This window comes from Canis lupus, chromosome 16, assembly GCF_011100685.1.
Source record: "Canis lupus familiaris isolate Mischka breed German Shepherd chromosome 16, alternate assembly UU_Cfam_GSD_1.0, whole genome shotgun sequence".
Classification (NCBI taxonomy): domain Eukaryota; kingdom Metazoa; phylum Chordata; class Mammalia; order Carnivora; family Canidae; genus Canis; species Canis lupus.
The window spans coordinates 31335712-31407800 of record NC_049237.1 but is presented as its reverse complement, the minus strand read 5'-3'; the positions used below and the strand labels follow the sequence as shown (position 1 = coordinate 31407800).

At 36.3% G+C, this 72089-nt stretch overlaps 2 long non-coding RNA genes across 4 annotated transcripts; both read right to left on the bottom strand.

The window, feature by feature from the left end:
- Window positions 1-21666: 21666 nt before the first annotated feature.
- LOC119869561 lies at window positions 21667-32055 on the bottom strand. Of its 2 annotated transcripts, XR_005371088.1 has the most exons (3): window positions 31742-32055; window positions 29170-29279; window positions 21667-21930 (listed from the first exon to the last, which is right to left on the bottom strand). It is a non-coding gene; the product is annotated as an uncharacterized LOC119869561 (long non-coding RNA). The 2 variants fall into 2 exon arrangements; XR_005371089.1 differs by lacking the exon at window positions 29170-29279 and having other exon boundaries at window positions 31742-32051.
- A 10588-nt stretch (window positions 32056-42643) lies between these two features.
- On the bottom strand, window positions 42644-63404 carry LOC111090291. 2 transcript variants are annotated; one of them, XR_005371091.1, is made up of 4 exons: window positions 63159-63404; window positions 55271-56454; window positions 52824-52933; window positions 42644-42753 (listed from the first exon to the last, which is right to left on the bottom strand). It is a non-coding gene; the product is annotated as an uncharacterized LOC111090291 (long non-coding RNA). The 2 variants fall into 2 exon arrangements; XR_005371090.1 differs by lacking the exon at window positions 42644-42753 and adding an exon at window positions 46744-46884.
- Between the last annotated feature and the right edge of the window lie 8685 nt (window positions 63405-72089).

The window sequence follows — 72089 nt, the reverse complement described above, 5'->3', positions numbered from 1 at the left end:
ATGGCAGAGTTGAGTAGTTCCAACAGAGACCAAATGGACCACTAAGTCTAATATATTTATTATCTGATCTTTTGTAGAACAAGTTTGTTGATCCTGAACTAGGCTATAAGCTGTCTGAGGCTAAAAGCTCCAAGTATGTGTCTTATATTTTGGGTCCTAGTATATTAGATTATCTAGAAGAACCAATGTTTGCTGAATGGAGTTGACTGAGTTGACATCAAGTTAAGAAATTAACCTGTGGTACCACATCTAGGAAATGATGGGCTCAAAATTTAAAGCAATGAATCTAATACAAAACCAAGTGCTCATTTCATGCTACTGTGTTACCTCTTGATCTTCTGGGGTCAATAATGCACCAGTCAGAATGATGATGACCATAAGGCAGGGTTATCAATAAGACCTCCTCCCAGGAGGGTTTGTTCTCAAACATGCCTCTACCTATGGGTTATTCACAAAAAAAATCAATTACAAGGAATAATAAAGGAGAACAACAGACTCATTTGGACTCCTAGTCCTTCTCTTATATGTCTCTATTATCCCCTATCTCTCTTCAGCTCTAGTGATCTCCTTTCCTCAGGTACCTGCAAGGCATGCTCCCACCCACCCAGCACTTTGCAGTTGCCACTGTCTCTGCCTGGTAGCAAAACTGGGTAACATTTAGGTTGTGCACTGTAACATGAGGCTGACCATGGCAACCATGTTGCCTACAGTTCTCTCCCTGTAAACATCCAATGGCTTCCTCTTGTCTTTTTTTCAAGACTGCTCACAGTGATTTTCTTTGGAAACACCTCTTGACACTACTCATCCCCTTTACTTGGCTTTACTTTATTTTCCTTAACATTTAGATTCTAACATTGTATAATATTTAACTTATTTTGTTTATTGTTTATTTTCTGTCTTATCTCACTAGGAAACAAACTCTATGAGGGCAGATCTTTTGGTTGCTTATTGGCATTCTCAGGGCTGACTAAAAGGATTTGCATCTGAGTCGTCCAATCTCTCCCTCTGAGTTTCTGTGCTGGTTGGCAGTCTGGAGTAATGGCTGTCATATCTTAAAGGGACAAGAATGAAGTATACAACTAAAATAACAATAGTAGTGATAAGCACTTTTACCTGTGTCTCTGGATGAGTTCTTTTTTCTTCTTTAATCATAAACGTCTTACCTCTTTATCTTTATATATATTGAAGTAGTTCAGGGAGTGAGGGTTGTGGCCAAATATGAAGAATAAGGAATTGTTTGTGTGAGTGTGTGTGTATGAAGGAGAAAAGGAGAGTGGTTGAGAATGGTAGTGTTGATTGGAAAGAATGTGAGAGGTTGGATTTGGTCAAAGGCTAATAAGATGTAAAATATATTTATTGGGCACAACTATATACGTGGTAGCAAACATGATGTGTGCAACTGCATGTCCAATGCATTTAACCAAATGGCATTCTCAAGATTGGTGTTGTACTATTTTGAAGAATTTCTTGGAAGCTAAAGCAGATTCTGTTTGTTCTTTCCCATAAAAGGTTTTTTTTTCCCCCACCAGGAAAGCTTAGAGATTGTCTATAAATCAAATAGAAAGGCAGTAAGAAGAATTCAGGCTTCTGTTATCCCTCTGGATACTCCCTACATTTTTACTCTATAAATATAGTGAAAGATCAGTTCTATTCCCTTGAATCATTCTTCTTAACTGAAGGAAACAATATCTCACTGCTATTTCAAAGAATTGATTAATTTTGCATAATCTGGACAGATAAGAAAATCAGGTTCAGTGCTGAGGATCATAAAAAGAGTTTAGTGCAGAGTGTCCTTGCTGTATAATTTAGTGTTGATGCCAATCTTTTAACTGCCTTTGAAGTGGGACTGAAGAGCCTTATAATAAAGATAATAAGGCTATGAAATTTAGACCTCGTATTGGCTGAAATTGGATAATTAGTTTAGAACTTCTTAAATTACATATTTGGGGGCAGAAAAAAAGTGAGAACTTGATTCCCAGCAATGCAGGCTAATAATTTAATCCATACAAATTGATGAATATTCACTGGATGCTCACGAAACACTAACGGCTTTTGTGCAGGGACTGACTGGGTCTCAGTAAGGAGAGAGAGAGAGGCTCTAAAGCAGGGAAGCTTTGCTGGCCTAAAACAATCTAACCTCCAGAAGATAGAAGGACAATAAAAAGTCAGAAAAAAACCCCATATAATATCTTATTCTCATTTACCATTTGTAAACTGTTTTAAGTGTATTCATCCATTTGCTTATTTTATCCTTCCAATAACCTTGCATTTATGCTTAAAGGGGACTTGTCAGATTAAAAACAAAAACAAACAAACAAAAGATCTTCCTCAGGATCTTCCTTTTTGGTTCTTTTCCTTTGCCCTCGGTGCTTCTGTCCATTATCTTAGTAACTTATTAATAATGTTGACCACTTGAAGTTGTCATTGTTGGTGAAGAAATGATAAGTGCCTCTTCTGGTTCCTTGGCCCCCAGTCCCTACAATCTCACCATCATCTTTATCTCTTCCTTTATTCACCTCACCTTTACTGTCTTTCTTAGGTATATTACACATGTAGACATCCTACCACAGTAGAGTCTTTCATTTTTTTAATTGCTAGTTTTAAAGGGTGCAGAAAGCATCCTGGCACTCCAAACAAATCACCCTGGATCTTTTTTAAAAAAAGATTTTATTTTATTTTTATTTGAGAGAAAGAGAGGGCACAAGCAGGAGGAGTGGTAGAGGGAGAGGGAGAAGCAGACTCCCCACTGAGCAGGGATACCCCCCCCACCAACACGGGTCTCAATTCCAGGACCCCTGATCATGACCTGAGCCAAAGACAGATACTTAACCGACTGAGCCACCCAGGTGCTCCACCCCAGATCTTTTTTTAAACATAGAAAAATCAAACACAATTATGTTGCATTTTCCCCCCATAATAAACCAGTGTTTTTTTTTTAAAGATTTGTTTATTTACTTATTCATGAGAGAGAGACACAGAGAGGCAGAGACACAGGCAAAGGGAGAAGTAGGCTCCATGCAGGGAGCCCGATGTGGGACTCGATCCTGGGACTCTAGAATCACGCTCTGGGCTGAAGGCAGATGCTTAACTGCTGAGATACTCAGGAGTCCCATAAATTAGGTTTGTTTTTAAAGCCCCAGATGAAAGGTCCTCATCTCCTCTGGATAGCACAGGCTTCATGATGATGAGCTGAGGTCAGTGGTCCTTTACTTGGCCGGCAACACTGTATATGGAGCCAGGTGTGTGAAATAAGTCTTCATGTCTCCAAGGTGAAACAGGGTATCAGGTACAATGAAAAGGATGTACAAACTGTAGATTATTAGCTGGAGAGGTAAAATTATCTGATTTTCTGAGAAAACACAACATCATTGGAATAATTGTATATTAAACATTTCCAAATTATTTAGATTACCTTTATAAAATTACCAAAATATTAGCATCTAAATGTATATATATTATCATTTTGTCTCTGAACTTCTCTTTTGGAATTGTTCTAAGAGCACTGAGTACATTTTCTTTTTGATCACTTCGGCCTAATCATAGCAACCTTCAACTTCTGAGCAAGGGAGTTAATTTTCAGAAATGGCCAAAACCAATTTCACCAAGTGTAAATAATAGGATAGGGGGTCAGGGTAGTTAATACTATTTTTTCATCAGAAATAATTGGTGGTGGCTCAGCTGTTTAGTGCTGCCTTCAGCCCAGGGCCTGATCCTGGAGTTCAGGGATGGAGTCCCACGTCGGGCTCCCTGCATGGAGCCTGCTTCTCCCTCTGTGTCTCTGCCTCTCTCTCTCTCTTTCTCTCTCTCTCTCTCTGTGTCTCTCATAAATAAATAATGTGTGTGTGTCTCTCATAAATAAATGAAATCTTTTAAAAAAAGAAATAATTGGTGAATGTTTAGTATTGAATTGGATTTATTAAAAGTAGTATAGATGCTTACAAAGGTATTTCTAGACTTTCAATTATGATTGGATCAAAGAATATTTGTCACATACATCATAGATCTACTCTATCCTCTCTTCTTTGAAAATCTTTGGTTAATAGGAAGGAAGGAAGATTATAGAATGAAGAGAAGAAAGTGTTGTGGAGTCCACCTTCCTTGTTACACTGCTTCCGTGAGTCACCTCGAGGAGTTTACATGACATTTGGGTAGTTGAGCACATGTTTATAGAATAGCTATGAAAATTCATGTCTTTTTTCTTTGAGCTTTCATTGTATTTGAAATGAGTGAGGTTCTTCTCAGTAAAAAGAATTACTGTATTGTAGATCTTTAAATCAGGTACAAAGAGAAACAATAAATGATTACGAAAACAAATGTTGCTTTTTGTCACTAGAAAGGCCTCTCTCTTGCAGAAACCAAGATTACAGCTCTGAGTTAATTCCTCTCCTACAGGGAGAAAAGGAAGGGATTGAATTCATAGATAATAACTACTGATTTTAATATTAATTTATGAGAGTGAATCAAGTTATCTTTTTCTTTAAAATGATACCTTCTTATATAGATTTGGTCGGAAGTTAATACAACATTATTAGTCATAAATTTGGTTCTGGTCATGATTTTTTGAGTGGGAAGAAGGATTTTTATTTAGCACATTAAACTAGTTGTGTGTGTGTGGAGAGAGAGATTGAGAGAGAGAGAGAGAGAGAGAAAGAAAGAAAGAGAAATATCAGAAAAAATTTAACCTCTCATTTTGGAGGTTACACAAAATCCAATTGACCTTTTTAAAAACATCTAATTGTCATGCACCCAGGTACTTTCCGGGCTTGAACTGGCAGTCAAATATCACAAGAAAGGTTATTCTTGTTATTTCAAAACCTGTTTGAACCAAGAAGTATTGAGTGTCCTTGGGGAGATTCCAATTAAGCTAATCATGGTCTTCTCTTTAATTAATTAATTACTTAATGTTTGTCAAGTGTTTTGAAAATGCTAAATGGAATGTATGTGCTAATTAGTATTATTTGTAAAAAGCAAATACGATATTAATGGTTTCTATTTCCTCACAAGTATATCACTTTAGCTGGCTAACTTATGAACCCAAATAGTTTCATTTCTATGCTTTTATAAAATGCACAATACAAAGAAAATGTTTAAATTCGGAGACACAACTGATAAGAACTGGCTAATATTTTTACTTTATCTCTGGTTTTACAGTGATAAGTTGTCTCTGTAGAGTAAAATAAAAGTGGTGTGTAAATGTCTAGTGGTGTTTTACAGTACTCTTTGCATTATTTAAGTAAACTTTAGAATTGTATGAGAATCTTGAATTTCTGCATTAATTTAAATAGAGGGTTTAAGGTAGATAGGAATAGGAGATTGTTTTCCCGTGATAATCTTCACTGAAAATTCTTAATAACTGTTTCACTGTATCTTCTGTTTTATCACAAATAAGAGGTAAGTTCATTCTAGCTGAGCTCAATTAAATTTTGACCTCACTGTTACAGTGTTCATGAATATTTAACTACAGGAAAATACTGGTTGAGACTTGAAACACACACACGATGGTGTGGAAAAATGAAAGGTGACCAGGACAGCTAACAACTTGGGTTCTCCCCAGTCCACGTCTCCCATTTGTCACTAGATGTTTTGATGCCAAGAGGAACCCAACTCCAGAAGAACAGCTCAAGTAGCAATTTTTGAGAGTTGGAAACATGTAATCTTTGTTATTGAACCTAGTGTAGCTGCAAATCATGTTTTTAAATATAAAATTGTGGAAGGTTTTGCAACCTTTAAATCTTTTCTTGTCATTTTATGATTCTGGTGTTAAATTTTGCTGTGTTAATGTCATCTTCACTTGGTAATATTTACAGCACCTAAATCAATGTTGAGGACACACAGAATATTGAAGGATCAACTCTACTTATTCCAAATACACTTTAATATTTTGACTGCTAGACCAGAGTTCGAGAAATAACTGCGGTAGAATGATAATGAGAAGTTTAACAGTTTTATGATGGTTGAAGCTGACTTTATGAAAGTTGATAAATTTCATCTTGTAGGTTTCAATTTCTCATTCCCTACCGAGAGATGGGGAGAATACATTGATACTGCATTTCAAATTGGCTAGATCAGAAGGAACAGCAGCTAAAATCCATTACAACCCAATTACATCCATCAGCTGAAGCTGTGTGCATTCACTCGTGAACATCAGCATTTAATCCATAAAGAGGAACTAATGAGAAATTTGAAAATGGAATCCACGCATCAGTAAGTTTGGAGAGATTTTTCTGGGATTAATGATCTGCCAGAGTATCTTCAACATGCTGGAAAGCTATTCTCTCTGGGTTTGTTTACTGACCAAAAGAAAAAAAAAAGGGGGGGCGGATTTCCTTCTGTCTACTCATCAAGTATTTGAAAGACTTGACTCATCTTAGTCCTTGAAAGTGGTACGTCGTCGTGTGCTTTGGAAATAAGGTATGTATTGATGGATCCTGCTTTCTTTGAATTAGAAAAATCAAACTATTAGATGGGGAGTTCCCACCTAGATATTATTAGTGAATATCCTCTGCAAACTCTTCCACTTCTCTAGCTACTCAGAAAATGATGCCCCCTTTACTTGAGTGTTGGGAGTATGTTTAGAGTTGCACAGAACAGCAACAATTCTGAGCTGTAGAAATTTTAAAAATAGTTTTCTTTTGTTGTTGGTGATGGCATAGATAGAAAATTAATACTCTACTTGTTGGATTGCAATAACTTAAAGAACAAGGCAGTTTATAGATTGTGTGACATAAACTTGTTCATGATCGCATACCTTTGTATGTATAATTTCTGACTGTCGTAACTATAGAGTTTGGAAAAACTAAACACTGGGTGAAGCTTGAGAATTTGGGGGGATTTATTCTCATCTGGCAAAATTCAAGGATGTTACTGCATTGAGGTCTTGGTAGTATAGTCATTCAGATGAAAGAAACATGTATGTAGAGTGTAGAGGATCTGATCCCTAATGATGTTTGGAAGAGGATTTAGTTTATATGTTTTGAATCACACAGCATTGTATGATTTGTTCCTCTATTTTTGGAACAAAAATAGAGAATCCAAGTAGCTGTGAATATAGCACTCCATGATGTCAGTGGTCTTAACAGAGGTTGAGATGGCATGAAATTAAGTGTCCATAATTTTTCTGAGTCCTTATTTTTTCTAAACTCTAGGGAGAAGTTTAGAAAACCAAGTTGCAAAAGCTATATAAAGATAAAATTCTAAAAAATTTTAGAAAGATAAATGGCAAAAGGTATATAAAAGAGTTTGGACTTTACACTTAGCAAAGGAAGCCTTGGAGGATTTTTGTGAAGGGATAATGTAGATATTTCAGAGGGTTACTGAGACCATGAATGGAGGGTGTAGAGATCACAATGGATCTGTATTTTTAAGTAAGAGAGTACTGACAGTGGAAACAGTATTGGGTGAAGAAAAATTGATATATCAGAAATAGAATTAACAAAAATTAGTGATTGAGAAAACCAGGATTTTGTCTAGGGCTACTAGGTTGTCGTGGTGTCATTATTGAAAGAGGGGCAAAGGAAAGAGGAGGCTAGTTGATCTTGTCAATCCTCTTAATCTTTTTGAGAATCTTTTTAGAATACATCCACTATGAGGAGGTGCCTGGAGTAAGCAGTTATGTAGTTACACTTCAAAGGGGCTGGCTACCTCTCTGCATTGGCTGACCAGAATTGATACCCTAGTCTCATCTTTCTTATGCATGAAAAAAAGAAATCAAGTGAGAGACTTTTAAATAAGAAATTAGTTTCTCTGTGCATATCAAAACATGTCCTCAGGCAATTTTAATAAAATTTGAGATTTTCTTGAAAGTATTTCTGTTCATATGTGTCCAAGAGACCAACTCCAGCTAAGAAAGAACTTGGGGAATTCAGGCCATTTCAAAGCTGGATGAAGTCATCCTGAGATTGAGAAAAATTCTTGATAGATAATTTCCTCTCCTCTGGGGGTTTTGGTGGTTTCAAAATAGTGTGTAGAAATATTTATTTTTTTAACCTTTTGGTTACAGTGAGTCTTGACCCCATTGACTCAAGGACTAAGAAGCTGAAGGCCATTTTTATGTGATGGGGAAGGCAGAGTGAGAGGAAAATCATATAAAAATTCAGTAACATGGGTAAAAATGCAGAAAGCAGGTCTGAACTGTTCGGATGGATCAATTAACTGTGTTTTCTTAATGTAGTTACAGTTTCCAATGAAATAGAAGTCAATAATATAAAGCGCCAGGATTTATGATATTTCAAAGGGATAATAGAATTTTTAGATGCCATTTGAGACTGTAGTGTTATACATTCCTGAAGATTCATGAAATTTGTAACTCAATAAAACTAATGTAATAGTAAAATATGAATGGTATACTAATACTTACGTTGTCCTTCTCGCATTAAGATGTAGCTATATTGTCTGCTTTTTTACATTTTTCCTCATTTCTAAGTCTTCTCTTCCTCTTTTCCTCCATTTTACTTATTTAGCAAAGTATAAAGAGCTAACAGAAAAAAAAAAGAGCTAACAGATATTTCATTTAGCCACAAATATTGGAGTATCTTCATTAGTAGTAAACAGAAAGAATTTTTCTATTAAAATTAGGAATGTGTGTGTATAGTTTGATCCTTTTTATCACATGTGCTGATTTTTCTAACCACATCACAACCAGGAAACAGAAGTAGTCTATCACCATAAATATTGCGTGGTGCCATCATTTTGCCAGTTTGAGTGAAGTATAGAAGTCTTGCCATTTTTTAAGTTTCTTTGCCCTCTCCTATGTATAATTGTCTTAAATATTTACAGATACTGAGATCCACATCAGACAACATTATGTTCTCTGCTTTTACTATCAACATAATTCAGAAGATGGAAGATGAGAAGGAAAGTCTATTGGATTTACTCTTAATTTTGCCCTTTACATTGTTCTTCCTTCTTGATGTTCTAAGGATCCTTTTATCATTTTTTTTTCCTATTTCAAGAATTTCCGGTGCCATTGTTTTAGGGTAGGTCTACTGAAAACAAATTATCATAATGTTTCTTCATTTGATAATATCTTGATTTCTCCTTCATGCCTACAGGATATTTTCACTGGTCATAGGATTCTGGATTGACCATTCTTGTTTTTCAGCACTTGAAAAATATTGTGCCCCTTTCTTCTGGCCTCTGTGGTTTCCTATGAGGAATCCACCATTATGCAAACTGTTTTTTCACTACAGGTAAGGTACAATTTCTCTCCTTCTACTTTTAAGATTTTTCCCCTTCTCTTTAGTTTTCTGAAGTTTATGATGTGTTCATCTGCTTTCTTTCTTTCTTTCTTTCTTTCTTTCTTTCTTTCTTTCTTTCTTTCTTCTTTCTTTTTCTTTCTTTCTTTCTTTTTCTCTCTGTTGCTCAAACTTGGCTATTTCTATTGATCTGTCTTTAAGTTTACTGATTCTTTCCTCATTCTCTCCATTCTGCTCGAGTCCCTCCATTGACTTTTAAAAATTTCAGTTGTATTTTTCTTTTTTTCTTTTTAAGATTTTATTTGTTTATTTAGAGAGCACAAGCTGGGGGAGGGGCAGAAGGAGAGAAGAGATAAAATCCCAAGCAAGCTCCACATTGAGCACAGAGCTCAACAGGGGGCTTCATCTCAGATGTTGAGATCACTACCTGAGACAAAATCAAAAGTCAGACATTTAACCAACTGAGCCACCCAGGGGACCCCACAGATCTTGTATTTTTCAGTTCTTTTTTGGGTTTCATAACACTGAGGAATCCTGATAGGTTCTACTTTAAAAATAAAGTGAAAAAAGGCCTGCCTAACACCATATGTTAGACATGAATTCCATTATTCTATTTAAGATTAGGAAAAAAAATTATTGAGATGTAATTGACATATAACATTGTATTAGTTTCAAGTATACAACATAATTCAATATTTATATATGGTGAAATGATCACCACAGTAAGTCTAGTTGACATTCATTGCTATGCATAGTTTTAAAATTTTTCTTTTTAAAAAATTTTGGTAATATCTAAGCATGACTAGTATTTTATTGGAAAATGAAACATATAAATTCAGTATAAAATAGATGAACAAGCATGGAGAGTACACATGCAAAAATAATCTGAATTCATTTGCATAAATCCAAATTATAGCATAAAACCATTGCTGAAAAATTAATTTATTAAATATACTTTTCTAACTGAAGAGTAGTTCTATAATTATTTGTATATAAACTTTTCTCAATAAATATACTCATATATATGATCATATACAACCTAAGTTGCCGTGGAAGAGAACAATAGGGGAAGGAAGAGAGAGAGAAAAAAAAATTAGTGATCAAACAAGAATTTTTCCCCCCACTGTCTAGGGGAAGGTGAATATTCCAGGATGGGTGGATGGATAAACTCTATGAAATTTTCAGGTATCTAGGCTCTTTCTTTTTCATTCCATCACCAGTTCTGAAGGGGTTTCCCCTGTTCTTCAAGGTCAAGGTTAGCTTACTGGCACCAAGTGTTACAACATCTAGAAAGGGGAAAAGAGAAAGTGGTACACATATGTCCCTTCAAGGAACCCATATGGAGTTGCAAACATAATTTCCATATATACAATCCATTTGCTAAAAACTCTTTTCTCATACCCTTGCTGACTACTTCCCAAGGATACTACCCCAAAATCTCGTTTAGCTACAGTATACAAGTTGAAATCCAGGATCTCTGTGTGATGTGCAGTCCTTTCCATATTGTCCAGATGGGGCTTCTGGCATCTGATGGCCCATGCAATAGAAAATTTATCTTCCCCAATTCTCCACAAATACTCAGCATTCAAAAGGATTGTTGCATTAAAATCCCACATTGAGTGAAGGGAAGGAACCACAGGCACACCGCTGTCATAGTTCTATAGCAATGAAGAAATATCACTGGCAAGGAAGGGTAGAGAATCTCTGTCTTGGCGGTAGTTTAAATTTCTTGGTCAAAGTCCGATTCTGACTTCTGGGAGGAATGGTTTTGTCCAATAACCTGCATTGCTTCTGGCTTTGCCCTCTGAGAAATTCTTAATTGTCCATTATTACCTTTGCATAAATCTGAAGTAGATACAGAAAAACAAAAACAAAAATCCTCTTCAGGATTGCACAGCCATCACAGCCCAATTCCTGTGGGCACCATTTTGGAGATCCTCAGGTTGCTTTATCAGTGGAACAATCACAGGTTTTTCTAGGCCAGGCTTGCAGTTCTGTTGACAAAGTAATTTCCTCAAAACTTAGTAGGATTCTGGGTTATTTACGTCCAGAAACTTACATGTGAAAGTTAAAATAGCAATTAGCTTGTCAGGTCATGGTTCTTTTGTCAGTGCATTTATTAGCTATAGTCTGTGCTGAACTCATCATTTTGTCTTCCTAATGTAATGGTGGTTATTGTGAGGCAATCTGTAATGGTAGACTTAGGAAGTCTATCAGTCTATAAATGACGCAATCACAAAATATCAGTGCTACCCAACAACATGTATTCATTTCACTTGTGTCTGTCATTGGTTGAGGTTCAGTTGACATAGGGTTTTAACTGAACTCTAAGCAATAGGTTGATTCCAGATTTCTGTCATTCTTTTTGGATGAGCATGTCAGCTGGTAATTGCAGAGGTAAGAGAGGGCCTTGGCAATCATGGAAATTTACTATGCCTCTCAAGGCCCATGCTCAGAAGTGACTACTGTCACTTTGCCCAGTTTTCTTTGGCTAATGCTGGCCACATAGCCATGCCCAAAGGCAAGGGGTGGGGAATGTACCGTTAGCATGGATGCCACATTATATGACAAAAGGTATGGACATTGGGAGGGTAAAACATTAGGGTAAACAGATCAATCTACCATGGGAATTATCGCCATTTATCTGAATTTTTCCTCTGGCAGAGAACACTCAATGGGAGGCTCTCTTAAACCTGGTTTGGCTCTTCCAGACTTCTACGTCCAGAAATCTCCAGCCTCTGAGTCAACTTAGATTGTAGATTGCAAGAAAAGAGTTTCCTTTAGGTGGCTGTATTTCTTCCATTGCTGCTTATGCCGTTACACTTTCCTGACATTATCTTTCTCTCATATATTTTGCTAAAAGCAACAAAGAGAAGCTAATACACACCAATATGTTAATCACTTATTAAACCAGTCTTACCTGTTTTATATTTTATTTCCACTCCACCCTACTCCTGCCACTTCTAACACCAAACATTCTAGATGTTAATATTCAGTGACAGAAAACTCCTTGTAGATGCTTTACAAAAAAGATTTAATATAGGAAATTTGATGCTTACAAAAGACATGGAAGAATGGGATTTGGGGCTACTACAGTAGGAGAGTCCAAGTACAACCGTCCCAGCTATAATCCAGAAGCCAAGAAGCTGCGGTTGCAGCTACTTCTGCTGCCTGTGTGATTGCCTTTCAATACCGCAGGCAGAGCTGGTTACCTGACACACACGCTGAGTATGCCACGAGGAAAGACACACATTACCTTGACCTTGCTTGCTCACAGGAAAAAACAACAGGAAACTGCCCTTGTCTTTAATGCCCTATACAGGGTCCAGACCAGCATATTAGCTAAGACCCATACAGATCTCAAATCTCAGCTGCAAGGGCAGCCCTGGGTGGCTTGGTGGTTTAGTGCTGCCTTCGGCCCAGGGCCTAATCCTGGGGACCCAGGACTGAGTCCCACGTCAGGCTTCCTGCTTCTCCCTCTGCCTGTGTCTCTGCCTCTTTCTCTCTCATGCATAAATAAATAAAATCTTAAAAAAAAAAAATCCCAGCTGCAGGTGAGTCTTTGAAATGTACTTTTCTCTGGAGTCAAGAAGAAGCAGAGATGAGGGTAGGAATGGTGGTCATATGCCAACTAACAATGTCTGGCACATATACCAAAGGAGCAACCTTATTCATCACATCTGGAAAATGTCTGTTTTGAGGGGTGCCTGGGTGGCTTAGTTTGTTGGGCATCTGACTTTTGATTTCAGCTCAGGTCATGATCTCAGGGTTGTGGAATCCACACTCATTGTGTTGGGGTCCACACTCATTATGGAGTCAAAGATTTTTTCCCCTCCACTCACACACATGTGCACTCTCTACAAAAAAAAAAAAAAAAAAAAAAAAAAAAAAAAAAAAAAAAAAAAGTCTGTTCTTGAGAAAATAAGTTTGAAAAAGGATAAAAGATGGTTAATTTTATGCACAAAGAATGAGCAAATAAAAATCTTAATGAAGTCATAAAATAGCTTTTACTGTATCAGAAATTAACCACACGATTTTCAGGAATTAAACAAATACCACTCTGGAAAATACTTAGGAATAGGATATATTTTGGTGAATATTATCATGTGTAAATCACAGGAGAGAATACTAAAATCTATATATGTACTGGGAATTATAATTTCATCAAATTTATAAATAATGAAAATTAATATAAATTCAAAATTACATTTTTTCAAAATTTATTTTCTTTAACCAGTTTTATCTAAAATGTCGATGTACCATTATAACAAAGAATATATTAACTATAAGGAGGAATATTATTTTTTTTTATGGACAACAAGCTTGCCCTTATAGGAGCTAGCACTGATTTGAATTATGATTTGATAGGTTAACTCTAATTTTTTTAAGTATAAAAATGCAAAAAGATACAGGGCTTGTCACTACCACTATTTAAGAGAACATTGCTGTTATATTGACAGTTAATCCTACCATTTATTTTTCTATGCATGTTTGACATATATGATATCATACATAGCTTGCTTCTTTTAATTTCAGTTCACCATTTACATCTTGATTCATACTTACCTTTTTATCATTTTATAAGCAATACTGAGCAATACTGTACTGAATATCCACATACACCTCCTTAAACTACATAGCTAGACCAGAAATACTGTACAAATGGTGCATACCATTTAAGTTTTCCTCATTCCACCAAATAGCCCTTAAGAAAATTAACAATGTGTATTTAAAAGGAAGAGGAAAACACTTTCTTTTCTATATAGTGTTAATTCCCATACTCTTGGAGGAGGTCATAGAGAGGATATGACTTCTGGTTGACCCACTAGCTGGATGAGGGCAATCAGAGGCGTCTCCTCCTTTCCCTGCCCTTGGAGTATACATTCTGCTCACCATCCCCACCCCCAGAGCCATTATCAAGGAGGCAGCCTTGAGAGAGTAATGTGTTGTTGGGTTCATCTGAGTGGTATTGAGTCAATGAGCCTAGTTAAGGCTTTTATATAGACTCTAAAGAGTCTGGCCAGCAGGTTTTGAGATTTGCTCATGTTGCGGCTGCTCAAGACAAGCTTCATAGGTAAGTTCCCTCCCTACACCTGCTGTATACCTTTCTGAAGTGGTCTGCCTTTTTCTTGAACTACACCCTGCCTTTTGTGTGGTTGGGTGGGGGCAGGGATGTGAGGTTTGGGGGGTTGCAGAGGATGGGGGGATGGTATCACACAGTTTCAGATTTCACCCACTCCTGAGGCTCCCGAGATTGCGAACCAACGCAAGCTTTGCCAATCCCATAAGAAATAAAATTACCATTGATTTAAATTTGTATTACCCTCATTACCAGTGAGACTGAGCATATTTTCATATTTTTATCACTGTTTCATTTCTTTTTCTGAAAATTTGCCTGTTTATTACAATTTGCCATTAAATTTCAAAATTTTAACTTTTAAAATTTCTTGGAAAAGTTTCTTGTCACATTTTACTTTTTTACTTTATTTTGCTATGCAGAGATGTAAAATACACTTGTACTCTAACTTTTCCAATATATTTGGCATTTATGATTATGTTATACTTAAAAACACAATTCTGCACCATAATTATAAATAACTTTTTAAAGTATTTGAGTGATATATATCTTTTATTTTGAAATGTCCTAAATTTTGTTAAGTTCTTAATTTCAATTCTGATGTAGTTAACACACAAACACACAGTGTTCAATTAGTTTCAGTTGTACAATATAGTGATTCAATAATTCTATACATTGCTCAGTTCTCATCATAAGTGTATTCTTTAATCCCCAGGTATTTTTTAATTGATTATTTAGGTATAACTTGCATAAACTAAAACATATTTAAAATGTATAGTTCAATGAGTTTTGACACATATATGCTTATTTAATGAACTTCCTAATCAAAATAGAGATTATTTGCATCATCACAAATGCCTTTTGGCTATCTTCCACATCCTCTGCTCCAGGTGACCACTGAATAGATTTCTCTAGGATAGATTAGAATTCTAGAATTCTATTCTAGAATTTCATATAAATAAAATTATATATTGTGTACTATTTTATGTCCTACTTCATTCCCTGAGCATTTGGATTTTCAGATTTATCCATCCATGTTACTATAGATATCAGTAGTTCATTTCTTTTTATTTCTGGTACTGTTCTATCATACAAATGTAGCAATTTATCTTTTCACCTGTTAATGGGCATTTTAGTTGCTTTAAGGTTTTGACTATTATGAGTAAAGCTGCTATGAACAGTTATGTACAAGTGTTTCTCTGAACATACCTTTCCCTTTTCTGTAGGTACATACCTAGGAGTGGCACTGCCAAATTTTTTGGTAAGTATATTTCAGTTTTATACAAAATTGACAAATTTTGCTAAAGCAGTTGTCCTATTTAACACTTCCATCAGCAATAAAAGAATACTAGTTTCTTCATATCCTTGTCAGCACTTGGTATTATTGTGTTTTGCTTTCTGTCATTCTAATGGATGTGAAATCATTTTAATTTGCACTTCCTTTGTGACCAATAGAACTGAGCATATTTTCACGAGCTAATTGGCAGTTCACATTCCCACTCTTATGAAGTGTTTGTTGAGTTCTTTGACAATTCTTTTGGAAACTGCACCATTTAATATCCCCATCCACAATGTATGAGGATTCTAATTTCTCCACATCTTTGCCAATACTTATTAGTTTTTTAAATTTTTTTTAGTAATAATCATCCTAGTAGGTATCTCATTATAATTTTGATTTGCAGTTCCCCAATGACTAATGATGTGAGGACCTTTTCAGGTGCTTATTTGTCATTAGTATATTTTCAGTGTAGCAATTTCTCTTTCTTTTGGCCATTTTAAGGTAGTTTGTTGTTACTGTATTTTAGGAGGTTTCTATGTATTCTAGATAGTAAACCCTTATTAGATATGATGTGCAAATATTTTTTTTCATTCTGTGGGATGTCTTTTCACTTTCTCGATAATGTATTTATATGACCAAATGTTTTATTTTAATGAAGTCTAAATTAACTCCTTTTTCTTTGTTGTTTGTGCCTTTTTTTGTTGTATCTAGAAGTCTATTGGCAAATCTAATCTTATAAAGATTTGCCACTATGTTCCCTTTCATGAGTTTTATGGTTTAGGTCTTATATTTAGGCAATTGATTCATTTTGAGTTAATTTATGCAGGTGATATGAAGTAGAAATCCCACCTTTGTTTTTTGTTTTGTTTTGTTTTTGGCATGTGGAAATCCAGTTGTTCCAGCACTATTTCTTGAAAAAACTATTCTTTCACCATTGAATGAACTTGACGCTTTTGTAAAAAATCAACTAAACACAGATGTATGGGTTTAACAGTGTCTTTAGAAGAGCAGAATATTTTATTATTTTAATATTGTGAGTTCCAATATATTAGTGCTATTTTTTCAAAGTCTAAAAAATCTTTCCTTACATAAAGTTTACAAAGATTTTTTTCTTTGTTTGAATGAATATATATGTATGATGTGAAGTTGGAGTCAAGGTTCATTTTCTTCCATATGACTATCCCTTCTTCCCAACATTATTTATTGAAAAGATTACTTAAAAATTATTGAGAAGATTATTCAATTCTGGTGATGCCTTTGTGAAATCAATCACTGTGTATGTGTAAATATATTCCAGATCACCTTTTTTACCACTGATTTAGAAGTGTATCTTTACACCAATACTATACTGTTTGACTGCAAAAGTTTTATTGTCACCCTAAAATCAAGTAACAATTAAAAACTCTTGGGTTCCTAGGTAGCAGCATCTGCCTTCAGCTAAGGTCATGATCCCAGGGTCCTGAATTGAACACGGCTTCCCTCACACATCAAGCTCCCTGCTCACTAGGGACTTCTGCTTCACCCTCTCCCTCCATCCCCTCCCCCCCAACTTGTGCTCACTCTCTCTCAAGTAAATAAATAAAATCTTTAAAAATAAAAATAAAAAAACCCAAAAACCCTGTAAATTCCTTTTCAAATTGTTATTCTATAATCTTACTGGTTTGTCAATATTTAACAAAAAATTTTTCTGAGATTTGAATTATTATAGTTAATCTATAAATCAGTTTTGAGAAAATGAACATCTTAACAATATTGTTTTACAATTCATGAAAATGGTATTTTCTTCAATTTGTTTAGATATTCTTTAATTTCTTAGTGATAGCTTGTAGTTTTTGGTATAGGGATATGTACTGTGTAGGGATACTTTTATCAGATGTAGTCATAGGCATTTTTTTCTTTTCTTTTTTTTCTTTTTTAGTATTCTTATAAATGCCATTTAAAAATTATATTCCTGGGGGTGCCTGGATGGCTCACTCGATTCTCTGACTCTTGATTTCAGCTCAGGTCATGATCCCAGAGTTGTGAGATCAAGCCCCATGATGAGCTCCCCATTGGGTGTGAAACCCGCTGAAGTTTCTCTCTCCCTCTCCCCCCTTCCCCACCCTTCCCCTGTCATGCTCACTCTTGCCAAAAAAAAAAAAAAAAAGTTTCTTGTTATTATTAATATACAAATATATTTGTGTGTGTGTATGTGTGTGTATTAGTAACATTGCTAAATTCACGTATAACTTTCAATCGATTTTTTGTATTAGATTTTCCACATAGGCAATCATGGGAAGTATGAGTAAAAACTCTTTTGTCCTTATTTTTTCTCTTTCTTTCCCTTTCTCCCTTCAAACTTTGTGATTTTATTTGTTTTGCTTGCCTTTTTGCACTGAATAGTAACTTTAATACATTATTGGATAAAAGTCGTGAGAATAAATAGCCTTATCTTGCTCCTAATCTTAGGAATTCATCTGTTTTCGACATTAAGTATGAAGTTAGCTGTAGATTCTTTTTGTATATGCTATTAATCGTGTTCAGGAGATTTCCTTCTCTTCCCAGTTGATGTGTGTGTTTGTTTTAAAGAAATGTTGAAATTTGCCAAATATTTTATAACTAATTTATTTCTTGTTTTTTAAGAATTAAAAAAGATATTAAGCTCTTCTAATTCAATTATATTCCCATTAACCATCCCATATATTGATGACATTCTGACATATGTTTAAATAATGTGCTGTATGACACACAGATATGTCTAAAATTTATATCTTTATTGTGGAATATATTTTTCTCAAATAAGACCTCTTAAATTCTGTCATTTTTTAAAACTTAATTCTAACATGTTTGGTATTAATATTAAATATTCTACTTGCTCTCATTCTGTCTGGTATATCTTTCCCACTTCCTTTTAATTCAACATTTCTTGTAAACAATATGGATTTTTTTAAAGTTTTTATTTAATGTAGGAGACGTTTTATCTTTTAACAGATGCTTTTAAAGGTTTAATATAAGAATTTATATACAAATTAGTATGTATGACATAATAGATACAATAAAAGACCTTGACATTGAAGAAAAAGAGAACACAAAACCTTTTTGAAAACAAATCGGATATATAAAAATTGGTCAAGAATTAATGCCTTAACAGAAATTCCAATTAATTCCTAAGGCAGAAATAATGCAGTCCATATTCCCCAAATATAATTCAATAAAAACAGAAGCCTAACATTTCTACACAGGTAGAACTTCAAAATTGTTCCTTTAAAAGAATTGTGAAATAAACACATAGTCTAAACAGAAATCGAAAACTATTTTGATGCTAAAAAACATTAAGGGCAGCATATATCAAAAGCTGTGGTATCTGTCCAAAGTCATAGTGAGCTGAAAAATCAAAGCATAAATCAAATCAGTGCATGTATTTTAAAATAAAAATTTAAAACAAATTATGTGTACAAAACTAAGAAAGTGGGGGCGGGGAGCAAAGCTAAGAGAAAGAAAAGAAATAATAGAGATAAAACTAGAAATTAAAGAAAGACAAAAATACAAAGTAGAGGCAATCAATAAAACAAAAAACTAACACTTTAAAATGATCAATAAAATGCATGAACTTGGGTGACTTTCACATATACACACACAATACAAAAAATAACAGTAGGAATGACAAAATAAGTTATATTCTAAATTTAGTGCCAATTTAAATATTGTTTATGTTAAAAATTGAGCACTTTAGTAAAAATCATTTTTTATTGATCTAAATTACTAAAGCACACTTATGGAATGGTACAAAATGTTGATAGTACATAGGGAAAATATTAGAAGTTTATCTGCCATGACAAGGCAAGGCACAAACAGGGTCAAGTATTTTATGGGTGAGGCTAATTGTACCTCAAAGGAAAAAATAATTTCCTTGTAACATGTTTTTATTTTTGTATTGGTAGAAAGGAATGGAATCTTTCTCAAAGCATTCTATGGATGTAATATAACTTTAATAACAAAAATGAACAAAATATAGTACATAAAATTCATGAACACATATGAAAATCATAAATAAACTATTACCAAATTAATTTCAAGAATGCATTAGCAGACTACTAATTATGCTCAGAAAGCGTAGGCTGGGAATGCCAATGTATCTCAGACTGTGAAATATATGCATTAATATAATTAGTGCATTAACAAATTAAAGGAGAAGAGTGAATAAACATCTCAATATGGATGAATAAAACATATGATTTATTACAATACTACAATATTACCAACTCAGAAAAAGGAAGCTCTTACTAAGCTAGTTTTGGAAATACATTTTTAAAATTTGGCTTTAGTAATTGACCAAAATCCTTAAGAAAATCCCATAAATCATAGTGAAATATCTTAAGTGCAGTAGGTTGAATAATATAACTCTTTCCAAAAAAATAATAAATCCTGCATCTTGTGCATGTATTACCTTACATGGTAAAAGTGACTTTGCAGATGTGATCACATTAAGGATCTCCAGATGGGGAGATGATTCTGGATTATGTAGGTGATGGGAGGTTAGACGGAGGCGGGAGTACAGTGATGTGGTGATGTAAGGAGCCTGTACAAAGAATGTTGGAGGGCTTGCAGAGGCAAGGAACTGGTTCTCCCTTGGTGCCTCCAGAAGAAACCAACCCTGCCAGTACTGTGATGATAGCCCTGCTTGCAAGACTCATTTAGAATCTAACCTCCAGAACTGTGCAATAATACATTTATGTTTCAAGTCACAAAGTTTGTGGTAATTTATTACAGTAGTAGCAAGAAAGCTAATACAGAAAGAATTATAGCAACCAGAAAAAGAAAAAAGTTTCTGTTACTATGTTAATACTAATATTTATTAAAGAGATTGGACCATGAAATAAAATGAAAGTAAAAGAATATGTCTCTGTGTACACACACACACACACACACACACACGATATATGATATATAAGACAAAGACAAACTGCGAAAAAAAAAAGAAGGAAAGAAAAAAATCAACGAGAATCAATGGAAAAACTATCAGAACTAGTAGGAGTACAGGAAAGTAGCCAGATAAAAAATCAATATTGAAAAATCAATAGCTTTCTTATACACTAGCAATGGCCAATTTAAAATGTAATAGAAAAACGAGTCCCATTTAGAATAGCCACAAAGGTCATTAAATACTTATGATTAGGTGTGACAAGAAACTTGTAAAACCTATTAAAAAAACTATACAAGTTTACTGAAGGTCATAAAGCAAGCCCTGATAAAAGGGGAAAGTTGAATTATATTCCTGGTTAAAAATGGCTTAGTGTTTGAAAGAGGTAAAGTCTTTCCCAAATTATTCTTCATATTAACATTAAACTGAAAATTAAAATATATGATGGTTTTAAATATATTGTGGAGAAATAGGCATGAAAAAATGAATATTTGAAAGAAACCAACTAAAAGTCCTACCAAATATGAAAACATATTATAGAATTATAGCAATTTAAACAGGTTGGTTATTGCAGGAAATAAAATTGGTACAGAATATAAAGTCAGAAATGTTTAGGTTTTTATGAGAATTCAACTTATCAAAAATTGGACATATAAAATAGGGTGTCAAAAGATGGAATATATTACATTGGTACTTTCACAATTGGTTATCCATTTGGAAAATTTTATTTAGCTTTCTCCATAACCTCATTAAAACCTAACTTCCTGCAGATGGGGTCAAGGGCAAAATGAAAAACAGGCCCCTAAGGCTTTTAGAAGAAAATACAGTAAGACATTAAAAATATTGGAATTGCGATGGATTTCTCATTATAATACAAACCTAGAAGTGACAAGGGAGATAATCTGTATATTTGACTGCACATGAATTATACATTATATATTGTTAAACAGATGAAAGAAAACAAATGTACCACCTATGAAAAACAAAGCATTAATCATTAAATACATTAGAATTCCTACAAATCAGCAAGAAAAGACAATTCAGTAGAAAAATGAGCAAAGGACTTGAAGAAGCAATTGACACATCCACACATACTCATATACACAAATGTAGATGTCAACATCATTAGTATTTGGCAAACAACTAAATGAATGATAATCAGAGGCCAGCAAGGAGCTACAGTTAGAGCCTACTGCATAACAGACTACCCTAAAACTTAGCAATTTAAAACAACATTTATTACTTTATACTTTGTGTGGTTAGAAATCTGGGAAGTGCTTGACTGTGTGTTTCCAAATTGAAGTCTCTCATGAGGTTGTAGTCAAACCATTGGCTGGGGCTGAATGATCCACTTCTAAGTTCACTTGTGGTGAATGTAGGTCCTTCGGTTCCTTGCAAGTTGTTGGACTGAGGGTCTCTTCCCCTTGCCATGACACATGGGTCTTTCCAAAGGGCAACATGGCATCTTGATTCCCCCAGACTGGAAGGGAAGGAGAGACTAATATGAAAGTCACAGTCTTTTTATAATGTCCCATCACTAAGATACTTTGTTAAAAGTGAATCAGAAAGTTCAGTCTGGAAATAAGGGGAAAGAATCATGTCAGTGTGTGAATATCAGGATATAGGTTCTCATAATCTTAGTTGGAAAATAGGCTAGTGGAATTATTTCAGAGAGCAGTGTGGTGTTATCTACTGAAGCTCCAAAGGCAAAAACACTGAACCCCAAATCCTGAAATCCCTCTTTAAAAATCTATTCTTTTTACCTTTTTATATTTATTTATTTTTATTTTAATATTATCTTTTTTTGCTTCAAGTTTTTATTTCAACTCTACTTAGTTAATATATAGTGTAATATTGGTTTCCAAAGTATAATTTAGGGATTCATCACTTACATACAATATCTGGTGCTCATCCCAACAAATCTGCTCCTTAATATCACCCATTTAACCCTTCCTCCACCCACCTCCCCTCTAGCAATCCTTGGTTCTCTCTAGTTAATAGTCTCTTACACTTTGCCTCCCTTTTTGCCCCTCTTCCCCTATGTTCATATGATTTGTTTCTTAAATTCCACATATGAGTGAAATCCTAAGGTATTTATCTTTCTCAGACTTATTTCACTTAGCAAAATACATTTTAGCTCCATCCACATTGTTGCACATGGCAAGAGTTCATTCTTTTTGATGACTAATATTCAATTGTGCATATATCTATCACATCTTCTGTATACAGTCATCAGTCAATGTGTATTTGGGCTCTTTCCATAATTTGGCTATTGTTGATAATGCTACTATAAATATCAGAATGCATTTGTCCCTTTGAATCAGTATATTTTTATCCTTTGGGGAACTACCTAGCAGTGCAATTATTGGATCATAGAGTAGTTCTATTTTTAATATAAATCTATTCTATAGATCTATTTACAAATGTTTGAAAATAACATGCATAAGAATGTTCATTGAATAAAATACATTAGTGAAAATGAGAAACAGCCTAAATTTTCAATTATGCGTAAACAAATTATGGTATCTGTAGAGTTTGGTGCAAATTAGAATGAGGTAGAGTTATGTACTGGCAAGGAAAGTCTTTAAGCCATATTGTAAAGTGATAAAAAATAAGTTACAGAACCATGTGTTGACTCCCGTGGAATCTCATTATGTAAATTATAAACAAAGGCAAAATTAAAAATAAATTTAAAAATAAAAATGAGTTTTTGCATGCGCGTATTCAGAAATGGAATATTTTGCTTTATAAGCTCATAAGTTTGAAATTTTTTTAAAGACAAAGTGTATCAGTTAAATAACTTTTAAAAATTACCTACTCCTGTAAGTACTCTTTTATTTTAAAAACAATGATATAACTGATAACACTTTTAGTTTAATTGGATCCTAAAAACTTGGCATGCCTTTGCATCAAATAAACATTATGCAAACCATAGATATTTTTCTTTTATTGACTAGATATCAGTTACAAATCATAGAATCTGAGATTATGTCTCATATCTACTGTAAGCTTAAATTCAAGTACTGTAAAAAATATGTTGCAGACAGTTGTAGATATTATCAGGTCAAGTCATGTTTTTATGACAATCTCTGTAGGAAGATAAGCTGATGGAAGATTAAACATGGAAGAGCAGCTCAATGGATTTTTCTTCTGATTAAAAAACAACAAAAACAAAACAAAGAAGGAAGCCAGCCAAGTTGAAGTTTTTAGTATGGCAGCAGTTATATACTCCCTCTTCTCTTGACTATTACATTTACTATTTGGATTTCTGTTTTGTGATAATATTCCAAATTAAATAACTTTATTCAAATATAAACCCGAATCCCACAAATTGTAGGTATATAGTATGATGCAGTTTCACAAAAGTGAACACATACTGTGACTTTGAATCAAAAGAGATTGAACATTACCAGTATTGAAGAGAGCCCGTCATGCACCCTGTCAGTCACTACTAACCACATCATTCCACTGGAAAGTACAATCCTGATTTCTAACATACTACAGTTAAGATTTATATGGATGGAGCCATTCTAAATGCATTGCATTGCCTGTCTTCTTTTTCTCATTATTTTGTTTGTGAGATTCCCTCCTGTTGTATACAGCAACAGTTTACCCATGCTATTACAGTGAATGGACAAGTTAGTTTTTTTTTTTTTTTTTTTTCAATTTGTTGGCATTCACAATGATGCCATGATCATTTTTGATCTTGTCTTTTGGTCTTGTATATATATATATATATATACACACACATATATATATACACATATATACACATATATATATATATACATTTTTGTTGAGTACATAGGTAAATAGAGTATGCATATGTTGTACTAGTAGATATTTCCAAATAATTTCTAAAGTGATTCACTAAATTACACTCACATCACTGCTGAGGTTCCAAATGCTTCACATCCTCTCAACACTTTTTACCGGAAGTTTGTTTTTATTTGTTTTTAAGCTTTTCTATGGAGTACTAAATGTATTTTAATTGGTTTTTATTTACATTTCCTGGATCATCAATGGAATTGAACATCTTTTAACAGTTATTGACTTTTAACAGTTATTTTAGTGTTTTGAAGGGCTTGATCAGGTCTTTTGACTTTTTTTTTCCTATTTTTGTGATATATATCCCTCATATTGATTTGTAGGAGTTCTTTATGTATATTGTCCATGAATTCTTTGTCAGACTAATATTACAAACATCTTCTTCCACTATGTTAGGAGGCCAAGGTTAGAAGGTGATTATTTGCTATTTTCAAGGATAATCCTAAGCTCAAGTATATGTTCTGCTTGTATGTCTTCATCCTCTTGTAATAAATGTTAAATAAGCCCAACCCATCTGTACTCATTAAGATAAATTTATTTTTGTTTCCCCACTATATATTTAAATCCACTAATTAAGGCTGCTTTTATTCCTACCCTCAGTCTCTGAAGCAAGATAGATCAAGTCCCTGTGACTTTTTTGATTCCTCTTGGTTAAAATCTTAAAAACACATTCAAAAGCAGCTATTATTATTAGCTAATTAATTTTTCCAATCTTAAAGTCAACTTAGACTCTGAACTTCATCTTATATTCTATCTTCCCTCTTTATCTGGGTCCTTCCTTTGGGTAGCTGTGAGTATGCTGTGTGTTTTTACCCACAGCTTTTCCATATAATGTTGCTCCTTCTTCACCCTGTGACTGTAGTATAGGACTCTATCAGGGTCAGAGTCCAGGAAAGAAGAGAGGTAAATAGGATAAGAATTTTTTTTCATGCCGTGCAATATGGTTGGGGGCTTTAGTTCTCTGGGTCTGTCAGGAATATAGCATTGACTCTCCCCTGGATCCTTCCATAGGTTTTCAGATGCTCTTATTAGACCAAATTCATTATCCTTAGACTTGGCACTGCACTTTTCCCACCTGGATGCTACTATCTCAGCCCTGTTTGTTTTTTGATAATTCTTTCTGTGCAGATGCTCTTAGAGTACCATGCTTTAGATAAATAGCTACAATCTCTTATCTTTACTAAGGTTCACTGTAACCTACTCCCAAACCTAGAGGATGCATGGCAGCTTCTGTGAGTAGTCTTGGTGAAGTTCTCTCTTGACTTCAGGTGAAAATAGAAGCACTATTCCTTCCTCCTACCTTCCCCATTGGATTGAGGAGGCTTCATTGTCAACACAGTTTTGCCCAAATCCTTCTTATGAATTTTTGACATTTCTAGCACCTTTTGTTTTTTAAATTTTTAAAAATATTTTATTTATTTATTTATTTATTTATTTATTTATTTATTTATTTATTTGAGAGACAGAGGGAGAGAGCAAGCATGAGCAGGGGTAAGGGCAGAGGGAGAAGCAGACTCCCTGCTGAGCAGGGAGACCAATGCAGGGCCCCATCCCAAAACCCTGGGATCATGACCTGAGCTGAGGGCAGAAGTTCAACCAACTGAGCCACTCAGGCACCCCTCTAACATCTTTTTATTCACTAGATATTCATGAGTTACCATATTGATTTTGGGAATCCATTTTGAGATTTTTGCTTTATAGATTCTTTCACAGTATGCTTAAGTATCAATCATCATTTATATCATGGCTCCTAAGTTGAAACTAGCAAATAATATCTTATTCTTTCACTCATTTATTTATTCACTTATTCATTCATTTATGTATGCATACGTTCAACAAATATTATTTACTATGTGCTAAGCTCTACTTTTGACACTGTGGCTAGAGTAAAGAAAAGAGAAATATCGGAATTCTTGCCTTTCTTCTAGAGTGAGGAGACACACAATAAGATTACATATAAGTTAAGGGCACTTGGGTGGCTCAGTGGTTGAGGCATCTGCTTTTGGCTCAGGTCATGATCCCAGGGTCTTAGGATTGAGTCCCAGATCAGGCTCCCCGCAGGGACCCTGCTTCTACCTCTGCCTATGTCTCTGCATCTCTCATGAATAAATAAATAAAATCTTTAAAATAATAATTACATGTAAATTATATTATACATTTGAACATGGCAAGTAAATGCAGAGAACTAAAGCAGAGAAGAAAAATAAAAGGGGGGTGGGGATATAGAGATAAGTATAAATGCAGTGGTCAAGGAAGGTCTCACTGAAGCAAATAATCTGAGGGAAGATTTCTATGCAGAGAGTGTTCCAGACAGATGAACAGAGGTGGAAGCATGCTTGGCTTGTGTGAGGGACATATGGTAGCCAGTGGATGGAATAGCATGTCAGAAAGCATAGAATCACTGGAGGTCTAGAGTGCAAGAGAGTTGACTGCTGTACTTACCCTCCATCCCACTGCCCTTGAGGAACAAAGGAAAGCTTTTGAAGGATTAGAAGAGAGGAGTGACTGTTGACTCAAAGTTTCTAAATGATCATTCTGCTTTTATATAGACCTAGACTGTAAGGAAGATGAATATAGAAGCAAAGAGACTAGTTAGAAAGCTACTGCAATATTCCAGGCAAGAGGTGATGGTGGATTGGGTTAGGGAATAGCAGCTGAAGTAGTAAAATAGGTCAGGTTAAAGATATATTTTGAAAGTTGGTATGAGAGAATTTGCTGACAGATTTTATGTGGGATATGAGAGAAAGAGAGAAGGTAAAGGTAATGTTAAGATTTTTTGGAAAAAAAAAAGAAAGATTTTTGATACAAGCAACTGGAAGAGTTAATTATAATTAATGGATGTAAGGGGAGGGATAGATTGGCAGAGGCTGGGAGAAGCTAGTGAACAAGGCCAACGGTTCATTTTCATTTCTTCACATGTTTAAATTAGCCTACATAGATATCTTATTGAAGGTGTTGAGCAGGCTGTTAGATACATGAATCTGGAGTTCAGAAGTTTAGTGGAGAGGTCTATACTCAAGATATTAATTAGAGAGTCATCAGAGTATTCATGACAGAATTGGATCATCCAGGAAGGGAATATAAATAGAGAAGAGAAGAGATTTATTTAGAGACTGAGTCAAAGTTACACAGAAGATTAGAACCATGAGAAGGAGCCAGCAAACTGACTATATAGGAGTGACTAACAAATAAGAGGAAAACAAGAAGAATTTAGTCCAGGAAGCCAACAGAATGTGTTTAAGGATGAGGCGATGAGCACTTGGGTCAAATGTGCTGGTTGGTGTAATAAGATCAGAACTGAATTTTGATCATTGAATTTAACAGCGTAGAGGTCACTGACGACCTTGAAGAGGGGACTTTTAGTGAAGTGATGAAAAGCCTGTTTGGATTAAATAAAAGAGAAAATGGGGCAAATTAAAAATTTCAGTTATAGACAATTCAACACAAGTTTTGCTATAAATTAAAAAAAATAGGATAATAGAGAAAGGGAACTGGAGTCAAGAGTGGATTTTTAGAAAGCCTGAGTTTGTATCTTGATCCAATCATCTAATAAAGAGAGAAATGCTGATCCAGGCAAGTTGTGCTGGAGCCATGTCTTTGTGAGGAAGAGATAGGATGTAAGTCAATGCTTAAAAGGCAAATTTGCTAGAACCACCATGGGAAAAGAGCAGTTCAAGAAACTGAGCCTAGGTTATGGGAAGATGCATCTACATGGATATTGAAATGTGCTGGATATGATATAGGCGCAGTGTTGGAGTGTGTTCCCTCAGCCTGACCTAAAACGATGAGGGTGGATGAGATGAATCATGGGTTGGCAGATGGCTAAAGCAAGGAAAGAATATGAATAGTATGGTTAAAGGATTGGAGCTCAGGTTTCACTAATTCAGAGGCCTTTGAGCAGGATTTTAGAGCAAGAATATGAAAGGGAAATGTAGAGAAGAATTTGGGAATGCAGTTTCTCCTCTTGAGGAATCATGAATTCTAGAGGGCACAGTTGAACAGGGTTCCAGAGTCGGGGAGAGATTGGTGAACAGGAAAGAGTATAGGATGTCATAGGAGGATAAGAGCATAGAGATGACTGGGGGGCACCTAGGATTCCTAGGCCTCTGATGGTCCCTGGCCTAAAACACAATAAGGAGCATAATGAGATCAGTTGTAGTGACTCAAAGCTGATGGGTAAGCTGTGACTTTGAGTGTTGGGTGGGAATGTGGGGATTCCTCCCTCTTCTTAAAGTAGGCTTAAGGGCTCATGCATAAGTCTCACTCTGAGCTCAAAACTTCTTTATGACCCTTACTAATAGAGGGTAGGAGTCTATTTCTAGTTCTCATTCTCATACAGATTTTTAAAAACATTATATTGACTTGCAATTAGCTGTTTGTAGAGTGTATGTGCTAAAAACAAAACAGATCATTTTGGCTTTGGTTCAATGTCATTGTTTTGGTCATTTGATCAGTTTAATAATATGACCATATAATCTCTCTTTGCTTTGTAACTCTGTTAAATGGAGAGGAATAATTAGATGAAGTTTAACATAAGACATAGACTTAGCTCATTTTTAGGGGTGCTGTGAAATATGGAGGAAGGATTTTTCAAGAACAATTGTGTCATTTATTCTGATTAATATAGGGATCAATAAAGGAAAATGTATAGTTTTGGCCCGAGGCAAGGGGAACTCCAAAGGAGAGGTGTAAAGAAGAGGTGATATAGAGATTATTTAGTTCCAGAAGCTCTTCTGACAATATTTCTTAAGATCTTTATCAATTGGAGTCCAATTTTTTATTTTAAAAATAAGTCCTCTTCTATAGCATTGGCTTAGATTTGAGGCTGGGGGAAACTCAGCCTTATCTTGTGCATTCTGTTAGCATTTTCCTGTAGCATTTGCTTTCAGACCTCAGAACTGATGCCCAAATGGACAGTTCTGACAGGTGGCTCCTCAGAGAGTCCTCTTCCCTGTGCTTCTCATTCAGTAGAAGTGATAGCCTGAGATGGGATAAAAGAACCTGGCAAACAAGAGATAGATTAAACTCACTAGGTGTCAATAATAGATTATGTCAGAGTCACGAAGAGAGTTGGGGAAAATAATTTGAGAAGATATACCAGGGATGAACGTGAGCAATCAGTTTTGTTGGTCTGTTTCTTCAGTGTGAAATTTCCCATCAGGCGTCAGAGAACCGATATTCTTAGACTTATTAGTAATTCTCAGTTATTAAGGAATTAAATTCTGATAAGGTAATAAGGTCTGATTGGCATTTGCCTCCTCTGATTTCTTCCTCAGCCTGTTCAGATCATACACGAGTGCACACACACACACCCCTACCTTTCTTATTTTTTATTTCCTGGATTTCAATCACTGCCAACAGCAGTACAGTCTGATTTATATGTGCTGTAACTGCCTACTTCTTATTAATTTATTCAAGAAATATTTATGGAGTATCTTTTATGCCCAGGTACTATTCTAGGCACTGGTGATTTAGCAGTTAAACAGGATGGTTAAAGTCCCTGATCTTATAGAGGCATCTATTCTAGTGAGTGTGTTGACGAGAGGGGAGTAGAAACAATAAATATATAAGTAAATAATATGCAGACTTGGCATATTAATAACAGGAAATCCAAATTTTAATATTTCTGCCTATGAATCACATAGAATCATGCACCTGTGCTTGAAATATATGGGATCACACAACGAGGAAGAACCGTAAAGACATGCGACTTAAAATATTGCTCTCACTTCATTAGAAGGAAATTTGAGACGGAGGTGGTGATCATAAATTGTATAAAGTCAAACTGAAATAGGGAACTTAGCAATTACTATTAAGCCAAATCAATATTTAATTTCAATTTAAAGAGTATTTTACTCCCCACTAACAACTGAAAACTTGGCCAAACCCTTCCAATTACCCAACTACCTAAACCATGTGAAAACTCAAATCCTACGGACCAACATTGTTTCCTTTTAGCCTAATTTTTGGTTATTCTGTGATGACCATATTCCTGCCTTCATGCTTTTAAAGACCTCACTCTCTTTGTTCCACTTTTTAATTCTACTGGTTGGACACAGGTCAAATCTAAATTCCATGCCTGCTGTCTTTTACAGCCAAAAAATGTACAGAAATCTGAAGGTTTCTCAGATTAGGAATAGGTTTGGGGTACACTGACTTCTAGTCAGAGCCCATTGCAATGTGGAAGGATGTTTTAGGATCAGACCATGGAGTCTAAACCAAGAGCCTCTTGTACTGTACCTTTTCTTTCAGCAGTTACCTCTAAACTACTCACATCTGAGATTATAGAGGGCAGCTGATTTCAAGAAATCACTGCTCCTGTCAACTAATTCTGTCCTCACCCTAACCCACTTCAGGGGAATGAAATGTGTTTGTCTATTTCTGACCCGGACAGGCTTCCTCTCAAGTCCTCTCAGCATTTTCAGCTTCTTTATTCAAATATTTGCCAGACAAAAGAATTTTCCTCTTAGAATTTTATCATTTCTCTGGTCAAAGCATCAAGGCAAAATTAGGACTATCACCCATTCTCCACAGCACTGACTCTCCACTTATTACAAGAATTACAGTTTCCCGAATCAGTTTGTTTGTTTGTTTGTTTAAAGTGACTGGAAGTTCAGTCATAATAGCTAAGCTTTCTTTGGGGTATCTTATTTGCATATACAGATGGATTGACATTAAAAAAGGAGAAGGTCAAGTTCAGAGAACTTGTACTATATTCATGTGGAGCCATGTACCAATATTTCCAGAAAATTTTATATTTCCTCTAACATTTTTAGAATTGGGGTATTTCTCTGACTTTCTTAATAGTTGTAATTCATTTTATCATATCCAAAGTAAAGATACAGGATATATATGGAGGATCACAGCACCTAAATACATCTAGAAAAAACAGAACACACAAACACACCCCCACTGGTGTGGTTAAGATCTCAGAAGAGCATCACTAGTATCCTCTATTATTTTTATACATTGCTTGAAAAATAAATCATAAGAAAAACTGGAGTATTATTGAATGAATGCTAGATGAAGATTTCCCATATATTCCTAAAAAGACTAAAAAACATTTTTGTTTTCAGATGAAGTCTCAAATCTCCTTCATTTCCTTAAGAAAAAATATGCCATTTGCCAAATACCAATGTACACACACTTAGGCAGACTTATTTCCTTTTTAGTTCTACCAAACACATAAGATTTCATATAAGGAATACTGAAATTAAAAAGGTGTAAGGGAAAGTAGAAGATGAAGAAGGGAAACAAACTAACAAATCAAGGGAAGTGAAGTAGAGTAGGGATTAAGCTCATCGTGAATTATCCCCCAGAGTCCTCCCCACCATGGGGGAAACACAACTTCGGCTACATGCTTTCTTACAATCCTGCACAGAGAGAACCCAATTCGCTTATAATACGGTTTTACAATGGGTAACTAAAAGCAGAGGAGGAGAATGACAATTATTAATACTTACGGGAGAAATATTTTTTCTGAGAGTCATTGTAAGTCAGATGATGTGTAATTTTGCCAAAGACCTCCCTCTTAGCATCGTTAGAGTAGATGCGGAAATGGACCAGCCAGATGGTTCTTTTAAAGGTTAGCAATGCAGATCAAGGCTATCACTTCCCTGTGCCGCTCTGTAGGGGCCCAGAGTTGGGGTTCCAGGAAGGACTGTCCTCAAATGTTGATGAGCATTAGAAACAACCAAGTAACTCATCATGTGCACCTACCAAGGCTCTACCAGCCTGGGAGATTCTTACTTAAGGAATTCTTACCTGACATTCTTACTTAACAGCCTAGGAGATTCTGGAACAGAACCCTGGAATATTCATTTTAACAAGTGTTTCAGGTGATTCTGGTTCAGCCTGTATTTGTTTTTAAGAGTCCTTAAGTGACAGTTTTAATTTTTTTTTTTTTTTTGTATACTTGACGAGGACACTTCCTGGACTGATAGATACACTACTAAAGACATATGTAAGAAATCCCCAGGCTTTCTCTCCACTTGAAAGAACATTTCAGAATGCAAATAAGCCAGAACGATGTGGGAGGAATAGCCCTGCATCTGCTCTAATTATTTGTTCTAAATAAATCATTTGTAAATTTTACTCTTTTATCTCTCATTACTAATAAATAGCTTCCAGTATGTTCCACAATTGACAGCAACACACCACTGTGTCACAGACATACAAATTACCTGGAGGAATGTGTGGACTCCATATACTTCTGACAATGCTTGACAAATATAATTTCTTTAAAGCATTTTAAAAATAGATAATGAGTGAAGACTGAACTCTCTGACAGATACCTAGAATGTAGCTGTTCTACATTGACAATTAAATCTAAACAACATGTTTTAAGAGCAGCAAAGTGTAAGATTTTTATGTTGTGAGAACTGAGGGACCTGATGAGGATGTGTGCCAGGAGAGAGGGCTTTCTACTTTCTCTTACTATGTCCAGTGTTCTGCTTAGAATGTGTTTTCAATTTTCATACATAAAATAGGCGTAACCAAAGTTACACCTCAACCAAAAAATTGCAGTATCTGCAAGTCATCCCATGAACGCTTAGATTTGAGGAATGTTGTTCACTGATATCCCTTATAAGGCAAATTATAGTACCAGTCATGCCTGATGTAGGTTGCTCTAGAATATTGCTTCTCAAGGTATAATCTCCAGATTAAAAGCATCAATATCTGTTGGGAACTTGTTACAAATACAAATTCTCCAGCCCCTTCTAAGAGCTACTGAATCAGAAGCTCTGGGGGGTAGAGTTGAGCAGTCTCTGTTTTAATAGGCTCTCTGGGTGATTCTGACGCATGCTAAGGTTTGGATACCACTGCTCTCCAGCATACTAAAAATTAGGGGGCTGGGAACATGCACCTAAAATAATAACTTTAGTTTTGGAAAATTGGTTTATTGTTTATGTTACTGGCAACAGAGAGGCCTCATTTGATTATACATGCATTAACTCTAATTACACTAAATGTTGTTTCAAATTGTGTTCATTTTTATATGTTTGTTCTTTTTTAAAAGTTGCAAATTGGTGACTTTCAGGAAGACCTATATTTTGAGGGGTCAGTGTAGCACTTTAAAAAACAGATTTCAACACTTAACTTTGAAAACGCCCTGTCCAATTCCTTACAGGTTTTTGCACCCTGTTTTGTTTTGTTTTGTTTCTGCCTTATTTGGAGATATGTGTCCCTATATGGCCCCCAATACCTTCTGTTCTAGTGCTTCAAGTCCAAAGGAGATTAATTTAAATGTTACTATGTGTTCAGCCTCACCTCCTGCTGTGCTTTGTTATACTCCCTTATTCCAGTGATTGTTCTTTTACTTTACCAAATGCATCTTGTGCTCCCCTGCACCTTTTTGGTCTTTGCTTATTATTTCTCCTCTTCTAGAATATACTTCTCCTTCCTCTTCCACATTCTTCAGGGGACAGCTGAAATCCCATTTCTACCTTGAAGTCTTTTCTTACAAACCAAGCTCAACATAATCTCTATGGCCTTTTTTTTTTTTTTTTTGTACTATCTATTGCCAGGAAATGCCATTTGTGTAATTATATCTATCCAGGGAGAGTTTTAAGCTCCCTCAAATGCAGAGGTTATATCTTCCATTTGAATACACAGAGTTCAATTAAGTGTCTTGTACACAACTGGTACCTCATAAGTTTTTTGATTAATTTTCTTATTGACACAATCTATTGAATAGATTTAAAACTTGAGTGCCTATCAGGTACCAATTGCCTTTTAAAGAAGCTTCATTCTTCTACATTTTTCTGCCCAGTAGAATCAGTTCTGTTCTTGTTCAGAAATGAGCTTGGCTGAAGGAGTAGAGTCCTCCCCAGAGTGAACAACTGGGTTATATAACAGAAGAGATGGGGGGATTTCTTGAGCAGAAATGTAAATATATATGTCCTGGCGGGGAAGGACAGAGCCACCTATGAGGGGATTGGCCAGAACGTTGGCACAGAATAGGAACTATGCTTACGGTAGTCCCAAGCTAATCCAACCAAAGGAAGGATGAACTCAGTGTGGGTTACCATCTGGAGCACCCGTGAGCTGGCTTATTGAAGTCTGCTGTGCCTTCTAAGATTTAAAAATTAAGTTTTAATCTGACCTATGGGATGATGTTGGTCTGTTTGTCTTTATTTTACTCTTACAATTAGCGCACATATATTCAGACCATACCATGTGTAAGAATGTTCCCAAGCTAGTGGGGTAGATAGTGCACAAAATATTCCTGTCCTATGAAACTTGTAGTCTAGTTTATTTGTGTATTCATGCAAATATCAACCCCATAAGCATTTCTTCTCTTTGTAATAATCTGACCAACTGGACTGCTACTATGCTACACACACCTCTTACTAGAAAGATTTCCAGCAGTGGCTACTATTCTCATTTTCTGGTGAGTAATGATATATGCGTTTGGGTAGGCAATGACATGCATCTTTACCTGGGTGGCCAACATGAAATACTCTCTTTCTGTCTATAACTGACCCAATTGTAATAAAACACATGATTTCATTACTCAATACTTCAATGGATTGTTTAGCTGCTCGTAATACATATACTGACTATAGGGGAATATGTACGGCTCTGTATACATGAAAATATCTTCTATTTGACAATGCTTTGTCTTTGATATAGTGCTTTCTTTTATGTATATATGCGTATATAATACAGGGTACATGCTATTATTTCCACTACACAGTTAAGAAAATACTCAGAAACTGAGTGCCTTGCTGTCCTGTGATCCTCAAGGCCATTCTCTTTCAGTTTCACATATTACCTCTGACCCTACTTAGCTAAACTGGTTGTCCTGAGCTCACCATTAGAGGGTGCTAGCAAGCATGCCAAACTTTGGTTCCTAAAGCTCAAACACCATTTTATGAAATTAAAGAGTTTGTTCTTTGATTCCCTGGAATGATTGATTGAAAAGTCATAAATCAGACCCATTTTTCTATTTGACAGCAACATTACAATAAAACTTAGGAAATGTGTGAACTTTGTCAGTAACTATCCTACAGAAAGTCAATGGAAATCCCAAGATATCTTTAATTTTTTCACTGTAGAAAAGGTCATCTGATTAAAATGAGCCTTTGATGATAACTTAGTTGTTGTGGGGAAGGCAGAAAAGCAGTGATTTATAGAGTTCACAAAGAATGCTCTGGGAAGTGTTAAGCATCCCAACAGGCAGAAATCAGCCACCCTGGAACCTCCAGCACAAGGGATTATGAAACTCATTTTCACACGTTTGTAACCTAATTAGGTCTTCAGAGATTGTCTCCTGAGGCCAAAGACTAACAATATGCCAACCCCCAGTGCTGCTTTATTCACATTTTAAAAAAGGGCTTTCAGTCCTTCAGGAATCATAGTTTCATTAAAGCAAGCAAATTCCAGGGAAAACCAATCAGAGTGTAAAGAATTTACATCCTTCCTTTTATAAATGATTCTCTCAGCTCTCTCTTTTTTAATCTTCCTAAAAGTTGGTTGGTTTTTTAATCTTCTTTAAACTGTCACTTCTCTTCCTTTCTCCCATTTTGCCCAAGCACAGTCATTTTGATGTATTTGCAGCAGCCAGGAACCCATTGCTGAAGACGTATGTTCTAAATATTTTCATCGGATTCCATGTAGCTACATAACGTGTAGAGACATTTTTCAGTGGTGCTGGGTACCGTATCAGGGATTCAAAAGTACCCCTTGAGGCACAAAATCCTCTGTGTTAAACCTAAAATAGTAATGTTCATTTCAATCATCTAGATTATAGCTGTAGAAATGTCCTACGGGTTAGATTTTTATCACCAATGACACTTCCATATCCACACTTCCTTGAGGTTTAAGCCGCCTTAATGTGTGTTTCTTTAGCAAGCACCCGGTCTAACTCACCTGCTGTTTCATGAAATAGAGCAAAAATGCAGCTTGATGAAACTTAATAGCTGATCCTTGTTTAGATATAATCTTCTCAATCAAGTTATTCTAGCCTGCACACCTGGTTTATGCTGTAACTGCTTCTCTGGAGTAGAAGGCAGCATATGAATTATATGGCAGCACCAGGGACGGCTGAAGAAACCATGGCCTGGAGTGGGCTGGTTCCTGATGGATATGAAGTGCCATGTGATGGAGAAGGGTGATGGCTAAACCCCTTGCCATAGCACCCCAGCCTCAAAATGGCTTAAGTCGGCTGATTGCCCTAAGGACTCCTCAGAAATAAGACAAAACAGAGCTCCAGCCAACTAGATTTGAAAATGAAAATGTGCGGTAGTTGTAAACAATTACCACCAGAATCAAACACTGTGCAAATTATATATTTGTATGTATGTTTCCCCTTTAATGGCACTGGTTCATTGTCAAGTGAAATCTGTCCAAGTGAGAATCCTGTAGGACTGAACTTTTTAAAATGACTGAATAATTCTTATGATCGTTGTAGTGAACTCTAACTCTAAACCTTTTCTTTTTCTTGCATCTTCATATATTAAATAGAGTTTTATGAGACTTTTTTATCTTTAATATATCAATTATTTTACAGTCACACTTAATAAAAACCTGGTACTTTCTACAAGGCATGGCTGGAGGCTGATAAATTGATACCTTTGTAAAATATAAATGAAGGGTCACCTGTGGTTCAGATGACATATAAAATAGGGGACACAAAAAGTTTATTCTGTTAGAGTGGACCTCGGGGCTACCTCTATATCATTCTGGTATTTCTCTTTGACCGTTGATTCTCACAGATGTTTTAGGCATGAATAGCATCCACTGGTCAAAAGCAACTTGTTTATCAAAACACCCATGTAGTTGAGTTTCATGAAATGTGTACTGTTTTCTCATCAAAACCATGGTCTTGTCATGAAAACCTTCATAAATCATACTCCAAGAACAGCTCCTTAACTGCCTACTGTTTTCTTTTCAAATACCTGTAGTTAATCTTCCTGACAGTTCTGACAGTCGTGTGCCTGCAGCTTTGAATTCCACATGTTGTAAGTAGCTTAAAACTTCAAGCCAAAGGAAAAAGAATATATATCCATGCTAGGGACTCTAGATTCTCCTGTGCTGTGTTGTCATAGGCAGGCAGAGCTCAAAGAGGAGGTTCTTCTAAGGGTTTAGAATTTTTTCTTTATCCAGGGAGGATATTGCACTAATAATTTTCATTACTGATGACAATAGCATCTGCTGTATTTTTAGGGTCAGAGAGTTTTACATGCATCTATTGTGACACTTAAAATAGTTATATAAGGTGAATATTATTATCTAAGGAATAACAGATGATGGACCTGATATCCAAGATGTAACACCCTTGAGATATAGCTCGGGAGGGGAAGAGCTGGGAGTCAATCCTAGTAGTTATTAAAAGTCTGTCTTACTTCCATTTTGCCACACTGAACTTCATTCAATTTATCCTTTATAACTTAGAAGGAAGTATAGCTCTATATTTCCTCTCATTATTTGAAGGAGTCTCTCAGCATTGCAGTGCTTGTCAGGAACTTTCCAGAAACATTCTGCTACAGGCCACAGTTGACAATTGGCTTCCTCACAAAGTTAACTGTGACCTGTCTATAATTTCTGTTCTGACTCTTCCTCCAAGCATATTGTTGAAAGTGTTCTGAGCTCTATGTGGTAGGTGGAATTTGTTCTTCAAATCCAGGGCTTGGGATGAGCCCATCAGCTTCTTTCTGTGTCCTCACTGACCTGTGACCAGATAGATACATAAAAGGAGGAGAGAGAGAGAGAGTCTGAGCCTCCACTTTCAGCCACAGTGGGCAGACCCTTGAGGGGCACCAAAGGCTGGGTTCACAACCTGAGTTCCTCCTAGCTGTGCCAATGCAGAGGAAGTTATACTTGAACTCACATTTGTAATATAGGGTATTAGAGTTTGAAGGAAATATGGTACTCTCCTATTCTTTGCTTGACTGGGAAGCCCCCTTCCCCATGAAACATCCAAGCTTTCCAAGAAGGTTGGTAAAACAGGGCTGTCATGGGGTGAAGCTAGACATGCCAAGAGGCTTTCATGTAGGGCATGTGGGATGTTAGAACTTAGAAGAGACCTCATGAATTTATAACTTGCTCATTTGATAAGGGAATTGAACCCCAGAAAAACTGACAAAATATTCAGCTAAAGTCCTCCAAGGCCCTGTTGAGCCTGGACCAACCTTGCTCATACTCTCCCTCACTGACTCTGCTTCAAGCTCACTGTATTTCCTGAATATACCTCCTATGTTCCTGGCTGCCCTTAACATGTCTCTCCCCCATCCCCCCAGAACTTGCTGGCCCCAGTTCATGAATCAAATGCTCTTCCTTTGAGATTCCATCTTAGGCCAACTTCTAAAATAGCATCCTCATCCTTCTATGGGCCTGAACAATAAGAGCAATAGAAGCAACTTTTGTTATAATATTTAGTCTCTGTGTCCTCTGTTCCTGAAATCATTTCAGTCATAAAGGTGAAATGGGTGTCTTGTTATAACAAGCTATCCTTTAGAAATCCCTTAAAGAGGAATAGGGCTGGTTGCTGGGGGAACCAACCACAATAAGAGGGTTATGACTTTCAGTCCCAACCCCTGATTCTCAGGGAGAGGAGGGGGCTGGAGGTTGAATCAATCACCAGTGGCCAATGGTTTAATCAATCATTTCTATGTAATGAAGCCTCCATAAAAACCCAAAAGGATGGGGTTCAGAGAGCTTCCAGGCTGGCAAACCAGAATGCATCTATGCGCCATAGAGTTAAGCACCAATCTCCACAGGGACAGAAGGCCTTTTTTGGGAATCTTGTCCTGTGTATCTTTTTGGCTGGCTGTTGATTTGTATCCTTTAATATTATTCCTAATAAACCTATAATCTAGGGAGTAAATTAGTTTTCTGAGTTCTGTGAGCTTCTCTAGGAAATTAATCACACCTCTGATTTATAGCCAGGGGGACAAAGTGCAGGTTACAAACTGGACTTAAAGCTGGCATCCAGAGTAGAGGACAGTCTTGTGGGACTGAGCTCTCATCCTGTGGAATCTGATTCTATCTCTGGGTAGAAATTGAGCAGGATGGTAGGACACATAGTTAGTGTCCCAGAATTGCCTGCTGCATGGAGGGAAACTCTCTCCATGTTGGAACTGGTGTCAGAACTGTAGTCTCCTTATCATGGTTTCATCTTCTTTAGAGTACTTGGTCCACTTCTCACTTTATACAGGTTTTTGCTTCTCTGTCTGTGTGTCTTTTCCATGGCCATTGTTTACTTTAATACTGTGTCTCTAGCAACTGTGCTAGCCAAAGAATAATTATGAAAGAGTAGTGAACAAGTGAATGCCTATGTTTCACATTTTGCTCTGTTTTGCTCATTTTGTTCTACCTAAAGTAAACTCAGAGAACTATACTTTTCCTATACTTCTCCTCCTCCAGAAGTCTTCGTTGACTCCCACCTATTTTAATTTGGCTTAGTGTCCCTGACCCTGTGTTTCCACATCACCTCCTGTCTTTAGCAGTTAGCAAAATATGTTGGTTACCCCTAGCATACATCTTGACTTGGATTTCCTTGAGAGCAATCCTTGAGACAAAAGTGTTTCCAGGGATCAGGAATAGGGAGTTAGGGAGAGCAGAGAGGGAAAAAGGAAAAATCAAATATAAGAATGTGATTTGAAGGTTGCTGCTGTGGATAGTGGGGGGCCTGATTCCTTGGGACTTCTTAAGAAGTCTATTGAATGTCTCCTAGAATTGTTCCCTATTTATGCACCAGCTTCTGTCTTCTGACTATTGAGAGGTGTCTTCCTGGTTGGTAACTGACACACTTTTCAATGTCACATGGACAAGGAAGTGCCAGCTCCTGATGGCACTCACTTTCAGAACAGGACACATGCTTGAGGGGAGAAGCTGTCAGTGTGAAGTGAATCAGGAATTGGGACCCCCCCTGGAACTCTTCACCAGACATGACTAAATCAGAAGTGAGGCCATGAGCAGGTAAACAGGGTTCCCATAGATGTTTGGTCTGCCACACCTTATTCATCTTCTTGTCTAGAACCCAGCAGCAGAGCAAACAGTGGAACTTCAATTAATAGCTATGGAATTGACTTATTTGAAAGCAGAAAATGAGATAAATATGGGCTCTAGACACAGGCTTGGCTTTAAATCTAAGGTCTGTCCCCAAACATTGCAAAAATTCTATATGTCCTTAGGCCTTAGTTCTTGTCTCTGAAAAATGGCATAATATTAGTTATTACCTTAAATGAGAAAATCAGTGGAGCATTTACAGTGCTTGGCAAATAGGATGAGCTAAATAAATGTTAACTACATTAAAGATCGTAGTAATAACCATGTTGGCTCATTCTACTTGACAAGCAGGGTGAATGCTGTGGTTATCCACATGGCAATGGGGTGGCCTTGGCTCTCCAACACCTGGTGCAATACTTTTTCTACCACTCCATGTTTCCTCTAACACAACTAATGCAATGTTGCCCTGGTTCTTCGAGTGTTAAAGTGAGCTCATCTCTTCCCAAGTTCTTCTGCATAGAAAAGGAAGGAAAAATAAAATAAGACCAAATCAGAGAGGGAGACAAACCATAAGAGACTCTTAACTCTAGGAAAAAAACCTGAGGGTTGCTGGAGGAGAGGACAGTGGGGAGATGGGGTAACTGGGTGATGGGCATTCAGGAGGGCATGTGATGGAATGAGCACCGAATGTTGTATACAACTGATGAATCGCTAAATTCTACTCCTGAAACTAACAATACACTATATGTTAACTAAATTGAACTCAAATAAAAAATTTTTCAAAAAAGAAGAGAGTAGTGAACAAGTGACCTCTTCCCATGAAGAGGTCAGGCAGGACATTCCTGGTAGAGGTGGTGAACTGAGCATAATGCTTATTTCCTGTCTTTCCTCAGAGCCCCTCGAAATGTATTGGTCTCTGAAATGGTATAAATCCATAGTAACAAAGAAAATGAGCAGAAGCTCATCAATAGAAAAGAGGTTGCAACACATTTGCAATTATAGGTCAAAGAGTCATGAGTTTTTAAACACTTCTTAATGTGTGTTTCAAGAGAAATGCTGGCACACAATAAACAGGTATTTGTACAATGAATGCTCGAATGAATGAAAAGAGCAATCTCAACATATTATTTAGATACATTCAGGTAAGCACCAGGAACTGGAGAAAAAGCAGAAACATAAAAATGGTTCTCTCTGGGGAGCAGGACTCTGAATGGGGAAAAGTAGTGGCAGTGGATTATTGATTTTCATTAGGTTAACTTTCATTATTATTTTACTTTTCAAACAGTATTTATACGCTGCTTTGAACAAAACAACAAAAATAATGGTAAAAAAATTCAAAAGTTTGAGCAATGACAAAACTGTGAGTTCCTTCCATTTTTTTACAGGGGGAATCTTATTATATTTACTGACCGCAGTGGCAAGTCCTGAGACTGACAGATAATGATTATTAGATGGAATCTCAATATATCTGGTGACCATCAATGTAGGAGCAGAGAGGAAATTCCCTGTGAATAAAACTGCAGAAGATCAAAGAACTATATATAGATCTGTTTGATTTGTTTGGGGAAATGGACTATTCTCAAGCAGCTGTGAGTAATTACAATTAACTTAGGGGGTGAAAAAAAGGATTGTTCACCTGAGTAGTGCTGCACATTTAATAAATATTTGTGGAGTTAAGGAATCAATGAACCCAACCAGCTTTTACAAACATTTTCCTTTTGTTAAGTCAGAAAAATCTCGCTTTATCTATGTCAAAGAATTTTCTAGAAGTGCCCATATGTCTTTTTGATCAAATTGGATCAACAGATCAACTGGTATAATGGGAGGTTTATTTTCTCAAATCAATATAGAGTAATTATTATATCCACTTCATGTTTGAGAGCTAGCTGAAGTTTATTGACTAGTAAAACCCTATTCTTTGACTAAGTGGTAGGAGGTGGAAAAAGAGGGTCTAACAACCCAGCCATCAGGTGTCCAAGCTGTGGTCAGGGGCAAAGTGATGTGGAGGCCAGTGAGGGCACATAGTGTTCAGGAACAGCATCAGAGAACCCTGCTGTGTTCCCCAGCCAGAAACCCAGCCTGGTCATTCCCTACCTAGAATTTGTAAATACACACTCTCTCCCTAACCCACTTGCTTCTGAAGGTGGGGGAGGGTCAAAACATGCATATTCAAAAATTTTTCATTTTTATTGCCTCTTCTCTAATTTATATCTCTCCGAAACCTATTATTATCATCATTTGCTTACAAAATGCAAATATACTCCATCTCTAACCACCCCCCACAAACATTTTGGGATAAACACAACCAAACTGCCAGAAGGCTTTATTCTCAAAGCACTCCTTGCATGGAAAATCTGGCTCCCTCCCAGCTCCATTTGTTAAGGGCTCCTTCAGTTTCTAAACTATAATCTGCCTTCACCGGAAGCAGGCACCTGACCAGCCTCATGGGTTCAACAACTGGAATAGCTTCTCCTCATTGTTACATCCTTGTCTCAGGTCATGGAATGCCTGTGGACATAAGCTGGAAGTCAAATAATAAAAATTCAGTAGTCCATTTGTTATTGTACAGATGCAGTATTGGCATTTTGCACATTAATATCTGATACTACTTCTTAATTTGTTCTAAATTGCCAGCTTATTTGCATCATGTCTCTGTGGTCTCCCACCTGTGCAGCAGTGTGGAGGAAAACCGGACAATTTATTTACCTACTAAAACTTGACTGAATATTAGAACCTGATCCGAGGACAGCTCTTTTCTTTTCTTTTTTTTTTTTTTTTGAAGATTTTATTTATTCATTTGAGAGAGAGAGTGAGAGTGTGATATGCGTGCATGAATGTGGGGCAGAGCAAAGGGGGAGAGAGAGAGAGAGAAGCAGACTCTGAGCTGAACTCCAGCCTGACTTGAGGATCAATTTCATGACCCAGAGATCACAAGCCGGAATCAAGAGTCTGACGTCCAGACCACTGAGCCACCCAGGTGCCCCAGCTCTTACTTCTAAATATTCTTAGACCTTGGACTTTGTTCTTAATACTTCTATTTAGAGTCCTGTTTGCTGTAAAGCTTTGAAATGCTCATCCTCATGGACAGGGCAAGTGGTTTGATGGTGCCCCCGCTGCTGGGTCTATACTCTCTCAGTGCACAGTCCACTCCACTATTTGTGGTAAGTCAGTTACTTGAGTAGCAAGAGGAGAGGACAAAGCTCTAAGTGTGGGACTTATCTTAGTCAGGAAAGAGGAAAAGGAAATAGGGATATCATAAGTTCAGAGACTGCAAAACAAGTGCATTTCAACCATCTTGACAACTAGGGGAAACCTCTGCTATTAAAAACAATTAAAACAACAAAAACTCAAAACTGTTATTAGTGCTCATAATCTAAGAACTCATAACTAGGAAGGAAAATCATGTCTGACTTCATCTTCTGCATTATAAAATAAACATCTTGAAGAATTGAGCTTTGCCTTATTCACCCTTAAATTAATAGAGTCTTGTGTGCAGAATCTGGCATAGAAACATCCTGATTCTAAGTTGAATTGAATTCAGATACAATAGCCTCTTCTTCTTTAGGTACATATGTACCTATAATATACAACCTAATTATTTATTATATTTGTCATTTATTATCTTCACTTCCCAATAAAGAAGATAAGCTCTGTGACAATGGGTATTTTTAATATGATATTTTGGTAAATGATGGATCTCAAATGTCTAGAACAGTGCCTGGCACCTAGTGGATATTCATAAATATTTGTTGGATAAATGTATGAATGGAAATCTCTGCTCCCTTTATAAGTCTGAGTCACCAGAGAAATCTTCCTGCAAAGTGGCTTCTAGTCTTTGAAATTTCACAGACCAAATGCATTGAAAGAAAAAAGAAAAAAGAAAGGAGTGTGAGAATTTAGTGCTGCATTTTGAAATGATTCAATGTGGACTTTTGAAAAATAACAAGAAATACCCTCATATAATATAAAAAAAATTTTTAAGTCCATTAAAGCATGGATTTATCATCTAGAATAATGATTGGCCTTCTCAGAAAGGACTGATGCTAACTTAAGTCATGGACTAGCATCCATCTGCTGGCAAACTTTTGATAGCTCTGAGCTTTGAGAACTATAGCTGTAAGCTCCACCGAGTTGACACAGCTTCTACAAAGATGGGCCAGGCCTAAAGACATGCTAAATTCCAGACTAGACAGTGTCAGTTACTAGTGGAGCAGAGCCTTACAGGGAATTTGAGAGATTGTCTGGTCCAGGAACCACAGGCAATCCTAAATCATGCAGTTTTGTTGGGAGGCTTCCAGTTGGTTTGGTCCCTCTTGAGTGCCCTGATGTTTTCAGCCTTAGAGGAAGCACTCAGCAGCCAGCTGGCCTTGTGGAAACTTCCCATCTCCATTCCATTTCCTTACAGAAGTCCGACAGGAGAACACAAATCCAAAAACAGCGCCTTCTCTTTTTCATTGTTGACTTCTTTTCAGCAAACATTTGTTTCTTAACTTATGTACATAATAATGGATATAATCCAGCAGTGATTTTTGAGTCAGTCAAATGAGAATGATTTGCATCTGCATCTATAAATTATCTATCTGTCGGTATGTCTGTCAATCTAATCTGCATGCTAACGTTTCAGGTTGCACCAGGGACCCTCTCCAACCATAAGGGTTCCTAGCCCCTATTCCCCTCTTCCTCCTCATAGCTGGGGTTTCTGGTTCTCTACCAGCAGAGATTAGTTCTCAACTCTCCAGTTGCCAAGACCGTCCTGCTCATGATAGCATCTGAACTTAAGCTTGTTCAGAAATTATGGCTCCTGCCTTGTTCTTGTTCTTGAGCTCATTTCCCTCCCTGCTGGCTTTATCCATTACCACATGCTTCAGAAATAGGTAACAAGCATCAGATCAGTTTGAAGAACTGAGTTTCTCTTCTGGCAACTTGGCCATTTTCCCAGTATTCTTCAAGTTCTCAATTTGTGGGTTCCTTTTGTGAATGTTCACACTGGGGACTGGTTGGTGGCTAATAAAGGCTGTAATAGGAAAGTCTCAGATTTTCTTCCAAGATGATGATGATGATGATGATGATATGATGATGATGATGATGATTTTGCATTTTTATCTATAAATGTGTTCAAATCATGTCTCAGCATAAGGCACTTTTTAGGGCTGACTTCCTTTTCTGGATTCTGCTCTGTAAGAGCAGGCAGTGACAGAACAGTGAGATGCTAGAGTAAAGAGGTTTTTTTAGCATGGGAAAGGAATGTTGTAAGTGGTAGGTTGTTAAACTTTCTAGAATAAGAATTTAAGTTTTAAAGAGTTTGTTTCTTGTGGGACCTGGGTGGCTCCATTAGGTAAATGTCTGACTCTTGGTTTTGGCTCAGGTCATAATGATCTCATGGGTTATGAGATCAAGCCCCATGTTGGGCTCCATGCTTAGCACAGAGTCTGATTGATATTCTCTCTCTCTCCCTCCCTCTTGTGTTTGTGCTCCCTCTCTTTCTCTCTCAAATAAATAAATCTGAAAAAAAATGGAAAAAGATAATCACTTACAAAGATTTTGCTTCTTGGGCCTGTAGATTTCTCTGTAGTGACTTCACAAAAGAAAAAAAAATGTGTTTATCATGTAATTCATCTTTTTATTTCCCCTTCTGAGTAAAAGCTGTTTTGAAGAAAGTTTTTGGTGAATGTTTTCAGAATATTTTTTTCCCTAATAAAGGATATAAAGAACAAAGAGGCCAGGTTCCTGGTAAGCATATGTGGAAAACTCTCAGCTTTGCCTGGAAGACTTCTATTGTCAGTACAGAACATAACCAAGTTCAATCTCTGTAGCATGGCTTGTTATAAAGAATTATTTCCTGTAGCTAGATCACCAAACATTTTCTTTATTAATGTAGGTGAGTATGAAGGAATGGAAATTGCTTCATTTGAAAGATATATGACAGTTATAATTCCAGCATGGACGCTGTTATTGTATGAATTTTTATTTCTATTTAAATCTTATTGTTTTTTTAATAAGTCTATGAAGTGGCTTGAAGTATATAAAGACAGTTGCTTTAAAATATATTTATAATAGTATTACTTTTCATCTGGCTCCACTGTTGATATCCAGATGGCAGATGTGAAGGAGAAAGATCACTTATTCATTGGATAACCTCAAAAATGGAGCAAAAAGAATTCAAGGCCACAGCATATTTGCCCGCCTGATCTTACATGAAATGTAAAATCATTCAAACATTCTTACGGATTAATGCAGCTTACTGCTGCCTGCTGTTTGAGATTTCTTTGAAGAAAGTGATAGAAAGTGGACTTTATCAGCATCTTATAATGAAGGCACACCTAGACTGTTAACTCCCTTTCTGCCTCTGCCTTCTTTTTTTTCCCTCTCACGCGGTATTCAAACACCATGTAAACCACCACTGAGTTCTAAAAACAAAACGTCTAAACATATTTTTTTGCTTTCCCACAATTATTTAATTGTCTTCCTAATTAATTCTACAGTCTGAAATAAATTATTGACTTACCAGACTCGCCTGTTTTCTGTGACAGCTTCAGCAGTAAACAGGCCATTAACAATTCATAATGAGCAGGACATGTTTGTTTTTTCTATGTGCTAATTTGGTACCCCATTAGAGACTTCCTCTGACTTTTCTCTTTCCTGTCGACGCATTCTGGAAAAGGGTGACATACTGCTATATGTTTGAATAAAGAGACATCTGAAAGTAAAAATAAACTCTGTTTTGCCAAACCCAACTACTTATGTGGAGATGATGCATGGGACTTTTGTCCTTTTCTTGCCCACTTATCTTTTTACCACATAGAGGAACGGCAGTGTTCCATATATGGCCCAAAAGTTCTTGACCTGGGCTATTCATCAATACTCCATGAGTGCTTCCAGACAAGGTTCAAACTGATCTTTTATGAAAGAAGGCTAACCTTCACCACAAAAATTAAATCAGAATACCCCTTGTAAAATATGCCTTGAAAGATGGGTAGGAATTTGCTAGAGGACATCCTTATGGGAGCAAGAATATGGGAAAAGAGAAATTAAAAAAAAAAAAACCCTAATATAGGACACCTGGGTGACACAGTCAGTTAAGCATTCAACTCTTGGTTGTGACTCAGGTCATGATCTCAGGGTTGTAAGATTGAGTCTTGCATCAGTCTCTGTGCTCAGTGTGGAATCTGCTTGGGATTCTCTCTCCCTTTTCCTCTACACCTCCACACCCCATGCTCACATGTATGCACACACTGTATCACTCCCTGTCCCTTTCCCTATAATAAATAAATAAATCTTAAAGAAAAAGAAAAACCCTGATAGAATGGTGGGTTAATATGGAATCAAAATCCTAATGGATTTTGTTTAGTTTGGAGCATAAGGATAGGAGAGATTGGTAGATAAGATACCTTATTTTGTGAGGGAATCAAAACACCTTGTAGAAAATCGAGAGTAAATGACCACTGGTTGTCCCATGAGGTGTTGACCTGAGAGGTAGATCTGGGCAGTCAGAGGCTCCTTTTCCTCTCCCCATCCTTGGAATGTCCATTCTGCCTACTATTCCCATACTAGAAGCTGTTTCAATGATGTAGGCTTGAGAGGTGGTGTTGAGACCATCTGGACTGAATACATTATTGAACCCAGTTAAAAGCCTCTCAATAAATTCAAAGATTCCAGTGGATGGATATGGAGATCTCTTCATCTTGTGGATGCCCAAGACAAGCCTTGTATGTAAGTTCCTTCCGTGATTAAAACTGTCACCTACCAACCTAGAGGGATCCACCTCTTTTCTCTCTCTCTCGCTCTCTCTCTTTGCCCTGCATGTAGGGGGTCAGTGTCAGCTTTCATCCTGGAAATTCCTGAGGTCTATAATAAGTTCTTGTTAAATTTGGAACTGAGCCATGGCAGATAGGGAACCACTCTTGGATAAATGCAGGAGACTAATCATCAGAAAAAGCTCTTGTCTCATATCAGTCTGGGAGTTATCATGCAGGTTGGCTTCAAAGAGGAAAAGGCAAGGCAAAAATGAAGAAAAACAGGATGATGTTGTCTAGACTTTAATGTGAGGAACTTCAGGGGAATCAAGGGTAGAAACAAAGCACATTGACTAGAGAGTGTGTTTTGGTCCAAACGTGGGGAGCCCAGTGGTGCCCAGCCTAAATCACTGACCCACAGAAGTCTGATATAAGTAACTGCTTATCATTTTAAACCTCTAAGTTTTGGAGAGGTTTATACAATAGATAACTCATACTTTTCCACAGGAGCATAAGTATGAGATGGACGAGTACAGCACTAAAGAGAAAAATGTAAAGATAAGTATTTTTTCATTGTGAGACTAATGATCTTGAACTAATTAAAAATAAACACTGGAAGCTCAGGGTTAGTTCCAGGTTTATACCTCATTCCCCAGCTTTATTCTCCTCTCAACACTATGATCCTGCCACCTACCCTATTTAGAATTAACTTAACTAGAAAAGCTTCAGCAAATAACCAGAATGCATATGATGATGTGTCAGAGAAGAAAGAATGGAGAAACTGGGGAACAGCACAAAATCATGGAAAAAGCAATGGTGTTAGATTAATATATTCTCATATTTAGATCCCATTTCTGGCCTTATGAGATGTGCAATTAAAGTAAAAGTAAAAAAATACTTCTGTTCTTGTGTATTATATATTAATATGTTATATATTATGTAATATGTAATTACATATATAATGTATATATGTAAATTTTTTTGAAGAATAAAAAATATAGGAAGAACAATTGGAATAGAATAGTAGGAATTCCGTTAAGTGAAGGGTGCCTTTGCTCCATGGCCACACTACATTGTCTGCTCTGAACACCTCTCGTCTTAACCTTGATCATAGATCATGTCTTCTTTACAAATACCTTTATGAGGAAGAGCTCAGTGTCTTTTATCTCTCTATCCCCAAGATTGAGCATAGAACCCAGTAAAATAATGTCTACTAAGTGAATAAATGAATTAATGAAACAAATATTAATTATAAGCAGTAAAATAGATGTTAGCCATTGATATGATGCCTTCCGGGTTTCCATTACTATTTTGAAAATAAACTTGGAGGGGTGGAGTGGGGGTAGTCTGGGTGGCTCAGTCGGTTGAGCAACCAACTCTTGGTTTCAGCTCATGCCATAACTTCAGAGTTGTGGAATTGAGCTTCCAGTGGCGCTTCCCGCTCAGCATAGTCAGTTTGGGATTCTTTCTACTTCCTGCTATGCTTCTTCCCTTACTCACACATGCTCTCTCTCTCTCTCTCTCATAAATAAATAAATAAATAAATAAATAAATAATAAATAAATAAAATCTTTTAAAAAGCCTGAAAAAGACTTTCTTACTTAGAATTCAACAGTATTAGTTATCACATGTATTAGTCATGACATTTCTTGTCTGTTACACAGGTTTACACAAGAAATGTTGATAATATGGAGAACCCAGAGGCAAAACTGAGGAGGCAAGGAAAGACTGAGTCTGTTCCTACCCATGTCTTATGCCCACACTGAGGTAAGAATCTCAGTGAAAGACTTAGCTGTGGCAAGAGAATGATAAAGTATTTAACGCCACAGGGTATCTCAGTATAGATCCATTGGAAATATGAGCTCTGAGAAGATGAAAAGTTTTAATTGTAAGGGCTCATGTTATTAGCGCAGTCAAGTGGAGGAGCAGTAAGGGGCTGCTTAAAATAAGTGGGATATCATGTAAATTGATCTGAAAATTACTGGTAGTTACACTATCTCCAATGAAATGATTCATGCTAATTCAAGGAAATGTTTCTTTCCTTTGTTATCGCCTTACTGCTTTGAGTGGCAGGAAGGTTGTGGAAGCTAAAGAAGCAGGCTTTGCTCATCATCTATCCCTAGGAAGGGCAAGCCTGCTACACAGCTCTTGCAAAGCTTTACTTCACCATAGGGAAATGAATTCTGCAGAGCTAGGGCCAGGTCTTCTGTATTCACCCTCCTCTGGTTGGCATCTAGCGTGGCATATATGTCAGCAATGTCGCACTCATGTCCCAGAGATAAATGCATGGCTTTACATCCATTTATTTTCTTAAATGAAGTCAGTAGCTAGTTGGAAGGCTGTATTTATTGGCTGATAAATCTTAATGATCCTGCTTTTGTTTTAATGAGTTCTGGTGTGAGCGTGTGCTTGTTTGTGTGTATAAGTATGTGTATGCATGTATAGTGATAATGCAATCAAGAATATATTCTTTATTTCTCTTGCAGTAGTTATTATTTACTCAGTATATTCCATTCCTTCTGAAACTGGCTCGGTATAGGCTATTGCAGAACCCAATGAACAACTGTCATTTCTTTTCAAAAAACCTGCCATAGATTCATCACAAAAGACTGAATGGCAATGTTTTCCCTCACTTCATTACTCATCTTGAACAAATCACCTCTCTCGGGACCTTAGTTTTGCCACCCAGATATGAGGAATCACATTTACAGATGCTTGGGATTGGACAGAGGTCTGCAAATAGAAAGCATCTGTATAAAAACATCAAGCAGAGTTTGCAAACTTATTTTTATTCTTATTGCTGTATTTGATTTATTCTAGGAATTTTGATCATCTTACTCAAACCATTTCTAAAACTTTCAGTAATTTGCATCGTGGTTGGGCCAGGAGATCACAAAATTGAATATTCATACAAGTGCAAATCATTTCATTTCTGCTTCTCTATAGACTTGGAGCAAATGAACTTTAGTTTAAAATTTCATCAGCACAGATACTATGTAGATGCCCTTGCTCATTTGCAGAAAAGCCACCTACTACACTGCATTCCAATTTATAGTCTGAAGCATTTTTAACACCTATTATAAACTATTTCCTAATGTTCTCCTAAAGAACCCTTTATATGACTTATGGTAATTTGCCTAGAAGATCATATAGTTAATGTGCATTTATTAAGTTCCTGTTCAGTCCCCAGTACTGGGTTTGGTGATTGAGACACTAGTTAAAGAAACAGAAGAGAATCTCTGCTGACCAAGAACTGAAAATTCATGTGGGTTAGTGTGGGTTAGTTTTGCTATCCCAATCAGACTGCATCTTATTGTACTTACACCAATTGATCTCTTGTAGGAAAAGAATAATATACAGAGAGGTAGTTGGAGAAAACCTGTTGAAAGTGATAGGCTAAGTGGGTAAGGGATAACAGAGAGAAATACCCAGAGGAATCATGCAGGTACTACATAAGATTGAGCAGGCTGTTTGTGCCTAACTTTGGGGAGTATCATTCACTGAGATTACAAAGAAAATAGCCCTCCCTAGAGTTGTGCAGTGTACAACCTGCCCAATGATACACAGTGGCTCTGATAAAGAGCATAACTCAGTGAGAGTGGAAGGCAGTTAAGGCAGTGGTAAAGAGTCTGAGCTGTGGGTTCATATGAACCCATCTGTATATCACTTAAAAATTATGGGACCTTGTGAAATTTAATAATCTTCTCTAAATCTGTTTTTTTTTAATCAGATTTATAAAATAGTTCATCCCTCATAATTGATGTGAGATTTGAAGAAGATAAGGGCAATACACTACTGGTCATAGTAGTAAAGTTTAGTTTTTAGTTTTACTTTTTGTTGTAATGAAGAGCTTGGGAGAGCCTTTATTGACTCTCTTAGTCATTTAGTTCAAGTTGTTCAGAAGGCTTTGAATGAGAGGCGTGTGTGCATTATGTGTGTGTGTGCATCTGTGTTAAGGATTAGAATGGGAGAGTGGGAATATGAAGATATAGACAGAGAATTTTGTGGATTTGTTATGGGCATCATTGACCCTTATTCCAGCTTCCTGTTGGCTTTAAAGCAACTAAACATGTTAAGGAAATTCACCTTATTAGTTTATAAATGCTTTTAATAAAAATGTACAGGCATACCATAAAGATTTGAAAAATAGGATTATGGTATTTTCTGTCTTCTTTTTCCTCTTATCACATTATTTCATTTCCTCTTGGCCTATTTCCCATGCATTGTTTTTTTCTTTTTTTGCAGTGCTTTAACCATGGTGTATATACTAAGTTGTCTTTTCCTTTCTCACTAATGACATAAATATTTTTCATGTTGCTAAGTTTTTTTCATTACCACTCATTTTAATCTCTAGATAGCACTGTTCGACCAAATATAGACATTTTACAAAATTATCATTTTACTATCGGAGAGTCTCATGGTTTTCAGGGGTTTTTGTTATTATAAGCCCCAAGGTCATCTTACATTTTGTTTTCTCCTCTAAGGGAATTAACAGAACGGAATTACTGGTTAAAGGATTTGAATATGTATATGGTTAAATATATTATGTGGTGGCGTATTTCTTTGGAAGACAGATATTTACCTTTTACCAGTATATCCTTCTAAATTTTCATTTTTCAGTCTCCAGGTTCTATCACCAGTCATCCTTCCAAAAGATAGAGAACATCGCCACTGGTGGAAAAGTTGACAGATCCTGTGACCAGCATCGTTGCTATAATCCCTATCACCAACATGATTCCAATAGAGGTCTGAATCATTCTACTTCTTAAATAGAGGCAAAGCCTAAGTTATAGGTAAAGCCAAATGTATACTGAACTTAATTTCCCTTGTTGCCAGATGTAGAGAGTAAAAAATTTACCTCCTGGATGAGACTGAGAGTGGCTCAGTAGCTCAGCATGGACTTGGTGTCAGGAAAGGGGTGGGAATTACAAGCAGCTCACCTATTTCTAGAAGAGTGCAGAAGAGGCCCTGAAAATGAACCAAAGGGATGCATGAAAAATGACTTAAATATTGAATAGTTACCACCTGTCACTCTGGTCTGAGTGGGTGAAATAAATTCATAAATAAAAATTAAATGAAAGAAAAGAGCTAAAAATAAAATCATATGAAATGAATGAAGCTGAAACTTTGAATACAAATACAATTATATGTCTTTGGGTAAAATCCATAACCAGTTTTCGGCAATACCCACCTGACTTGCTCATTGAATTGCAAAATGAAAGAATATAAATCAGAGTTGACGATGAAGTCTTATTTCCCTCTTTAGAGATTTTAACTGAATAATAAATCATACAGATCCAGCATCATGGACCTCTTAGGATTCAGTTTGGCTCTCTTTGTTGTTGCCTAAAAACAATAATTCCTACTATGTGATACATGTAGAGAGCAAAGCTCCTGTCTTTTTGCTGGCATCTCCCATCCTCATTAAGCAGCTCAGTAAGGGTAGAGATTTGCTACTCTGGCCAGCAAGAACAGAATTGGCTACTCATCTGAGAAATATCCAGGTTTTAGTTCTCTCTGCCAGTCACTATCAAGTTATTTTTTTAAATTGAATTTTCTTCAATATTACATATAATACATAAGCATTGGCCTCTTAAAAATTCAAGCACTCTGATATATATAGAACAATAAATTATAATTTTAAGTCATCTCCCCCCCCGTCACCCCAATTGTCCCAGAATTAACTTCACTAATATAATTAACCATATAAACAGCCAATGTCACTCTCTGCATACTTTTCCTATACATTTACATTCTTTTTATAAGTATATATGTTATATACAATTACATATATAGTTTGGGTTTTTTTAAATAAATAATGTATTATATACATATACACATTGTTTTATAATTTCTTTTAATATGCTTTAGAGTATTTCTGTCATATATAATATGTCTAATATATAATACATATATTTATAATAGGGCATATATATATATATGGCTACCTCATTCTATTTAAATGTATTCAACTTACAGCAATAGAGTAAATATAATTTACTTCATACTTTATTATTATTGATGGATGCTTAAATGGTTTCCAGATCTTAACTTTGAGATGCAGTGCTGCAGTAAAGGTGTGTGTGTGTGTGTGTGTGTGTGTGTAAATGCATCAGGATAGTCTTCAAGAAGTAAAATAGCTGTGTTGGTTAAGACTTAGAGATTTAAAAAAATAAAAAAAAAGACGTAGAGATTTAAAATTTTGATAAACCTTGACAAACTTTTTCACAGTATAGAAGAACACCATTTTCCCCACATACTTGCCAATACTGGATATTATATTTGCTAAATTATAGCTGAAAAATGGTGTCTCTTATCATTTATGCTATATCCCTAATTACTAGTGAGATTGAATATCTTTTCTGAGTGCTTCTTGCCCCAAATCTGTTTCTTTTACAAAGAAGTTTCTATGCATATCCTTCTTGAGATTTTTTGTTTTTTTTTGTTTTTGTTTTTGTTTTTGTTTTGTTTTGATCTTGGTTGTTTTTTAATTTATATGAGTGTTTGTGTGTTTGTGTGTGTATAGTTTTGTTTTTCCTTGGCTATGAGTTTTTACCTAAAATTGTTGTTGACTGTGATATCCTAGGACGAAGGTGGTAGGAATGGGATTGAGGAGAAAAACATAATTTATATTGTTCTCTTATTACCAGTGTTGGTTTATAGAGATAGCCTACCTTATACTTTAGACAAATAGATAGCTTTTTGTAAGATTGGAGAAATGTTATCAAATATAGGTTTGGAGGATGAAATTAACATGTATGCAAAATGGCTGACATCTGGCATGTTCTCCACTTACTTCTGTGTTTCAGTTTTTATTTTCATCCAGCATCTAAATCAAGTTTTTAACTAAGTCCACTGGATATTTTTTATGCTAGACAATTGATAGGTATACGTTTTAAAGTTTAGTTTGTAGTGTCATTACTTATCACATTTCTTTTGCATAAAGGAGAGATCTCTATTCTTCATCAAGAATAGATAAGTATCAATAGTAAAACCTACAATTTCCTAAATTTAAGCAACTGTTATAACCTATGTCCAGTTTCAGAATAAATCTTACTGATTCAATTTCTGGTAATATCCAGATGTTTGAAGTAAAATCAAGTGTTCTCCTCACCTGTGCTTTTCTTTCACTTTGTTTCCCCTGAATGTGAAATGTATTATTTCACAATGCAAATGCTTATATTATTCAAATTTCTCTTTCGTCATGGTTCTTTAGGTCACTTTGCTGCTACCTAGAGAATGCTACTTCCTTATGATCATAAATTAACACAGACAAAGTTGAAGATGGCCCTTAATAAATCCTACCTCTTGGTGGCCATGTCTTTGTATAATCCAGTCTCCTCTTGTGGTGGGGGCAGATCCCAGGACTTGTTTCCAATAATAGAATACAGCGGAGGTAATGGGATGTCACTTCTGTGATTATGTTCCATAACATTGTAACTTCCATCTTGTTAGCAGACTCTCTTTTGACTCCTTCCTTGCTGACTTTGATGAAGTAAGCTATATTGTATGGAGGAGCCTATACTGCAGGGGATTGAGGGCAGCCTCTGGCTCACAGCTGCCAAGGAATTGAGCCCCACAGTCCAATAACCTGCAAGGAACTATAAATTCCTCCCAAAACCCATGTGACCTAGGAACCAGATACTTCCTCATCAGAACCCCAGATGCAGTCCTAGCCATGATTGACCCCTTCACTGCATATGACCCAGTTGAGCTGTTTGTGGATTCCTAACCCATAGAACTTGTGAGGTAAGAAATATGTCTTATTTTAAGCTCTTAAGTTTGTGGTAACTTGTCATGTAGCAATAGAAACCATAAGAATTTTGACACACACAAAAAAAAAAAAAAGCTAACACCATTGCTTCTCTAACTGAATCATTGTAGGGAAACAAAAATCTGCAACTCAGATGCCCAAATGTGTTTGGATTACTTTGTCAGAGAAGTCTGGTGTGGGCTTTACAAGAAAAGGCCCCTGAAGATTTGGGTGGGGGGAGAGCTGAGGAGAAAACCAACACAATAAGCAAATTGTGAGATTTTTGGACTTCAAGACATGGTGTATGGATTCTCCATCTCTCCCTTTCACCTGGAGGGTATAATCAATTTTGGCGGAACCTTCTTTGTGTCCCCAGTGTTGCACTACTTTCACTTCAATGTCTGTTTTAAAGTTTTTCTAAGGATCTTGAGCTCTGACTCTTCATTTTTATTTGATCCCCTTGTAGTCCTCTTGACTCTTACACGACCAAGAATCAAGGATTCTTGATATAAGTCCCTTTAACCCTCTTCTCTTCGTCAAAGTCTTTCACTATCTTCATTTAATCTCTCTTGTTTTTCTTCCGTCTTCTCTCTTTAAAGATTCTACATCTTTCCTTCATGCATCTGATTTCATTCCCTGCAGCTTGCTATCCTGCTGGTCTTAATGCACCATTCTTTGATACTGAGCAGATCTTCTTCAAAGATCTTCCCTTCCCACCAACAAATATCACTTCCTCCTATTGTTCAAAGAACAAAGAAACAAGTCTCCTTCAAACAACAAAACAAATGAGAAAGCAAACAATGCAAGACCAAGATGCTATTCTTTAATTTGTTACCCATTTGAACTGTCCAGAGAAAAATCTAGGGTCAAACTACCAGAGTTATTCACCAGGGATCCAGAATTTGGAAGGCACAAAAATTGATGACTAGATTTCAAAATAAAATACACATATAAAGTATTCCTTCTCTGGCAAAATTCCCCCACTACTTCTCTTGCCATTTCTAACTCCCATCTGACTGTAGGCTTAGACCTTTGCCAGTGGACTTGGGTAGAATAAGGACCCAGTCATAGACAGGTGGCCTCCTAGCTTGGTATCTTTCCTTCACTAATATCCAGTATGAGAGCAAGTCTTGGCTTTTTGCTTTTTGTTTGTTTGCTTTTCCTTTTCTCCCTGCATATCTTGAAGGAGATACTCAGTATGCAGAGTTTGGGGCTATTATTCGGCTAGTCTTTTATTTCACTAAAGAGCAGTGGCTTTTTCACTCATCACTGATCTTTAATCCCTTGCAATCCTGCACCTGTGGTTCTGATGAAGCTGCCTTCCAAAAGGTAGGTCATTTATGGTCCTGCATTCACTAAATTGAGTTACTTTTTCCTTAAGTCTTATATTTCTGACTTCTCCATAATATTTTAAAAAGTTGATCATCCCTTGCTTGAAAATCACCTGCTTTCTCTTAGATAACATTGAATTTCTGTGGTTCTCATTTCTATCCCTGGTATCTATTCTTTTCTTGGTTTCTGTCCCTAACTTATTCTCTGCAAGATCTCCCTTGATGATATCATTCAATTTTTATAGCTTTAACTGTGATACTCAAATAGTATCTCAGCTTTAACTCCTCTCCTAAACTTGACATCATCATTTTCAAATGTCCAATGGAAATCCCTGTGAGAAATTCTTCCTCAACAATATCCACAAACAAACAAGCTCAACAATATCCAGAAACAAACTCCATTCCTTCTGCCATATCTTCTTTGTCCCGTGATTCTGTTTCCCCTTAGACTATCTAGTTTTTCCCTCTGTCTCCATACTCCCAGATGATTCCAAATACTTTAGGTTTCCCTTAAACACTGTCAGCTCTCTCTCTTCTTTCAATTCCTACTTCTGTCATAACTTTCCCTAAGTGCTCCTTATCCTGGGCTATATTATCAATTAAAGCCTTTCTATGGGGAGCCCAATGCAGGACTCGATCCCAGGACCCCAGGATCATGACCAAAGCCAAAGACAGATGCTCAACCACTGAGCCACCCAGGTGCCCCTGGTGTACTTATTTTAAGAACTTTAGTCTTAAGTCTTGTTTGTGTTGGAAAGAAACATATATATTTGAGCTCCTGAAAATTTTGAAATTGGAGAGAATTTCTTTTTTTTTCTTTTTAAAAAGATTTTATAAGAGAGAGAGAGAGAGAAGGCATGTGCATGAGGAAGAGGTAGGGACAGAAGGAGAGGGACAAGAGGATTGCTTGCTGAGTGTGGAGCCTCAGGGGAGAAAACCCTGAGATCATGACCTGAGCTGAATCAGAAATTTAGCCAATGAGACACCGAGGTGCCCTTGAATTGGAGAGAATTTCTATTGATTCACATAAAGAATAGGGACCATTTTCCTCAGGAATCATATGACTATTACCTCCTGGATGTCATCCTGCAGGATGGCATGTTCAAGTTTCTCACTCTTTTGCTGAGTCACTTCCAGAATTAGGTCATTTGTCTCCCTACCAGTCATCTGCATAAAACAGTAACTTGCATAGCTCAGATAACTGGAAAGTTAGCTATAGCTCTTGCCTTATTTAGGTCTCCTTGAGGTTCTCCAAGGCCCCATGTTACCTTTTGAATTTACCTCTGAAATGAATAACCCTACCACCAAGTAATATATAGTCATATGTAGATCATTGTGAAAGATGTGAATTCAAAGTTGTGCAATTAAAATATGAATCAAGTCTGACTTTCATGAACATAATATGAAATTATGCAGATGCCCTGAATTGAAAAATTTTTTCAAGAATCACAGAATTCCAGAGTTGGCAGGCTGAATGAGCTGTGTTGACATTGTGACTGCCACATGGCAGTGCCACTTTAGCTGGTAAACAGAGATATCTGCCATCATTTGACAGGATTAGTTTTACAAATGCATATTTCAAGCTAACTGAAGTTTTTAGGATTCCATCTCTCAAATAAAATGCAACCATTTTGCATGCAGATGATAAAAAAATTGCTACATGAGAAGTTCTGCATAATTGGTAATCTGTAATAAGCAAGAAGTTTATATGAATAGATAAGAAGAAACAGCAGAAGAAAAGTCAGGATCTAGGAGTAAATGGTGGTGGGAGGAAGGAGAGAACTGGGAATGAGGCATTTGGAGCAGAATGAACACGGATAGATTATGGAAAGCTTGGCATTGATGAGGGCAGTTGGAGGGACATGGAAGCATGAGGTGAGGTGGAAGCTCTAGGGGCCCCAAGAGGGACTAAGACTCAGAGCAATACTGGCCCTCAAACCATTCCCGTTTGGTTCACTTGGTTCCCAAGGGAAGGAAGCCATGGAGACCAAAAAGGGCAGGAACAGAGACTCTGCTCTGAGGTTCAGTTCAGCTACTGCCCTCTCTCCACCCATCAGACCAGGATATTCATCTGGTTCCTGTCCATACTTGAGTCTTCCTCTTGTATTAACTGAGACTCTTCTTAGCTCTGGTCTTGGCTTCTATCCTTCCTTTGTTATTCCCTGGATCTCTTTCATTTCTTCTTGGATAGACTTGTGGGTTTATTCATTCTACAGAGTAACTGTAGCTACTGCTTCATGAGTACTTTATACCAGGCCCTAGGCCATGCCTCATGGACCTTATCCAATAATACAAAAATCCTATCTCCTCCCTGAAAAGAGTACTGTCCTTATATGTTTTACTTTTTATAGAGCATGAAACATGTATACCTAGCTTTGCTATGTGAACATATTATGGGGAGAAGTTGCACCTATTAATTAAGAGCTCTTAATTAGACAGTGCCTTCAATTCTGCTCTGCATTTGTTCTAAATACTTGTTTGATGTGTAGATTGCTATTTGTTGTGTTTTGTAAGCCAAGTTCTTGCATGGAAATTTAATGTTTAATATAACAATATACTGAGATTTTTATGCAAATATAGCTTCTCAGCACTTTATGTAACTCCTTTTACCCATTAATTTATATAATCTTTGAGCAACTGTGATATGGCAAGTGTTATTGGTGCACTTGTCCCAAGTTTCTGAATGGCTAAAGAGTTTCATACATTTTATTAATGCAATAATAGATTTTTATAGTAACTGAAATATGTAATTATAAGTGCATACTATCAATATTACCAGCTTGATACTTAGGCTTAGATTTGCATTGATTGAAACACTGCAGCTTTAAAATTAATTATGAAGGGAGTTATTGTTCATTTAAGTTTTCCCAGATGAGGGCAAGAATTGGAATAAAATAAAGTATGCCTGAGTAGTGAGTGATAATATAGAATATGATAAATGCTTTAGAGGTGTGGTGGGGACAAGATTTATTACCAGGACAGGGATCCCTTGAAGAATTCTTGTCTGGGGTAGAAATAAAAACAAACACCAGAAAATCTGCAAGGTAAAGTATGAGTAAAGATAGAATGTGGTGGACAAAGAGAGTAAGAGTCACATGGCCTGGGAACTAGTTTTGTTTTGTTTTGATTTGATTGGAGAACTGAATGAGTGGCCTGCTCCAGCTCTTGGGAATGGGAGACTGAGGTTGTTCAGGATAGAGGCTTTGGAGAATTGTGGGTTGTTAATTGGTCTCTTTCCTGTTCTTCACAAGTCACAAATAAAAAGAAAGAAAGAAAGAAAGAAAGAAAGAAAGAAAGAAAGAAAGAAAGAAAGAAAAGAAAGAAAAAGAAATGGAATTTATTTTTAATTACTTTTAGTTGCTGCCTTTTTTTTTTTTTTTTTTTAATACTCTGTAGAGATTGAATAATGTGGAGTCCTGGGAAATGTTCAAGTTACATACACAGAGTCATGGAGGGGTATTTATTGAAGGCACCAAGATCATATTAAAGTGGAGAAGGGACAGAAATTCTGGAGTGAGAGGAAACATTTAAAAGAAGGAACTGCTGAACTGAATCCTGAAGAATGAGCAGGATGTTGCCTCTGTGGTTTCTCTGGCCTCCTTCTACCTGAAAGACCATGTAATACAGATTTAAGAACAAGGCCTCAGGCCCTGGCAGCTTTGGTTCTCATCCTGGCTTTACTACCAGCTAGTCATGTGGCCTTTGGTAATTTGTTTAATTTCTCTGGGTTTAATTTCCTTCTCTGCAAAATAGGAGTAAATGGAATTACCTATATTATAGTGTTGTGTCATATAAAAATGAATGTATTAACAGGTGCCTGGCACATGAAGTGTAATATAAATGTCAGTTATCATTATTACAACATATGGCAAAACAAGAGAACATAATATATGCAAGGAAATGATTGGAAGTTTCATGTGGAATTTGGAGTGTCAGTAGGAGATGATAAAGAACGACATACTGTGAAATGCCCGGTATTCAGGCTAAGGAGATTGGATTTTATCCTAAATGCAGAGGGAACCATTGAGGGGTTTGACCAGAATGGAGGAAAGGAGGCATATTGAATTACACCTGGCAGAAACAAAAGACATGTTGAAGGTGTACCTCCCAGTGACTCCGAATGTGACCTTATTTAGAAATATGGTCAGAACAGTTATAATTCTTTGTTTTTGGTTTTTTTTTTTTTTTTACATATTATTTATTTATTTATTCATGAGAGACACAGAGAGCGAGGCAGAGACACAGGCAGAGGGAGAAGCAGGCTCTATGCAGGGAGCCAGACATGGGACTCGATCTCAGGTCTCCAGGATCATGTCCTGGGCTGTAGGTGACGCCAAACCACTGAGCCACCTGGCTGCCCTATAATTCTTTATGTTGAGGTCATACTGGAGGTCAGTCTTTACTCCCATATGACTAAGTGTCTTTACCAGAAGACAGTCATGGAGAGACAACTCCAGGTGAACATGGAGGCAGAGATTAGAGTGACGTGTCTACAAGCCAGTGAATGCCACAGATTGTTGGCAGTCATCAGAAGCTGGCATAGAGGTAGGGAACAGCCCCTCTCGGACCTCAGAAGTAACCAACCCTGCTGACATCTTGATTTCAGACTTCTAGTCCCCAGAAAAGTGAAAGAATACATTTCTGTTGTTTTTTGAGCTATTTTAAGCCAGTTTGTGGTACTACATTATGGCAGTCCTAGGAAACTAATTTAGGTATAAGGGGAATCCTGCTTTAGCTTTAAAAAAAAATTACCAAATGAAGTAATTAGAGAATAATCTTTATGTATCTGGAAATTTTCCAGAGAAAGAATTTTAAATTTATAAATAAAGAGAAAGTATAGTACAAAAAAGCAAGCAAGCAAGCTCTGGTTTTCATGTGGGAAATGGAGTCAAGGGAAATAAGATTGAAAATAGGGAGGCCAGTTAGGAGCAAATGAGAGCTCATTTATTGCCCTGCTCCTACCCTTGCTTCTAGGGGTTTCTCACAATGGACCTCAGTTCTAGCTTCCAGATCCTCAGGGAATTCATCAGTATGAATCAGTATGGCTCTCCTTGGGCAGGTTCTCCACTGCCTTTCCTAGTTCGCAGAGGTCATGCTGCCATGTTTGGCCACAAAATGCTGCTGGATTTAACTCTCTGGAAGCCAGTACTTCCTTAGTATATGAAAATTATAACAAACTTGAACCTCATGACTAGGAAACATACTTAAAAAAACAAAAGGAACTCTGATGTTTTAGGATCTATTAGACTAGAAGAAGGAAATAGCTCAAGCTGGCCTATGTAAATAATTGAAGTGAATTTTAAAAATTAAGGTAGAAGAAAGAATTGCTTTTCTGCAAGGCTGTTTTCCAGGAACTGCAGAGACAAGCACTAATAATAGTCTGGCCTTGTTCCACCTAACATTTTCCTTAGTGCTGTATACCTACGTCCCACCTGTGTGACCAGGTGAACAATCACTGGGTAAATATGTGTAAGAACTGACTTATGCATATTTCCAATGAAGGTGGTATCAATGGGCAAGAAAAAAATGTGAAAGGAAGCTAATTCTGCTAGGGAACCAGGCTACTGGGGCCTGCAGTCACTAATCTCCAGCTGGGAATCGAGTTGCATATTTGATTAAAAGAGGCAGGCAACTAGTATTTAGAGTAATCAAGATCTGGGCTCTTTGGTTGCCTTTTTTTGTAGACAATCAATATGATTCCCCAGCAAGAAAGCAAACAAAATTGTGCCCCAAACTACAACTTAAATCAGAACTATCCAAACTGCTTTGTGGAACAATGGAGTCCTTTGTGAAGGTAATGGCTTTGGGATGTGGTATGTGGGTTTTCTTGTAAATTTCACTGGGTGGTACAGTATTAACTTTCGAGGGTAGCATTCTCAATGAAATAACACAATTTCCTAAAAGCTAATTGATCATAGAGTGTCAGTATGTCCCAGGATACCAATATTTGATTGAGTATAGCTTGGGATATATGGTATTGAAGCCTAGTCATAGAAGGTATTTCTAGTTCATTCCTCTGTCTCTTGAATGAGTATATTTTTACAATTTTAGAATTATGGAGAGGTTCAGTTATCTAAATTGTCTTTAGAGGAGAAAATTCCTTACCAACCTTTTTATTATCTTGGCTTCTTTACTGTTAAAATGTCTTATGTCTCATGGACTCCTTCATGCAAAAGCAGTTGCTTCCCTATCCCATGTAGTTAACAAGCCATATGGCCGTCTACATTAGAATATCTTTTTCAAATCCAGGGCTCCCCCACTCCATGGGGCCTGGACTTCCTAACATTCATTTATATTTGTCTTAAGGGATCCTTTCTAGAAGGCTCAGTTAAAATGGAGGCAAAACTCGCAAAGAACAGCCATAAGTTCCAGGGATTAGATTTGTCAGAGACACTTAGAATTTAGATGGTTGAGAAGGAATTCTAAGAAAAATGACATAAAGATACGGAACATGGCACACTTCCCAGGAGAGCAGAGTTAGTGAAGTTCTGAAGCATGTTTCTAACATTTCCAGAAGGCTTCGTTCAGGCAGTGGGTCTTTGTGGGAGGTTGAGTGGGGTCTTCCAAAATGTAAACGTGATAGCAGATGGAGAAGAGAATGAAGGGAGCCCTTCATAAATAATTTTCTCTGTGACCAATCCTGCCCCTAACAAAATCTATCAAGATATTTTGAATCCCTGAGGATTACAAGAATCTAAAATAGGACGATTGCTACACTGAATCCACTCACCAGCCACTCTTGGGTGGGGAAAAGGTGACTGAACAAAAGATTTCATTGTGGATTGTATCTTTCTTGATCCCTCGCCAATTTTGCAGCTTCATATAATTTACACACATGACTTCACGAAGCTTGAGATTTAACATCTTTCCATACTACAGTGTTTCTGGTCTTTCTCCTTCACATTTCCCTTTGTATTTTCAGCTCCAACAGATGCAGATTTGCCAAAATGAATGTTAATTGCCTATTTACTGTCTCCCTGCCTGTTCAATTTACTCACACATCATTTCCTATTCAGAGCCCTGCAGCAGTTTGTTTCCCATTTACTCCCCTAATCGGTTCAGGTTCTAAGAAAACCACATTTTAAAAAATCTAGCCTTCCCAAACCTCACCTTCATCCACAAAAGGCCTTGCCCACGTTTGGAGCAGAGCTGGTCCTGCTGGAAGGCAGACAGCAAGAAGCCAAAGAAAGAAAAAGATCCCTGAGCTGAATTTCTTTTTGAGCAAGTCATTATGAAACAGGGAAGCTTCGTCTCTGCAGATACATCTTTCAATAAGCTTAATTTGACTTCCTTAATTTCTTATCCATTCAAGGGTTTTCCTAAAGTTCATCCCTTCTACTTAGCCACTCAGTAGTCCATTTTAGTTTCATCTCACTGATTTCATCACCCCAGATCTTTTATTCCATTTGTTCTGATGATTAGCAAGGAAGAAAGACAAGTGGAAAGCAGTTACTGCGGCTCATCATGAGAAAGGGCTTAAAAGGTCTCATCAGCTGGAGCGGTGATATGAGGAAAAATATTGTCTTGGGAGTCTAGGTGTACTTAGAATATTTGTTTACTGGTCACCAGACTATTTGTTTACAGTTGATAATTTAGAACCTGATTTAGGGCTTCAATTTCCCTTTTCAGATGTAAATATGTATATACATATATATTTTTTTCTCATTAGCTATATTGAATAATAAAGGTTAGAACCCAAGTAGTTTGTCAACATCTGCAGTACTAGTAAACATATGCCCAACCTAGGAAAGGGAATATAGTCCTGAGAATTTTTATTTTCAAACATAAAAGCTCTATGCACAGAGTTGATGACGCCTGGATTTTTGGCATCACAGTACCTATTTATGTCCAGCACAGTCATTATGCTCTTTGCACATGCAAGCCTCATCAGGGGGAGCAGTGGGTCAGATTAGATCGAGGGCATTATGATGGAATTTGGTTTGATTAGAACAATATATCTGGAATGACTTTGATTTAGATCAGGGAAAACCACAGTTTAAGTAATAAACACAAAGGCACCACTTATAGTTGAGTTGTCCAAACCTGTGGCTATTTAAGTTTAATTTTCAACTGATTGAATTTAAATAAAATTAAAAATTCAGTTCCTGGTTCACAATAGCCTCATTTAAAGTGTTCAATGGCTGTAAGTGGCTTGTGGCTACTGTATTGGACAGTACAGGTACAGACTAATCCCTTCCTTGCAGAAAATCTATTAAATAGCACTGACGGAGTGTTACTGTTTTATGGACATTCAGAGCACTCAAGGTAGCTCTGCTCCCAGATAGAGTATTCTAGTCTTTATGTCCTTGAAGCAGCCATATTAAAAGAAATAACTGACTTCATCTAAATGGGAACTTCCCTTTCCACCATCTAAAAGCAAATCATCTTTATAGTGAATTGTGGCTTTTGTGGGTGGGAGGGGGGAGGTAGCATAACTGTTCCCAAGTAGGGAAGGACGAGGTCATAAAGGAATTTTCCAGTGTAAGTATGGATCTTCTCATTGTCAGAGGCTTTATTTTTTATCATGGGAAGTCTAAAACCGGTGCATTCTGATGGCCTATTATCTACTTATAAGAGATCACCACTCTGTAGTTTAGTGAGACAATCCCCTCCCATAGTGGATTTTGCACTTGGATTTGCAGAGGAAAGTTAGATCACATTCCTTATCTTCACCTTATTTCTTAACAAGGTCAGATTAGCCTAGGCAGCACTAAAAACACCACCATTTATTCTACTGCTTCTCTTTCCAAGAGTTGTTTTCAGGAACATTTCCTAAAATTTCTAATTTTCTCCACTGGCTATTTGTTTTAAATAGTTTTACCTACATGTGTGTCAGGTCTAGAAAACAAAATAAAACAAAATACAAAACAAATTAAACATTAAAATAGGCTATCTCCGTTCTCATAAACGAGATCTTTGTTCAGTCCTTCATCTCTTCTGAGAGCTTTGATTTGTCTTGCTCACTTTCTTTGGGTGCTATGGACCACTTAGGTTAGGTGCAGTGCTTTCATCATAAATTGTAAAAAAGTAACTTTAAAGTGAAAATGTCGGGGAAAGTAGGGTAAAAAAAAGAGTATGGTGCAATGATCTCAATAATATTAAAAAAAGGGCATAGAAAAATTTGAAAAGAATAAGCCACAATATTAACCACAGTTATCTCTGGATGGAAGAAATATGGATTATGTAAATTTTCTTCTTTATACCATTTTGCATGAAAAAAAAAACACTTCCTTATAAAAACATTTGAAACAGCATCTGTAAGACTCTAGTTGTGCTATAAGAATTATTTTCATTTCTTTCTTCCCTTCTAACCCATATCAACATATATAATTTTACATAATTATAAATATATATATTTTGAATACTTTATTTATTTATTTATTCATGAGAGACACAGAGAGAGGGAGAGAAGCAGAGACACAGGCAGAAGGAGAAGCAGGCTCCATGCAAGGAGCCCAAAGTGGGACTCGATCCCGGGATTCCAAGATCACGCCCGGAGCCGAAGGCAGACATTCAACCACTGAGCCACCCAGGTGTCCCTGGATAAATACATTTTAGATAAGAAAACATGAATTGTGCTTTGAAAAAGAAAAGACATAAATCTAGCTCTGGAGACCTTGAAGTCTAGAGAAGGAAACAATAAACAGGCTGCATCTTGATAAATATTAGAATAGAGGGACAAAATCCTATAAAAACAGAAGGTAGAATAAAATTGGACAAAATAGAAAAGACTTAACCAAAAAAATGACATTTAGATTGGCTCAGGATTCTATATCATTACACTTTTTAATTTTTAACAGCTTCATTATATTCCACTTGATTGATATGTCAGATTTTACTTAACCTCTTTGTCTAGTTATAACAATGTCAACGTCTTAGTTACTTCCAAGCTTTCACTACCTTCAGAAGCACTACTATGATCAACTCTAATTAAAAAATTCTACCCATATGAATTTAGCTAAAAGAAATTGTTTAACTGGAGAAAAAAACTGTAATATATATACTGGTTATAAATATTACATGACTGTTGATATATGTTACCCAATTATTATTATTATTATTATTATTGCCTTTATTATTATTATATACATTTGTAATTTCTATTTTCACTTTGATCTTTGCTCTATCTTTTAATATTTGTGTCATTTGGTCTCTTTTGTCTATGATCTTATCTTCTTTCTCATTTTTCTGATCCATCATATATATCTGTCCTGAACATTCTCAGTGGGCGCCACACCTCAGAACCCTATATTGAATTGGCTGTTCTCACCCTGACTTCTAAGTGAGCCATTCATTCTGAATAGTCCATGATCTCTGTAGTGACTAGACATGAATTATATTTCAATTCAAAAAACCTACTTTATATATACTCACTACTTCTGTGTGGTGAGAACTATCATAAAGAATCAATGAATCATCAAAAATGTAGATAGATAAAACAGTAATGTCCACAATGTAAAAGTACTCTAGAAAATTTGAATGCAAATGATGAGTAATTGTAGATGAAAATGGACGATGGCCAAGTAAACATTTTATAGAAGAAGAAATACAATGGAATAATGACTGTATGAAAGAACTTTGTATGAAATCAGAAAAATACAGTTAGATACCATTTTTTTTCCTCATGAGAAAGACAAAAGTTGGAAGTGACTGCAGTTATGTATGATGAGCAAGAGTGTGGAAAAAAGATACTGTAAACACTGTTGGTATACATACATAGCTCTTTAGAAAGTGATTTGGTAGTAAATATGAACATTTTTAATACACATACTACATCAAGCTGTTTAGTCTAAGTTATACTCTCATGTCCCAGAACCCCCGAAGAGCAATAATTTACAACCACAGATACTTATTGTTTTTGTTTCCCTACATGTTCATCATGAATCCTCTGGCACCCAGTATGATAAAACAGTCTCTGTATGGGGCATCTTATGGAAGGATGAAAGAGAACATACACATCCTAACTTCTAAATGTCCACATACAGTGGTGCCTGGCTGGCTCAGTTGGTGGAACACATGACTCTCAATCTTGGGGTTGTAAGTTCGAGCCCAATGTTGGGTGTAGAGATTACTTAAAACTAAAATCTTTAAAATAAAGAGATTAAGTGCCCATTTATAGGGCCTGCCATCCCTCTGTTGGCATTTGACTGGTCAGAGCAAATCATACAACCAAGCCTGTAGTCTATACAACAGGGAAGCATATTTCTCCTGAATGAGACACTGCAGAAAGGAGGGCACATGTTTTGAATAACAATATAGTTACCATATATACTTTTGCTTTTTCACTAAATAGCTCTTCTCTGAAGTCATCTATCTGTTCACAAACCATCTGAACGAATGACCAAAGGTATAAGTCCAAGGATGTGCATTAATACTTTATTTGTCATTATATGAAAAGGGGACAGGCAGTCACTATAAACTGCATGTATATCCTAAGTTAAAAAAAGTGCCTTATAGAAGAGTATACTAGTTTCCTATGGCTGCTGTAACAAATAACCTAAAACTTAGTGATTTAAAACAACATATGTCTATTGTCTTGCATTTCTGGAGGTTAGAAGTCTAAAATCGAGGTGTCAGCAGACTGTTTCTTCTGTAGGCATTGGGGAAGAATCAATTTCCTTTCCTTCTTGTATTTCTGGGGGCTGCCTGCATTCATTGGTTTGTGGCCTTCCTTGAATCATTCCAGCCTCTGGCTTCATCTATCATGGCATTTCCTAGTACTGACTGACCCTCTTGGGGATCCCTGGGTGGCTCAGCGGTTTAGCGCCTGCCTTTGACCCTCTTACCTCCCTCTTCTGTGAACTCTCATGATTACAGTAGGCTCACCCTGATAATCCAGGATAATCTCCCCATTACCAAATCCTTAACTTAATCACACCTGCAAAGACCTTTTTGCCACTTAATATATTTACAGATTCCAGTGATTGGTTCCTTTTGGATCATTATTTGTCCTACCATGAGTAATATAATGGCAGTCTATCTATCTATATATACACACACACAAACGCAAATACAACATAGATGTGGGTGAATGAAAAATATTATTGACATAATTATCCTTTAGGAGTAGGAATAGAAAGAGAAGGAGCTAGGATAGAACTGTACTTTTTAGTTTGTACATTTCTGTGCAATTTTGTACTATTAAATACCTTAAAGGAAATTAATGAAATTAAACATAGTTAACATGTAATTAAATATGTAAAAAATATGTTACTAGTTTTGATTTCAGTAGAACAATTAAGCACTTCTATGAATTCCATATTTTATATCTTTTTACTGAATACCTTGCTTATATTTTAGTATTCAAAAGAATTGATTATAGTTATATGAGCTAATGCAGTAACTCAGTCGCCTCTGTCTTTTGAACAATAGTTTGAGCATTTTAAATGCAAAGTAGGTTTTAAGAAACTTAAAGATATATTCCATTTATTTATTTATTTATTTATTTATTTATTTATTTATTATTTTGTGAGACGTAGTCTTCTTTCTAAATCCAGTGGTTTCATGGGAATCCTCTCCCCAGAAAAATATGCTTCAAACAAAATACTTATTCTATAATTTGAGATGTTTAGGGAGCCCACTGATTCCAATTTAAGAATCTCCTGCTCTAAAAATGTTTGCAGAAAAAATATGCTGTCTTTCTTTAAGCTTATTGCTGAGAAAATACTTAATATAATGAGACTGCCATATTGATGTTAAATTCTATTCTGGAGCTTTGTAACACCATACAATAGCTATTAACTACATGTGTCTATTTGAATTTAAATTTGAATTACTTAAAACTAAGCAACTAAAAATTCAATGCATAGGTCACACTGACCACATTTCACGTGTTCGATAACCACATGCAGCTACTGCCTGCCATGTTGGATAGCGCAAATACAGAATATTTCCATCAATGCAGAAAGTTCCATTGGGCAGTACTGCCCCCAGATCAGGTGTTCCAGGCTTCAAAGTGAATAAAGATAAAATTTAGATGAAATCATTCTAAATAATAATTTATTCAGAACAAAGTAATATTTCTTCACCTGTAGGCACTGTCATATAGGTTATCTTATTTATTCCTTGTAATAATTATGTGAGAGATGTATTATCTTCATTGTACTGAATTCAGATGACACACTTTGTTATAACCTGTGCTTTCAAACCCAGATCTTGACTATGCTTACCTAGTGAACACTCTTAACTATCCTAAGCTGCTTTTTCTATTCTAATGCTTTAAGTTCACGCTCTCCTTGAAAATGTAATATTAAAGCTCTTCACTATCAAAGGTTTCTTATTCACTGTTATGCAGAAAGTAACAATTTTCTGACTATTTTCTCATATGTTTATACCCATAATAATGGAACATCTTGCCTAAAGGCTTACCTGAAGGTAGCCAATGCTCAGCAATTGTAAAGCTTATTCCTATAATGCATAGTCAGCAGCATGAAATGTATTTCTCTTGTTCTGCCTGCCAAGGGTGCCTCGTTGCTTCAGCATTGGGACCAAGCCATTGTTTAGAATTGTTTGAAATGATACTACTGAGGATATTTCAGGGGAAAAAATTGATAAACAAGAAAGTCCTTATTATAATCACAAAACATGAAAACGGCTTTAAAATATTGCCTATGTGAGATTTTAAACAGGACCTAGAATGCACTTGAACTCATATTTTGTTTCAAAATACATCTTGATAAATGTGAGTTGGGGCTAAAGGTAATCTATGAATAGGGCTTTCAACTCAGACTCATGTGCTGAGTTTGCTAAACTAAGGCCCCCACCGCAGGGCCAGGTGAAGGCTGAAACCTAGCCATTGCTCAGCCCACTGAGTCATGGAGAACCCAAGTCTGGGTTACTCAAAGTAAGGACTAGCTTTTTCTAATCTACATAAAGATGCCATTGGCTTACCACACCATGTTGTCATGGGAAATTTTCCATTTAAATGAAAGCCACACAGAAGGGAAAGCATTTCTGATTTGCTTGAAAATATCATGCATAGATACATAGCAAAAATTGTTTGAATGACACTGTATTACAATTATTGACTTAAGGAACATAAAGTAGGAGGGGTTGAAACTAGGATTTACATGACACTCTGTGCACGTATTAAAGAGAGAAGATTCCTTTGAATGCTGGTGCCCAAAGCATTGATAAAAAGTGAGATAAATTCTAGAGAAGACAACTCTGGATAGAGATCAATTTATCTGTTTATTCAATAATTCATTTTGAAGAAAGGCAGCTGCATGGTGGTTGTGATCTACAGAGCTCTTTAGGGGTTATGTAGGTGGAAGCAAGGTTGGGAGAAAGTAGAACCAGTCAGGCTTTGGATGCCTACCCTGCTTCAAACAGAGCAGCTAAGAATTAATACATTTTACATAAGGGATTTCTAACATTTGAAGAAACTCTCATGGCTAAAATATATGTGAAAACAGCTGCCCTAGCAAGTTCATTATAGCTATATTCATTAAGTATTCACTGCATAACAGATAGCCACAGGTATTACCAATTTAATCTTCACAAAAACCTTCTGTAGTCTTATTATCCTCTCTATGTGAAACAGAAAGGATAAGTAACTTGTTAATATCACTTAGCTAGTAAATGGCAAAGCTGAAATTTCAACAAGATCTAACTTTCTTCAAAAGCGTTACTATCAAGTAATTCTAAATACTGTGTTAGCTTGATTGCAGTATTTAAAAAATCCAAACAAAATGTCTCTTTTTGGAAAAATAAAATTCATATTAAAATGCAATAATTAAGATACAGTTTAAGATAAACACAATACCAATTAGTTTGCCTAGAGGAGCTTTATTTAGAGTGTTATGTGGTGATTATTGATTCACATCATTTGTTTGACCATGTCTTTTCCCATGTAGCTTATAAATCTGACCCTCTGATCCCATAGAAAAGCTCAATAATCTAGAAATAATCATTTCTTTCACAGTGTGCATTTTTAAAGTCCTCCCTCTTTTTATAATAATCTCTCATCTCTAGAATTTTTACTCATCTTTGAGGATCTAACTTTCCTCTCATTCCTGGTATTCTTACCGTTTTATCCAAT